Here is a 72,089-nt window from a genome sequence, read left to right as displayed (position 1 = left end):
GTATGCACTTCCACTTACCACATCACTCTAATTAATATCCCAAATTGCATGTAATTATTTTATATTGTTAGGTTAATCACGTGTCTATTGTGATTTTATATTTTTTTGGTCTGGCTGTTGATTGTGAAAACTGGAATACATCTTTTACTATCTTGATTATGTAACTATTATTTGCTTAATACCAATGTATAATAATTGGTCAACAGAAAGTAATAGAATTCTACATTTACCACTAGCCCCACCTGGGAGACCACATTACTAAAACTGCCGTTTAATAGAAAAGATGTAATCACTTTTTAAAATCCAAATATTCATTAGAATTATCTTGGAATTTTTTGAAAAACATAAATGCTCAGATATTGTTTTTCTCTCCAAGGCTCCAGGTGTGATTTTAGTGAGCAGCTGTGCTTAAGAACAACAGAGCTATATGATGATCTTTTACTTTTATCAGTTTGTTTTACTTTTTCTATTTCATATTTAGTGCTCCTATTTCATTTAGTTTATGTTTTTCAAGTTCTCCAGCTATTTATTCTTTTTTCTCAGGCCTTTATCAGGTGTAGTAGGAAAACTTTTGTATACACTTATATACAAAATAGTCATAAACATATATGCACCCAACATAGGAGCACTTCAATATGTAAAGCAAATACTAACAACTACAAAGGGAGAAATTGACAGGAACACAATGACAGTGGGGAACTTAAACACCCCACTTTCATCAATGGACCAATCATCCAGACAGAAAATTAATAATGGAACAAGGCCCTAGATTATATGTTAGGCCAGATGGACTTAACATATATTTATAGAGCACTCCATCCAAAAGGAGCAGACTACATATTCTTCTCTAGTGCACATGGAACATTCCCCAGGATTGACCACATGCTGGGCCACAGGTGAGCCTTGGTAAATTTAAGAAAACTGAAATCACATCAAGCATCTTTTCTGCTCACAATGCTATGAGATCAGAAATAAAGTATAAGAAAAAAATGATAAAAAATACCAACACATGGTGGCTAAATAATATGCTACTAAACAACTAATGGATCACTGAAGAAATAAAAGAGGAAATAAAAAATACTTACAGACAAATAAAAATGAAAACATAATGGTCCAAAACATATGGGATGCAGCAAAAGTAGTTCTAAGAGGGAAGTTTACAGTAATATAATCTTGCCTCAGGAAATAAGAAAATCTCAAACAGTCTAACCCTACACCTAAAACATCTAGAGAAAGAGGAACAAGCAAAACCTAAATTAGTGAAAGGAAAGAAATCAAAGAAGAGAGCATAAAAAACTGAAATAGAGATGAAGAGAACAATTACAAAGATCAGTGAAACTAAAAGCTGGTTCTTTGAGAAGATAAAATTGACAAACCTTTAATGGAACTCATCAAGAAAAAAAGAGACAGAACTAAAATGAATAAATTAGGGATGAAAAAGGAGAAGTTACAAATGACACTGTAGAAATGCAAAAGATGATAAGAGACTACTGTAAGCAACTGTACACCAATAAAATGGACAACTTAGGGGAAATGGACAAATTCTTAGACAGATACAATCTTCCAAATTTAAACCAGGAAGAAATAGAAAATATGAATAATCACAAGTACTGAAACTGAAACTGTTGTTTAAAAACTCCAACAAATAAAAGTCCAGGACCAGATGGCTTCACAGGTAAATTCTATTGAACATTTAGAGAAAAGATAATACACTTCTGAAACTCTTCCAAAAAACTGCCAAAGAAGGAACACTCCCAAGATCATTCTTTAAGTGCAACATCACTCTGATACCAAAATCAAAGATATTGCAAAAAGAAAAGAAAGAAAATCACCAGCCAATATTACTAATGAACATAGATGCCAAAATTCTCAACAAAATACTATCAAATGGAATCCAATAATACATTTAAAAAGATCACATATCATGACCAAAAGGGATTCTTCCCAGGGATGCAAAAAATTTCCAATATCTGCAAATCAGTGTGATACACCATATCACAAACTGAAGAACAGAAACCATCTCAATAGATGCAAAGAAAGCTTTTGACAAAATTCAATACCCACTTATGATATAATTCTTCGGAAAGCAGGCATAGAGGAAACCTACTTCAACATAATAAAAACCATATACAGCAAATGCATAGCAAACATCCTCAATGGTAAAAAACAGAAAGCATTTCCTACAAGATCAGGAACAAGACAAGGATGTCCATTTTCCCACTACTCTTCAACATAGTGTTGGAAGTCCTAGCCACAGCAATCAGAGAATAAAAGGAATCCAAATTGGAAAGGAAGTAATATTGTCTCTCTTGGCAGATGACATGATACTATATATAGAAAACCCTAAAGATGTTACAAGAAAGATACTAGAGCTCATCAATGAATGTGGTAAAGAAATCTCTTGCATAACTATACACTAAAAACGAAAGATCAGAAAAATAAATCAAGGGAAAACCCTACCTATCATTGCATCAAAGAATGAAATATCTCTGAATAAAACTACCTAAGAAAGTAAAAGACCTGCATTCAGAAAATTATAAAATATTGATGAAAGTTACCAAAGATAACACAAACAGATGAATAGATATACCATGTCCTTGGACTGGAAGAGTCGACATTGTGAAAATGACTATACTATCCAACACAATCTACAGGTTCAATGTAATCCCTATCAAATTACCAATGGCATGTTTCACAGAATTAGAGCAGAAAATTTTACAATTTCTATGGAAATGCAGAAAACCATGAATAGTCAAAACAACCTTAAGAAAAAAGGAGCTGGAGAGATCAACCTCCCTGACTTCACACTATTCTATGCTACAAAACTACAGTCATCAAATAATATTGTACTGGCACAAAAACAGAAATATAGATTAATGGAACAGAATAGAAAATCCAGAGATAAACCCAACATCTAAGGTAGACCACTTAATCTTTGACAGGGAAACATAGTGTGCTGCAGTCCATGGGTTTGCAAAGAATTGGACGTCACTGAGCAACTGAAAAACAATAATCTTTAACAAAGTAGGCAAGAACATACAATGGACGAAAAATAGTTTCTTCAATAAGTATTGCTGGGAAAGCTGAACAGGTAAAAGAATGAAATTAGAATAATGCCTAATATCATACACAGAAATAAACTCAAAACTGGGTTGAAGACCTAAATTTAATACCAGACAGTATAAAAGGCTAAGATGATAAAAACAAAAATAAATGGGACTTAACTAAACTGAAAAGATTTTGCATCACAAAGGAACTCATAAACAAGACAAAAATAAACCCTCCAAATGGGAGGAAATGTTTGCAAATTAAGAAAATGACAAGAGATTAATCTCCTAAATATAAAATCAGCTCATGCAATTCAATATAAAACATCAAACAATACAATAAAAAATGGAAAGAAGATCTAAATACACATTTCTCCAAAGATGAACAGGTAGGTAAATAGCACACGGAAAGATGCTCAACATCACTAATTATTAGAGGAATACAATCAAATCTACAATGAAGTATGACCTCATAATGGTCAGAATGTCCATGATTTAAAAAAAACCAAACTACTAACATTAAATGCTATTGATGATGTGGAGAAAAGAAAACCCTCCTACACTGTTGGTAGAAATATAAACTGGTAAAGCCACTATGGAGAATAGTATGAAAGTTCCTCAAAATAGAGCTACCACATAATCCTGCAATCCCACTCCTGGGCATATATCCAGAGAAAACTATAATTCAAAAAAATGCATGCACCTCAGTGTTGACTGCAGCAGTATTTATAATAGCCAAGACATGTAAGCAGCCTAGATATTCATTAGCTGAAGAATGGATGAAGAAGATGTGCTACATATATACAATTGAACATTGTGTGTTAGTAGCTCAGTCACATCAGACTCTTTGTGACCCCACAGACTGTAACCTGTTAGGCTTCTCTGTCCATGGGATTCTCTAGGCAAGAATACTGGAGTGGATTGCCATTCCCTCCTCCAGTAACTGAACATTGTCACCTGTGGAAAAAGAACAGAAAGGAGTGGATATATATGTATGTATAAATGATTTACTCTGCTGTACATACGAGCCTACTGCAACATTGTAAGTCAGCTATATTCAATTAAAAAATTAAAATTAGACAAAATATTTTAATAGCTACTTCAGATGCCCAGAAGAAAAAAATTACCCCTGAAGATGGCCTTAGGGTTTGAGTTGCAGCATCAGCTCTTAGGAGAGTCTGTAGCCTGTTGCCCTGATGTAGAATTTGGTCTTGCCAGCTTCCATAATTGCAGAATCAAATTACTTTCAATCAATATCTATTGTCAGTCAATGTCAACTTCTATCTCTCTAACTCCTTCACAGGTATATATACATATATGTATATATGCACAAACACACACATGCACACACACACACGTCCTATTGATTCTGTTTCTCTGGGGACCACTGACCAATACAACAACAAACGAGAAAATATGTTTTAAAGCTTAAATAAACAATTTGAAACAACTTACATTGCTAAATCTCAAGAAAACTGGAATCATGCAAAACAGAGAGTCTAAAGAATTCAGTTACACTAAGAGAAACAAAAAAATGTATAGAAAGCATTGTGCAAAAAAAAAGCACCAGACACAGGCACAAAAGATTTCTACCAAACATTCAAAGATGAGATTATCCTGTTTGAATTATAGAATACACAAAAGAACTATACAGAAAAGGTCTTAATGACCCAGATAACTGTGATGATATGGTCACTCACCTAGAGCTGGATTTTTTGGAGTGTGAAGTCAGGTGGGTCTTAGGAAGCATTAGTGTTGCATTAGTCGCTCAGTTGTGTCCGATTCTTTGCAACCCCATGAAGAGTAGCCTGCCAGGCTCTTCTGTCCATGGAATTCTCCAGGCAAAATCCTGGAGTGAGCTGCCATTCCCTTCTCCAGGGGATCTTCCTGACGCAGGGATCAAACTCCGGTCTCCTGCATTGCAGGCAGATTCTTTACCAACTGTGCCATCAGGGAAGCCCTTTTTAGTAGGAAGCATTACTACTAACAAAGCTAGTAGAAGTGACAAAATTCCAGCTAAGCTACTTCAAATCCTAAAAGATGATGCTCTTAAAGACCTGCACTCATTATGCCAGCAAATTTGGAAGACTCAGCAGTGGCCACAGGACTGGAAAAAGGTCAGTTTTCATTCCAATCCCAAAGAATATTCAAACTACTGTACAATTCTGCTCATTTCACATGCTACCAAGATTATGCTCAAAATCCTTCAAGCGAGGCTTCAGTAGTTTGTGAACTGAGAACTTCCAGATAGACAAGTTAGGTTTAGAAAAGGCAGAGGAAACAGAGATCAAATTGCCAACATTCGTTGGATCATGGAGAAAGCAAGAGAATTCCAGGAAAAAAGTCTACTTCTGCTTCATTGACTGTGCTAAAGCCTTTGACTGTGGATCACAACAAACTGTGGAAAATTCTTAAAAAGATGGGAGTACCACAGCCATTAAAAAGAATTCATTTGAATCAGTTCTAATAAGATGGATGAAACTGGAGCTCATTATACAGAGTGAAGTAAGTCAGAAAGATAAAGACCATTACAGTATACTAACACATATATATGGAATTTAGAAAGACGGTAATGATAACCCTATATGCAAAACAGAAAAAGAGACACAGATGTACAGAACAGACTTTTGGACTCTGTGGGAGAAGGCGAGGGTGGGATGTTTCAAGAGAACAGCATCGAAACATGTATATTATCTAGGGTGAAACAGATCACCAGCCCAGGCTGGATGCATGAGACAAGTGCTCGGGGCTGGTGCACTGGGAAGACCCAGAGGGATCGAGTGGAGAGGGAGGTGGGAGGGGGGATCAGGATGGGGAATACATGTAACTCCATGGCTGATTCATGTCAATGTATGACAAAAACCACTACAATATTGTAAAGTAGTTAGCCTCCAACTAATAAAAATAAATGAAAAAAAAAAAAAAAAGATGGGAGTACCAGACCACCTTACCTGTCTCCTGAGATATCTGTATGCAGGACAAGAAGCAACAGTTAGAACTAGACATGGAACAACGACTGGTTCAAAACTGGGAAAGAAGTAAGACAAGGTGCATGTTGTCACTGTGCTTATTTAACATATATGCGGAGGGCATGTGTGTGCTTCTTGCTCAGTCATGTCTGACTCTTTGCAACCCCATGGACTGTGGCCTGCCAAGCTCCTAAGGCCATGGAATTCTCCACGCAAGTATACTGGAGTGGGTAGCCATTCTCTTCTCCAGGGGATCTTCCTGACTCAGAAATTGAACACAAGTCTCCTGCATTGCAGGAAGATTCTTTATCATTTGAGCTACAGTACATCATGTGAAATGCCAGACTGGATGAATCACAAGCTGGAATCAAGATTGCTGGGAGAAATATCAACAACCTCAGATAACAAATGATACCACTCTAATAGGAGAAAGTGAAGAGGAACTAAAGAGCTTTTGATGAGGGTGAAAGAGGAGAGGAAATACTGGCTTGAAACTCAAAACACTAAGATCCTGGCATCCAGTCCCATCACTTCATGGCAAATATTAACAGAAGGGTGAAAAGTTGAAGCAGTGACAGATTTTCTTTTGTTGGGCTCCAACATGGACTGTAACCATGAAATTAAAGGACGCTTGCTCCTTGAAAGAAAAGCTCTGACAAACCTAGATCAGCGTATTAAAAAGCAGATACATCACTTTACTGACAAAAGTCCGTATAGTCAAGCTATGGTTTTTCCTGCAGTCATGTACGGATGTGAGAGCTGGACCATAAAGAAGTTTGAGTGCTGAAGAAATGATACTTTCGAATTGTGGTGCTGGAGAAGACTCTAGAGAATCCCTTGGCCTGCAAGTAGATCAAACCAGTCAATCCTAAAGGAAATCATCCCTGAATATTAATTGGAAAGACTAATGCTGCAACTGGAACTCCAACACTTTGGCTACCTGATGCAAAGAGCTAACTCATTGGAAAAGGCCCTGATGGTGGGAAAATTGAAGGCAAAGGAGAAGGAGCAGTAGAGAATAAGATAGTTAGATAGCATCATCAAGTCAATGGACATGAATCTGAGCAAAGTGTGGGAGATAGTGGAGGACAGAGCAGCCTGGTGTGCAGTAGTCCATGGGGTCAGATAGAGTCACACATGACTTGAAAGTGAAAGTGAAGTCGTTCAGTTGTGTCCGACTCTTTGTGACCCCATGGACTGTAACCTACCAGGCTCCTCCATCTGTGGGATTTTCTAGGCATGAATACTGGAGTGGATTGCCATTTCCTTCTCCAGGGGATCTTCCTGACCCAGGGATCGAACCTGGGTCTCCCACATTGTAGATAGACTCTTTGCCTTCTGAGCCACCAGGGAAGTCCATGACTTCCCTTCCATGACACATGACTTAGTGACAAACAATAAAAAAACCAGGAGTATTGAAATGGAAGGATAACTAAATGAAATATAGTATTGATGATAAAACTTAAAAATAGCACAAAAATTCTTTTAAGCAAATTCATATAATAAAATCTACCTCATCTGTTATAAATATAAAGTATTTATAACCTAAAATACTATACCATATAAAATTGATGAATCTGATCATCTGAAAATAAAATAACTTAGCTTGTCAAAAATAAAAATCTCCAAGCAAAGTCAAATGATAAATGAAAAACTGCAGAAAATATGTTTACACTTGTACCACAAAGAATTAATGTTTCTAATATTTAAAACCTTCTTAAAAATGAGAGTTAAAAATCAACAACCCCTTAGAGAAATGGCAAAAGCTTTGAAAGGACAGTTTATAGATATGGAAATGCACATGGTTCTTAAATACTAAAAAATGATCAATCTGATGCTCATAATACAAATTAAGATAATACTATATTAAAAACACAACACCTCACCTACAACATTGACAAATCTCCTGAAGTTTAACAACACATATTATTGGTGAGGCTGTGGAAAATCAGTTCAGTTCAGTTCAGTCGCTCAGTTGTGTCCGACCCCATGGACTGCAGCATGCCAGGCCTCCCAGTTCATCATCAACTCCCAGAGCCTACTCAAACTCATGTCCATTGAGTCAGTGATGCCATCTGCGGGGGTCCAGCCTCCGCTGGTCCAGGGAACCCTTGGGATGAGCGGCGTCGGCGAATGCACACACACACACACACACACACACACACACAGTTGCAGTGGAAAAACTTCTTCTCTCTTTATTTTTTCTCTAACACCTTATATATCTTTTTTTCTACTGGGGCCAAGGTACGAATTATTGTTTTCAGATCTTTCCAGATGACGTGCCCCTTAGATCAACAAAACAAGTCAGGGGATATTTTCCAAGACAGAATTTCCCAGGGTACAAAATCTTCCGTCCCTAGTGGCGCGTGACAAGGATTGTTTTGGACCTCTTAGCCCACTCTGTTTTCAGGTTTAAACGTTCTTCTTGCTTCACTGCTTCACTTGAATGGACAAACGTCAACTACAAAGAAACACATAGCTACAGGGAAAAAAAATATCTTAACAGTTTTACAGTATAATCAATCACTTAACCACTATAGTTTCTATTATAATTTTACCTACTATAAAAACTTAACTTTTATATTATACACATACTACAATATCTTGCTTACTATTTAATCTACAAGCCATAATTCATTCTATTTTCACACAGCCGTCTATGATACCTATAGCACTAACACTACTTCCTAGTGTACTCCCAGGCACACCATGGGCAGGGGAAATGGAGTAGCAGCAGCGTCGCAGCTGCCTTAACCCTTACTCTACAATATGAGAATTTTGGCATTGTGTGGTTATTAAACTTACAACTAAATCTAATGGTGTGTGCGTGTCCAGGGATGGGATTCACAATCACATTTATAAGCAGTTTTAACTTCTAATCTATTTCCATATTCCCTAATATACCTCCTATATATAAAATCCCACATATCTATAAATAGCCTAAATCTAAATACCTCCCGCATACCAGGTTATTCATATGGTTCCCATCTCCCTGGGGGCAGAGTAAGCCTAACTCTTCTGGGAAGCCCCCAGACGTTTACACCCTAGAGATGTCCCTGGGACCTTCCCCGAGGTCTACCAGGACAGCGAAAAACCACCAAGAATTCCAAGAAAGAGTATTAGCACAGACAAGACACATATAGCAAGAATAGGGAGTGTCCCGGAGCCTACTGGACTCGGATTCCCCTGGGTTCATGGCCTCCTTGGGTCCATGACCTTTACCCAGAGCCTTGTCATGGGCGGGGCGTTCGCTTGTCCTCTTCTTGGCTCCCGACAGCCATCCAACCATCTCATCCTCTGTCATCCCAAAATAGGCACTTTCAGACATTGCTGGTGGAAACAGAAGATGATAAAATCCATATACAAAGACATTTGTATTTAGTAAAATTACATTCACAGTGCCCTCCAACCTAACAATTCCACTTCTAAAATCCTAAACTGAATTTACATGTGTAAAAATTAAAAAGGTATTTGTTGTAACACCATTTATTTTATAATAATAAAGGAATCAAAAGAAATATCTCAAATATACCTTTCCTATTTTTTTTTATTCATGCTCTCTTTAGGAATGCAATCCTGACACTGTGATGCTTCTTCAATTTTCCCCATTATCAAAGAAAAATATACTAACATAAATACACATTTATGGAATTTTACAGTTTTGTTATTCTACATGCCATTCTGCAAGTTGTTCTCACTTGACATTACCTCATGGACATTTTTCTCAGTAGATTTGGATGTAGCACATAGATTTTAACATATACAAAATACAAAAATATGAATCTGTGTCAAAATGTTCAGCTTATTTCCAGGAATTTGCTTCCATGGTTAATGGCAGTTACAATAAAAATTCTAAACATATATTTAAATTGTGGTGCTTTCATTTCTGCAGAATAGTTTTAAGGTATGTGTGTTCTAATGTGTTTTTAGGTTACTTTCTTAAAAGATTGTGACAATTTACCCTACCTCCAACAGTTTATGAAAAGGTATATTTTCCTGAACCTTAACTAGCACTTGATAGGGATTATGGAATAAGGTTGTAGTCTGTGAAGCCTTTATATTCACTCTAATATAAATTCACTCTAAAGTGAATTGGTTTAAACAGAGATTTAACCTTGGATCCTAAGGTCACTGACTCAATCATTAATATAATAATTACTCAGATATCTGCTCATGTGTATATATCCCAGACTAAAGAATATGGACTAAAATGGTGACAAGATTTAGAAACACCTGGCTAAACTGTATCTTCTTCCCATAATTTCCATTAGCCCTCTCCTCTATTTATTGGTTTGAATAATGCACATTTTCTCACTTTTAATTAAGTGAAAGAAAGTGAAGTTGCTCAGTCATGTCCGACTCTTTATGACCCCATGGACTGTAGCCCACCAGGCTCCTCCGTCCTTGGAATTTTCCAGGCAAGAGTACTGGAGTGGGTTGCCATTTCCTTCTCCAGGGAATTTTCCCAACCCAGGGATCAAACCCAACTCCTGCATTGCAGGCAGACAGACACTTTACCGTCTGAGCCAACAGGGAAGCGGGTTTGTATAATGCATATTTTCTCACTTTTACTTAAGTACATTGTAAACACCACATCCAGGTAAGTCACACCAGCCTTTTGTCATCCTTTGCCACAAGAATGAGTCCAATGATGGGATAAAGCAGAAGTAAGGTTAAGCAAAATGTTGTCTCAATTTGTGGCAGCCTGAAGAAAAGACTGGTGAATGGTGGCTATTTTTCTTCAGAGAATAATTGTAAATAATTAGATGTGATAAATGTGCTAATTTATCACAATATGCAGGTATAAAGTCATGCTAATTAAAGCCTTCAGACAAGTTTTCAGGACATTTCCCCCTGAGGTCCTCAATTAGCAAAGCCTCTGGATTGTCAGACACAACCTGCCTCTGATCAGTAACCTTAACTTACAGACACTACTCATATTAATGATGATTTAGGGCCTCTTGGAAGATAAAATTAACGTCTATCTTACCTACACAGTCAACCAATCCTTAGTCTTAGTTCTGACACAGGAAAGGAGAACATAGCACTTATCACCCAGGGAGAAGCACAGAAGACACCTGGATTTCCAGGTGACAGTGACAGAATTCACAAGATAGCTAACTTTAGTATTTACTTTTGCATAAGAGAGCAGAAGATATGCCTATAATTTTCTCGTACTTCCTAAAAAAATTAATCATAGTGACATTTTACAGCTAATTTACATTATAATGAAATCATGGGCTATTAAATACAATTTTAATTACCCAGTATATTAACTCTGATGGGCCAAGCAGATAAAATTGTCAAATTATACTGAGAATGTAGAAACAAAGTCAAAGCTATATGGATGGTTAATAAATAGTGCCTCTCTTCATGTTCTGTATAAGAGTTTTTATTTAATGGTGTTTAGACTTTTAATGTTCCATCTCTAAGACAATTTTTCCTCATAAGTTATATGTTAATAATAGATAAGCCTACATGTATTTTGGGCCTAAAATTTTATATGAATGATGGTGATTATGATCTTGGGCTCCAGAGTATGATAGAATTGGGTTAAAACTTCATCCCCATCGCCTATATGCTTTGTGGGCTTGGGCAAAGAGTTAACATATTTCTGTACTTTGGTTTTGACATCTGGAAATTGGATGTATCAAGAGCATGCATCGCTGAAGGTTGTCAATGGGACAGAATGCAGTAACGTGTGTGAAGAGCTGAGCTGGTACTCAATAAAGGAAGGCTTGTAACTGTTATTTTCTCTAGTCAGTGAAATATGTAGTGACACAGGGGGATCTGTACAACTTTCTTCTAGATTTATTACCAAGTTGCATATTTTGGCTAATTTTGTATAGTCATGTGAAAACATTAAAAATAGAATTCATTAAAGATTCTATCCAAGGGGTTTCCCTGTGGTTCAGTGGTTAAAACCCTGTACTCTCAATGTAGGGGACTCAGTTTGATCCTTGGTCAAGGAACTAGATCTGGCATGCCACAACTAAACACATAGGGCAGACAAATAAATAAATATTTAAAATTTTTTTTCCAATAAAAATAAGTTAATATTAAACTATAAATAAAAGTAGATGATTATCACATAATCCAACATGTTTTTAAAAGTCGGCTTATGAAAGGATCTTTATGTAAGAATTAACACACCAGTTAGTCTCTTAGAGATCTTGTCCAACAGTTTTTTCCTGACAGAAAACATTTGGAAGGTCATGCTAAAACCAAAGCCATCATGGGTGGGGCTATGATTTGCTTTTGAGTTTTTTTCAGTTCCTGACTCACCCAGATTTAGGAGAGGTGACAGACAGGCATTCCTCTTACCAGTGAACTGTTCTGATGTCAGGGAGAAGGATAGGGTTGTGCTCATACATAATACCTCTGCCCCAGGGTTATTAGGACTAATTTGAAGCTGAGCAGAGGCAATGTCATTTTTCAAAGAAGTAAGAATTGAACAGCCAGAAGGCCGCTACAGGTGTGGAGTGTCCAATCCCTCTCTGTTCTATTGGGTCTCTGGGAGAGAGGCTACAATAGATGGAGTTGTCTCATGAGAATCACTGGACACCATAACAAATGGCATTTCATTGGCAGGTGGGCCAAAAGGTGCCAGGCCATGTTGGCTGTTGTAGTACAAAAGAGATGTACTTATTTCCACCTGGCTTTTTGATCTGTTACTCTCAAGAAGAGGAAAAAGAACTTAAGAAAAAAAACCATTGATACAAAGGAGAGATACAGGGGCTGTGGTGACTGAAGAGTTAAATGTATTCTCTGAGAATATAGGTATGCGATATGTCATTAAAGCATTCTGATTCTCTGGAGAATTTTTACTCATCTGTTCTTAAAGACTACATTGAAACCCTTTTTGATATTCATGCCCTATTCCAGTAGGTTTGGATTGTGGTAAGGAAATCTGGGTTTTCATAAAGGTCTTTGAATCTGATGAACATGTAACTTTAGGAGATATTGAGTAAGTTGAGTTCAGGCTCTAGAATCAGGTTGCCAGGGTTGGTTTATGGCTCCTTGCCATTGGAAAATTAATCCCTCTAAGTTCCAGTGCTTTTATCAGTAAAGTGAGAATACAGTTAATAATTTATATAAATTAATTCTTATGTATTGTTGAGAGAATTCAATTATAACAAATGCTTATAAAATGCTAGCATTTGATGAGCGATCAATAACTGTTATGTTATTATCACTGTTGTTATGGTGATGAATTGTACCAAATGCTTTAGAATGATGTCAATGTGCATTCAAAGTAGTATATCCAATTGCTATAAAAAAGATGTTTTAAGTGCTATGCAAATAGATCTTAACTCTCTACTAATTCTTGAAATACTCCTAAAATGTGAGAAACAGAATCTATTTTTATGGCACCTAAAGCATCTTAGTTACAAAGGTCTAACAGTAAATTGCTTATCTAAATATTTACATTGACATAAGGCAAGAGGCAAACCCAAATCTCAGGTCTTCCTTGAAATGAACTGCATAAAAATAGACCCATCAGCAAAAACACTGTGTTCTATATTCATATACCTTATTCTGCATTTCTGAGGGGCAGACTATATTTCTAAGTGTACAGTGGTTGTTAATTAAAAGCCATCTTGGAAAAAACAAAACCAAAAGCATAGGCTCCTTTTTTTGACTCTTAGCCTACACCAGGTCTATTGGTAAGAAAAGAGAATAACCTCACCCTGGGCAGAAGTGAAGCTTTGCCAAGGGTTATTTTTAGATAAGAAGTAAATACTACACACTGTGGATGACAGTGATATAAAAAGGCAGAAAATTAAGTGGATAAAAGATAATTGGTAGAAAATATGAAGGCAACATGGGGAAAATGCAAAGCAAATGGTACCATGTTGTATCACACTACTGGCAGGAGGAGTGTGTGGCTACTTACTTATATCTTAACTTAGCAGAGCAAGAAGACCTCAAATTTCTGCATTGCTCTGACTCTGGTGATTGGCATTCCAGCATTAGAGATCCTTCATCTTTCTTAAGAATTTCTTAATGCTAAAAGTTTAAACTCCTCATCACCCAAACGTCAGATTAAATATTAGAGCACTGTTTACAGCCAATCAATTACTGGGAATACACTTGAGAATGACAGAAAGCTTGAGAATGTTGGGCACCAACAGGGTCAAGGGAAGTCATCTGAAGAAGAATAATTAAATAGAGCAGTTGAGAGCCCTTGTCATAATTTGGCTTGTTGGGAAAATGACCATGCATTGTTTTCAAGGTTCATATATATGTGCACCATCATCAGTGAGCATGATTTTATCTTCCTCTGCCCTCTGTGATCCCTACAGATCAGTCTGGAGAGTGAAAATGTTAAAGGTGTCACAGCTTTCCCAGATGCATAGAATGCAATAGTTCTAATACTAGGGCACCAACCATTTCTGTTAAAAGACTGTATGAACCATTCATAATATGGCTCAGTGACAATCTAAATAGGCTGCCTGCCTACATAACATGTTCACAGAGGGCACTGGAATCCTCACTAGGAGCACAGCACATGATTGGGGTACCTGGCACTTATTGTCCAAAACTACCAACATTCAGGAAACATTCACTGAACATCAGCAATATTCCAGAAGCTTGTGAAAGACTGACTTCATAATAACTTTATCAAAGTCATTAGCCTTCTTCTTTTGCCACTGTACCTCCTCTAGAGCAAGATCATATCAATGCACATTGCTTCCTTTGTTTATCAGTCTCTCAGTCATGTCTGACTCTTTGTGACCCTATGGACTGTAGCACGCCAGGCTTCCCAGTCCATCACCAACTCCTGGAGCTTGCTCAAACTCATATCAATCAAGTTGGTGATGCCATCCCACCATCTCATCTTCTGTTGTCCCCTTCTCCTCCTGCCTTCAATCTTTCCGAGAATCAGGGTCTTTTCCAATGTGTCAGTTCTTCACATCAGGAGGTCTAAGTATTGGGGCTTCACCTTCAGTGTCAGTCCTTCCAATGAATATTCAGGACTGATTTCTTTAGGACAAACTCATCTGATCTCTTTGCAGTCCAAGGGACTCTCAAGAATCTTCTCCAACAACACCGTTCAAAAGCATCAATTATTCAGTGCTCAGCTTTCTTTATAGTCCAACTCTCATATCCATACATGACTACTGGAAAAACCATAGCTTTGACTACATGGACATTTGTTGGCAAAGTAATGTCTCTGCTTTTTAATATGCTATCTAGGGTTGGTCATAGCTTTTCTTCCAAGGAGCAAGCCTCTTTTAATTTCATGACTGCAGACACTATCTGAAGTGATTTTGAAGCCCCCCAAAATAAAGTTCCTCATTGTTTCCATTGTTTCCCCACCTATTTGCCATGAAGTGATGAGACTGTATGCCATGATCTTAGTTTTTTGAATGTTGAGTTTTAAGACAACTTTTTCACTCTCCTCCTTCAGTTTCATCAAGAGGCTCTTTACTTATTCACTTTCTGCCATAAGGGTGATATCATCTGCATATGTGAGGTTATTGATATATCTCCAGGAAATCTTGATTCCAGACTGTGCTTCATCCAACCTGACATGCGGCATGATGTACTCTGCATATAACTTAAATAAGCAGGGTGACAATATACAGCCTTGATGTACTCCTTTCCCAGTTGGAACCAATCTGTTGTTCAATGTCTGGTTCTAACTGTTGCTTCTTGACCTGCATACAGATTTCTCAGGAGGTAGGTAAGGTGGTCTGGTATTCCCATCTCTTGAAGAATTTTCCACAGTTTGCTGTGATCCACACAGTCAAAGGCTTTAGCAGAGTCAATGAAGCAGAAGTAGATGTTTTTTTCTGGAATTCTTTTCCTTTTTCTATGATCTAACAGATGTTGACAATTAGATCTATGGTTCCTCTGCCTTTTCTAAATCCAGCTTGAACATCTGGAAGTTCATGGTTCACATACTGTTGAAACTTAGCTTGGAGAATTTTGAGCATTACTTTGCTAGCTTGTGAAATGAGTGCAATTGTGTGGCAGTTCAATCATTCTTTGGCATTGCCTTTCTTTGGAACTGGAATGAAAACTAACCTTTTCCAGCCCTGTGGCCACTGCTGAGATTTCCAAATTTGCTGACATATTGAGTGCAGCATTTTTTCAGCATCATCTTTTATAATTTGAAAGAGTTCAACTGTAATTCCATCACCTTCACTAGCTTTGTTCATAGTGATGCTTCCTAAGGCCCACTTGACTTTACACCCCAAGATGTCTGGCTCTAGGTGAGTGATCACACCATTGTGGTTATCTAGGTCATTAGGATATTTTTTTGTATAGTTCTTCCATGTACTTTCCACCACTTCTTAATATCTTCTGCTTCTGTTAGATCTATACCATTACTGTCTGTATTATGCCCATCTTTGCACAAAATGTTCACTTGGTATCTCTAATTTTCTTGAAGAGATCTCTAGTCTTTCACGTTCTATTGTTTTCCTCTATGTCTTTGCATTGTTCACTTAGGATGGCTTTCTTATCTCTCCTTGCTATTCTTTGGAACTCTGCATACAGATGGATATATCTTTCTTTCTCTCCTTTGCCTTTCACTTCTCTTCTTTTCTCAGCTATTTGTAAGCCTTCTTCAGACAGCCATTTTGCCTTTTTGCACTTTTTCTTAGGGATGGTTTTGATCACTGCCTCCTGTACAATGTCACAAACCTCTGTTCATAGTTCTTCAGACACTCTGTCAGACCTAATCTCTTGAATCCATTTGTCACTTCTACTGTATAATTATAAGGGTTTTGATTCGGTTGTGCCTGAATGGCACAGTGATTTTCCCTACTTTCTTTAACCAAAGTCTGAATTTGTCTGTAAGGAGTTCATGATCTGAGCCACAGTCAGCTTCTAGTCTTGTTGCTGACTGTATAGAGCTTTTCCATATCTGACTGCAAAGAATATAATTAATTCAATTTTGGTACTGATCATCTGGTGATATCCATGTGTAGTGTCATCTCTTGTGTTGTTGGAAGAGGGTGTGACCTCTTGCTATACCAGTGCATTCTCTTGACAAAACTGTAAACCTTTGCCCTGCTTCATTTTGTACTCCAAGGACAAACTTGCCTGTTACTCCAGGTATCTCTTGACTTCCCACTTTTGCATTCCAGTCCCGTATGATGAAAGGACATCTTTTTCTTGGTGTTACTTCTAGGTCTTGTAGGTCTTTGTAGAACTATTCAACTTCAGCTTCTTTGGCATTAGTGGTTGGGGCATAGACTTGGATTACTGTGATATTGAATGGTTTGTTTTGGAAATGAACCGAGGTCATTCTGTTGTTTTTGAGGTTGCACTCAAGTACTGCATTTCAGACTCTTTTGTTGGCTAAGATGACTACTCCATTTCTTCTAAGAGATTCTTGCCCGCAGTAGTAGATAAAACAGTCATCTGAATTAAATTCACTCATTCCAGTCCATTTTAGTATACTGATTGCTAAAATGTTGATGTTCACTCTTGCCATCTCCTCTTTGACCACTTCCATTTACCTTGATTCATGGACCTAACATTTCAGGTTCCTATGCAATATTGTTCTTTACAGCATCGGACTTGACTTTCACCACCAGACACTCCCACAACTGGGCATTGTTTCTGCCCAGAGAGGCTCAGCCTCTTCTTTCTTTTTGGAGCTATTTCTCTGTTCTTCTCCAGTAGCCTATTGGGCACCTACAAACCTGGAGAGTTCATCTTTCCATGTCATATCTTTTTGCCTTTTCATACTGTTCATGGGGTTCTCAAGGCAAGAATACTGAAGTGGTTTGCATTCCCTTCTCCAGTGGACTACATTTTGTCAGAACTCTCCACCATGACTCTTAGATTCCATAAATAGACATGATACTGCCAATATTACATCTCAATTTCTCTTGCTTTTCTCCAGAAAGTTGGAGCCCTGAAATAAAAAAATACTGCCTACAATCCTATATCTTGTTCCTCTGCTTCATTATGTTTAGTGCTTCTGACACTTGAAATGCCCTTTCTGAAATGGAAAACTTATTCATCCATTTAATGCAATTTCATATTTTATTGTATTAATGGTCCTTCTGTTTCCTCAAGCTTACTGAGGCCAGAGGGGAGGATTTACTAAAGTTCATCTAGAACAGACTCTGGACTCAACAGACATGTATAAAGTGAAAGAATGACAAGTGAGTCAGTGAAATGAGTCATGTAAAAAATAAGAGATTAATTTCTAAATCTATAAACACATAAATCTTGAACTCATCTTCTTTACCATGATTATTAGTAGATGACTACATGTCTTGATGAAAATATATAGTCTTAGATATACCCTGTAATAAAAGGAAAAAATGATGAACAAGTGAGACACTTTTGTTGTTCTGGAAATAACTTACAATAAAATATTGGATGCAACTGAAAGATATGTCTAGTTTTCAAGTTTTACTTGACTGGCTTACCATGTAAACTAGCAAATATTATACAGCTTTGAGTCAATTTAATCAAGTCAATTAAAATCAATGAGTTTCACTCGGGCCTGGTGCACTGGGAAGACCCAGAGGGATCGGGTGGAGAGGGAGGTGGGAGGGGGGACTGGGATGGGGAATACATGTAAATCCATGGCTAATTCATTTCAATGTATAACAAAAACTACTGTAATGATGTAAAGTAATTAGCCTCCAACTAATAAAAATTAAAAATAAAAATAAAATAAAATAAAATAGTCACAAGGAAACTGGCAAAAAAAAAAATTGCAATGAGAGAGAGAGAGAAATGGAGGGGAACCTATAGTGTAAGAGACTGAAGAGATACAGGATCTTAATAGGATCCTGGTTTAAATAAATGATTTTCAAACTAGATAAATCCTGTTATCAAGGAATTGCTGATTTTTTACCATTGTAACAATGGTACTGTGTTTATATTTTTAATAGCCCTTCTCTTTTAGAGATACATAATGAAATATTTATGGTTGGAATGCTATAATTGGGATTTTCTTTAAAATAATAAAGGAGAAGAAAGTAAGCAGTATTAGATTTTCCAGATTGAGTGAGCTGAGAATTGTTGCAAGTGAGTAGTGGGTACATATTCATCATACTATTCTGTCTACTTTTGTATGTATTTAAATTTTTCCACAATAAAAAGTTAAAAATAAAAAAAAAATAAAATAAAATCAATGAGTTTCATTTCCTTGTTTATATAATGCAATTACTATACTACATCTGTTTCTTAATCTGATCTGATTATAGGAACCACTTGGAGAATATGATTTAATAGATCTGAAGGAGGGGACAGGTGATTTTTCAAAAGGCAGCTGTATATAACTCTGGAACACTTGATTTCATGGAACTGTAAGAAACAAATATTGTATTATCAACTTCTCAGAAGCTATAAGCAGAAAATATGGGAACAAAATTCATCTTGTCACATAGTTATTGATAACCTGCTTCTTCAATTTACAGGCCTAGGCAATCTTGGGAGTTCAAAGTATTATATTTAAGGGAAAAAAGCAGAACCTCTCCTCTGAAAAGGCTGACAATCTACAGGGTTAAAGATTTATCCACAAAGAGCTGTGGCTTAAGGCAAACTGCCTCATACACTGTGATAGACTGATGAACACAAGAGGACAGAGAAGCAGTGGGTGCTAACTGGGAGGACCGCAGAGGAGGGGACTTCGGGACTTTGAAAGTGGGTCATATGATTTGTTAGTTCAAGTGAAACTGAATTGCTGTCCCTCTATCCACTGATTTTTTAAAAACATGCCTCAAATCTGTGGCTTAATCACAACACTTCCTCCCATACAGCACTCAGAAACCTGTTATAAATTCCTGTCCTTGACATTATTTTTCCTTCCAGTTTTATTGACACAACTATTGACATACAGCACTGTATAAGTTTAAGGTGTACAGTATAAAGATTTGACTTACACACATCATGAAATAATTAACACAGTGAGTTTAGTGAACATCATCTCATAGAGATACAGAATTAAAGAAATACAAAAAATTTTCTTTTGATGAGAACTCAGGATTTACTCTAGTTACAGCTTCCGTATTTAACATACGGCAGTTTAATTATATTTATCATGTAGTACATTACATCCCTAATGTTTATTTACCTTATTACTAGAAGCTTGTACTTTTTAGTCGAAAGGATTACCTTCAGCCAATTTCCTCTCTCCCATCCCACCAACCCTAGTAACCACAAATATGATCTTTTTTCTGTGATTTTGTTTATTTGATTTTTCTTGAAGTATAAATGACCTACAATACAATGTTATTTTCCTGGTACACAACATAATGATTCAGTCTTTCTATATACATTTTTATTGGCCATGCTGTTGGCATATGGGATCTGAGTTCCCTGACTAGGGCTCAAACTCATGCCACCTGCAGTGAAAGCACGTATTCTTAACCACTGGACCACCAAGGAAGTCCTTATTTCTCTACTTTTTAAAATGATCACTATGATAAGTCTAGTTGCAATATCACCACACAAAGATATTATTTAGATATTGACTATACTGCCCACTCTGTATATTTCATGTTTGTGACTCATATTTCTCTTTGCCCTTCAACCCTCTATACTCTGGCAACCACCTGTTTGTTCTCAGTATCTATTACTCTCTGTTCATTGGTTTTTAGATCCCACATATAAGTGATATAGCACAGTATTTGGCTTTCTCTGATTTTTTTCACTTTGCAAAATATCCTCTAGGTCCAATGCACCTTACCAGTCAACCTACAAGAAACATAGCAGAATCACTCTGATTAACTGTGGGAATGTGCACAGCTGTGTGTGTAATAAGGGACCAGAAGTCCTTGATTCTGCCTCTTGTGCAAAATAAACTTCTAATTATGCCTACTATATGCATTTAACACTGCTGCCCAGGCAATGTTCTCAAATCTATACTCACTGATACTTTTAATCTGCACATCCCCCCTATGTTGTGGGTTTGCTTTAGTCCAATTTTACCAAGGAAAGAAGAGAGGCACAGAAGGACGATTCTCCTAGACCAAGGACATCAGGTAGGTAAATGTGGTCTTTTAGCAGGAGCTTTAAACCCTGGTGCTGATCTTCCAGAGGTTATACTTTTAACTTGTCCACAATAATCTTTCTGCTTATAGAGTTAATAAACCCAACCAAAACTTTGCTAAACAGAAGATATCCTGCCTTTTAAAATAAATAATTTCTTACAAGCTGTATCCTAGCAATGTCTTCCATCTTGACCTTGTGTTTCTCCTTGTGCAATGTCAGCTAGTACCAGGAATTACCTTGATGATAGGTTAAAAGTTTACCAGGAGGAGGGTGACTTAGTGGAACTGGCAAAAATCATATTTTTAAGGTTCCTCCCTAAATACTGGTGCTATATATAGGTGGTCATTCTTTTCCAGTTCAGTTGACTTAAGAGATACTTGTTGCTGTTGTCCAGTTGCTCAGTTGTATCTGACTCTTTGTGAACCCATGGACAGCAGCACACCAGACTCCCCTGTCCTTCACTAAATCCCAGAGTTTGCTCAAATGCATGTCCATTGAGACGATGATGCCATTTAACCATCTCATCTTCTGTCACCCACTTCTCCTCCTGCCCTCAATCCTTCCCAGCATCAGAGTCTTTTCCAATGAGTCAGCTCTTCACATCAGGTGGCCTAAGTATTGGAGCTTCAGCTGCAGCATCAGTCCTTCCAATGAATATTCAGGGTTGATTTCCTTTAGGATGGACTGGTTTGATCTCCTTGCTGTACAAGGGACTCTCAAGAGTCTTCTCCAGCACCACAGTTCAAAAGCATCAATTTTTGGTGCTCAGCCTTCTTCATGATCCAGTTCTCACATCCATATATGACTACTGGAAAAACTATAGCGTTAACTATATGGACCTTTGTCAGTAAAGTGATGTCTCTGCTCTTTAATACGCTGCCTAGGTTTGCCATAGCTTGAGTCAGGATCAAAGTAAGGAGGACTCATAGGAAGTGGGAAAGTTCCCCACATGAGAGGAAAAGGTGAACATAGACCACATTCAATTCTGAAAATGTTTTTCTTTATTCAGGTCATCAAGGCTCTACTTCCCATCTTCAAAAGATCTTTATTTTTCATGAAGCCTCATAAGATTGAGTGAAAATGTTGACTTTTCAAAATGTAAAATCATCATAATTGTTGTGTTGAAGCTGTGTCTGCGAAGGGCCTCAAGGTGATGACTAAATTAGTTCTTTAAGAATTTTCATCAAATTGACTGACTTGTTATTGACAGAACATTCAATGTATCTGTGTTCTTATTTGGTTAGTGTTAGCGATTATAGTTTGTAACAGTAGGTACAGTGTGTAAACATTAGGTTATTAAGTAATCCATGAGATAATTAATGAAAATTATATATTTTGAGAAGTTATGCATAATACTGAAGAGACCTCAACAGGAAAAAAGTTACAAAAAAATATTCAAAGGCGTCCTGGGAGTAAGGAAAATAGACAAGGTGTACAGTAACACATCATCAGATGGAACAGTGTTCTTACAGTTGTTTTCTGGGCAATAATGTTCACCCATGGAGAGAAGCAATAAGACCATATCCACAGATTTTATTCTCCTGGGGCTCTGACCTGAGTTCAGCCACCTTATGGTCCTTATCTACCTTATCCCTTTGGTCTACTCTATGGCTGTTATGAGCGATGCTGTTCTCATCCTCCTCATCTGGCTAGATTTGCAACTCCACTCTCCCATGTACTTTCTGCTCAGCCACCTCTCCCTCATTGACGTGGCCTTGATCTCAACTTCTGTCCCCAAAATGGTCACAAACTTCTTCTCAGGGGAAAGAATCATATCACAGGTAGGTTGTGGAACCCAGATTTTCTTCAGCTTAACCCTGGGAATTGCTGAGTGCCTCCTGCTAACTCTCATGTCCTATGACCGCTACGTTGCCATCTGTAACCCACTTCATTACTCAGTCATTATCAGCCATGTCACCTGCAAAAAGATGGTCATTGTGTCCTGGACAGGGGGAGCAATAACTTCCCTGGTTCATACAGCCTATGCTATGCATTTTCCCATTTGTCACCCCCGAGAGATCCTGCATTTTTTGTGTGAGGTCACGGCCCTCTTGAAGCCACTTGTGAGGACATTTCAGCCTATGTGAAGTCAGTGGTGGTCTCAAGCTTTCTGGTGGTCCTCATCCCTCTAAGTCTCCTCCTGGTCTCCTACACCCTCATCTTTCTTGCTATCCTCCGTATGAACTCCTCTGAGGGCAGGAACAAGGCTCTGGCTACCTGCTCCTCCCACCTTTGTGTGGTCACCCTCTACTTTGGCCCTGCCATATTGGTCTACATGAGACCTGGGTCTTCTAAGACTCCCAGATTAAATCAATCTCTTTTTATGTTTAATGCCATCCTTACCCCTATGCTTAACCCACTCATCTATAGTCTGAGAAACAAGGATGTTATAGAAGCTTTGAAGAGTAGAGTCATCAATAGATGCCCCCTGAGAAAGATGAAAAGACATCTACATTGCTATACTTGACTATAATCTGCTTTCAGAAGTCTTTAAGACTTGACAAATTCTGTTATGAATTACAGAAATGTTAGAGGTGTTCATTTCAATCCTCTCGTTGTGTGAAAACAAAACATAAAATAATCTGTCCACGGTCTCAGAGCACCATCAAAGAGCCAGTTCTTCTGACACAAAATTCTGAAAAGACACTTATTTTCTAAGTAACACAGAGCATCATTTTTGCTCAGGTATGCCCAAGTTATCAATGCACTCACCCACTTAAATATACCTGTGAAGAAGGCATGAGCTACTCCTTAGAACAGTGAGAAAACTCACACTTTCAGGATGGGCTCAGGAAGCAGAACTTCTGATATATACTTTCAAAACTGTGATATTAAAATAGTCTAATATTTCTTGAATAAGAAGAGCAGCTTTTAGATTGCCAAAATATCATACACACTCAACCTAATGTTAGCATTTTGTTTCATGAGAAACAAAGGGTAAGTCTGTCTTTTCTTTCTCTTGGCTCCAACAAATCTTTCTGTTTCTTTGTACTCCTCCTTCTGAGTTCAAACCCATTGTCTAAGGCAACACAGCACTAAATAAGATGACAGAATTTTTACAATCTGAGAAACTGGGATAAAATAATGGTACCTTCTATCTAGCACTGCTAAGAGGATTAAACAAGTTATAGTAAGTAAATCAGAAAAGAAAGCAGGAAATGAGTGCTATGTTACAAATGTCTGTGTAACTGCAGGCCAGGCACTGAACTTAGCATTCAGTAGGGAAGTGAGAGAACTAGACTCTTCAAAGCCTTCCTCCTAGGCATGGCATATGGAACTTTATTTTATTTTTTTTTTGAGTGTTAAACGAAACATAGAATTTATTAATGTATTTACATAATTTATAATCTGTAAGCAGTGGTCTCATAAATATATGACTACAACTTTACATGTGCTAAGCAAGCGGCAGATAACTGTTTCCCCCACCAAGACAGCTCGGTTAAATAAAAAACAGACAGCATTTACTCCACTTTCTGGGCTTCCTCTCTTCTTTTCGAAAACATGGCTAGTCAGTTTAAACTGAATCTGCAATTCAACATGTTCCAGGCAGCCTCTCTACCACCACCGTTTCGATCGTCAGAGCTTACCTAAAAAGGTGCCAGTGACGTGCCTGGGGACACACGTGCGACAGGGTCCTGGGCTGCTGCGCCCAATGCAAAGTGCGTCAGAGACGGCAGGGGTGGGTGCCTCTCCATCAGCCCCAGAAACAACCCACGTCAGCTTCAGACGATCATAACTGCCATCCCTCCATGGTGGTAACTGCACACATTCTAAATGCTACCACTCCCTCTAACAGTGGCAATGGGAAACCAAGGGAAGGAATGTCTCCACAAGGTCGTTTTTTTTTCCCTCAAGAACCACGAAAGTGCTAATTTTCCCTTTACAAATGTGACATAGAATCTTGACTACAAAGCTACTCAATGATCTCATCCTACCATCCACACAACTGTACATTCCTTCTCAGCAAGATCAGGAGCCAACGATGCAGTCCCTGTGTACACAGAGATTCTTTACAGGACGGAAGTCCACAGACTGACGTATTATTGCTGCAGTCTCCAAAGAGACGAAACCGGTCAATTCCTGTGAATCCTTGTTGCCCGAAGAAGATCCAAGACTGGCAGGCGACCCCCGGAGGCGGGGCCTAGCCCTCCCTAGACCTGTCAGGACCACCTACTTCATCGGGAAGCCCGGGGGCCGAGGCCGGGTCAGCAGCAGCTCCGCTTTGGCTCTGAAGGCTGTCTGCGGAGTTTGAAGCCCTTTCCACCAGAAGGCGGGCTAGCGTCAGTGGATGGAATTCTTCGACTAATTTCTATAAAGAGTTCATTTATGTTTATCGCATTCTTCGCACTTGTCTCTACAAAGACTGCATGGATGGAGTCAGCGTAGTCCTTGGCATCTCTCTCCATGACCTCTCTTACATCGATAAGATCACACTTATTTCCTGCAATGGCAACTACAATATTGGGTGGGCCATGCTGCCGAAGCTCTTTTACCCAATTCTTTAATGTTGAAAATGTCTCTTCTTTCGTGATGTCGTAAACAATTATAGCTGCAGCCGAGCCTCGGTAGTACATTGGTGTTAAGGCACGAAATCGTTCTTGTCCAGCTGTGTCCCAGATGAAGAATTTATGTAGTTCATTTTGGTACTGGACAGTCTTGGTCATAAAAGATGCCCCTATTGTTGGGTTGATGTTCGGGTCAAAACTGTCTTCCACGAACCGCCACACAATACTTGATTTACCCACACCTGTATCCCCCAGCAGACACACTTTGAGCTCCCTCAGCGCCATGGCCTGGGAGCCAGGGGCGCGGGCCCGCCGCCGCCCTAAGTTGAGAAGGGAGAGGCCCGGCCCAGCACAAGCATCCCCCGGCGCCGCCGCCGCACGGCCTAGCCCCGGCCGCGGGACGCGCAGAGGCGGCGGTCGCCCGTTCGCTGGCCCTCGGCCCGGCCCGTCCGTCGCCAGCCGCGCGGGGCCCGTCTCAGCAGCCCGGACGGTACCGCGGGTTCCCGGGCGCCACCGCCGCCGCCATCTTGAGACGCCCGGAACTTTATTTTAAAGATAATAAAAATTTACTATATTCACTTTAGGAGGAATGCAAAATGACTGAGTGCTAATAGTCAAAGCTGAGAGAAAAAAATTAAAAACTTTCTTCTACAATGTAAATAGATTCATCTGTACCATTTCTCTATATTCCATATATATATGTATTAATATATGATATTTGTTTTTCTCTTTCTTACTTCACTCTGTATGACAGACTCTAGGTCATTCCACATCACTACAAATGACCCAGTTTATCCCCTTTATAGCTGAGTAATATTCCATTGTGTATATGTAAAATAAATCTAAAATTGTATTAAAAAATATAAATGACATTGGTGTTTTATTTTAAAAAGTTGTAGTGAAATTTTAAAATATTGTAATTATTGTAGAGAATGAAAATTTCTCAGCATTATCAGCTCCTACAATCACTGTATGGTAAATATTTAAACTGATAAATATCTTTTACTATTTTGATTATATAACTATTATTCACTTAATACCATTATATCACTATTGGTCAAGAGAAAATAAAAGAACTCTATATCACTAAAGCTACCATTCAGTAGAAAAACATGTAATTATTTTTTAAAATCCAGATGCATATCAGAATTATCTTGGAATTTTGGAAAATACAAATGCCCATGTATTGCCTTTCCCCCACCCCCACACCCAAGTGTGGTTTTAATGAGCAGCCATGTTTAAAATTCAAATTGTGGTGTTGGAGAAGACTCTTGAGAGTCCCTTGGACAGCAAGGAGATCAAACCAGTCCATCCTAAAGGAAATCAACCCTGAATACTTATTGGAAGGACTGATGCTGAAACTGAAGCTTCAATACATTGGCTGCCCAATGTGAAGAGCCAACTCATTAGAAAAGATCCCAATGTGGGAAAGATTGAAGGCAAAGGGAGAAGACAGTGGCAGAGGATGAGATGGTTGAATAGCATCACCAATTCAATGGATAAGAACTTGGGCAAACTCCAGGAGAGTGAGGGACAGGGAAGGCTGGCATGCTGCGGTACATGAGGTTGCAGAGTTGGACCTGACTTAGGGACTGAACAACAACAACATGTTTAAAAACAACTGGATTACACGATGATGTTTTACTTTTATCTAGTTTGTTTTACCTTTTCTATTTCATATTCAGTGCTCCCGTTTCATTTAGTTCAGTTTTTCAATTTCTCTGTTTTGTTGTTGTTCTTTTTCATGGCTTTATCAAGCAGAGAAGAAAAGTTTTGTATACGTATGTACGTTGTTGTCATTCAGTCGCTCAGTGGCGTCTGACTCTTGTGACCCCATGGACTGCTGTATGCCAGGCTTCCCTGTCCATCACCATCCCCAGAGCTTGCTAAAACTCATGTCCACTTAGGCAGCGATGCCATCCAACCATGTTGTCCTAGGTCATCCCTTTCTCCTCCTGCCTTCAATCTTTCCCAGGATCAGAGCTTTGAGTTGGCTCTTCTCATCAGGTGACCAAAGTATTGGAGCTTCAGTTTCAGCATTAGTCCTTCTAATGAATATTCAGGACTGATTTCCTTTAGAATTGACTGGTTTGATCTCCTTGCAGTCCAAGGGACTCTCAAGAGTCTTTTTCAACACCACAGTTCAAAAGCATCAATTCTTCAGTGCTCAGCTTTCTTTATGGTCCAACACTCACATCCATATATGACTACTGGAAAAACCATAGCTTTGACTAGATGAACTTTTGTTGGCAAAGTAATGTCTCTGTCTTTTAACATGCTGTCTAGTTTTGTCACAGCTTTTCTTCCAAGGAGCAAGCATCTTTTAATTTCATGGTTGCAGTCACCATCTGAAGTGACTTTGGAGCCCAAGAAAATAAAAGTTTGTCACTGTTTCCATTGTTTCCCCATCTATGTGCCATGATGTGATGGGACCAGATGCCGTGATCTTAGTTCCAGGATAGCTACAAACAAAAAGAAGATACGCACAAAAGATAGAAAAAAATCAAAGCATGACATTACAGAAAATCACCAAAATACAAAGAAATGTAGCAAGAGAGGAAGAAAGTAACAAACAAACCAAGAAAAAACCAGAAAATAACAAAGTGAAAAACTCAAGTCCATACTTATTAAAAAATATTTAAGTGCAAATAGATTAAACTCTCCAATCAAAAGAAATAGAGGGCCTAATGCAAAAAAAAAAAAAAAAGAAGACCAAAATTTTGCTGTCCATAAGAGACTTACTTCATGTATTAGACAACACATAGCTTCCCTGGTGGCTCACAGTAAAGAATTCGTCTGCAAACTGGGATACCTGGGTTTGATCCCTGGGTTGGGAACATCCCCTGGAGTATGGCAACCCACTCCAGTATTTTTGCCTGGAGAATCTGCATGGACAGAGGAGCCTGGTGGGCTACGGTTCAAGGGGTTGCAAAGAGTCGGACACCAATGAATGACTAAGCACATAGACTAAAAGTGAAGAGATGGAAAAGATATCCCATAGAAATAGAAACAAAAGATATCAAAGGCAGCTACACCTATATCTGTATAAGTACATAAGGAGGAGAAGTAAAAGTATATAAGAAGGAGAAGGGGCTGACAGAGGTTGAGATGGTTATGGCATCAGCTACTCGATGGACATGAGTTTGAGCAAGCTCTGGGAGTTGATGATGGATAGGGAGGCCTGGCTTGATGCAGTCCATGGGGTTGCAAAGAGTCAGACATGATTGAGCGACTGAACTGATAACTTATATTGCATGAACTAGGCCTTAAGAAAAAACTATAAAAAGAGAAAAGGAATATTATTATACAATAATAAAGGTGTCAATTAATCAGAATGAGGTAAGAATCATAAATGTATATTCACCCAACATTGAAAAGTGAAAGCATTAGTCACTCAGTTGTGTCTGACTCTTTGTGACCCCATGAACTGTAGTGCACCAGGCTCCTCTGTCTGTGGAATTCTCTAGGCAAGGATACTGGAGTGGATCGCCATCCTCTTTTCCAGGGGATCTTCCTGACCCAAGGATCAAACCTGGGTCTCTAGTATTGAAGGCAGATTCTTTACCATCTGAGCCACAACATTGGAGCACCCAAAAATATAAAGCAAACAGATATTAAGGGAGAAATGGAGAGTAAAAAAATAATGGCAAGGGATTTCAATAGGCCACATTCAACAATGGATAGATCACGCAGATGAAAAATCTGTAAGGAAACATTGGAATTAAACTACTTAATATCAGATTTAAGCAGTAGAATATACACTGTTCTCCAGTTCACATGGAACATTTTCAAGGATAGGATATATTAGGCTGCAAAGCATCCCTAACAAACTAAAATGATTGAAATCATACCACACGTCTTTCCAACCACAATGGTATGAAACTAGAAATCAATTACAAGAAGAAAATCTACAAATATGTGGGAATTAAACAACATACTTTTAAACAACCAGTTGGCTAAATAGAACTAAAAAGGAAAATAAAAAGTCAAAGAAAAGTGAAAATGGAAATACAATATATCAAAACTTAGGGAATGCAGCAAAAGTAGTTCTAAAAAGTTTATAGTGATAAATGCATATATTAAGGGGAAAAATCTCAAATAAAAATTACTTTATGGACATCCCTGGTGGTCCAGTGGTTAAGAATTTACCTTTCAATGCAGGGGACACAGGTTCAATCCCTGGTCTGGGAAGATTCCACATGCCGTGGACAACTAAGCCAGTGTGCTACAACTACTGAGCCTGTGATCTATAGCTCATGAGCTGCAACTATTGAGACTGCATGCCACAACTACTGAATCCCATACATTCCAGAGCCCATGATCTGCAATAAGAGAAGCCACTGCAATGAGAAGCCTGCACACCACAACTAAGGGTAGCCCCCTGCTTTCCACAACTGGAGAAAGCACACACACAGCAATGAAGACCAGAACCAATACAGCCAAAAATAAACAAATAGTAATGGCTAAATTCTTAAAAAAAAACAAAACTAATTTTAAACCTCAAGGACAAAGAAACACTGAGACTCACAAGAACTACTATGAACAATTACATGACCACAAATTAGATAATCTAGAAGAAATAGATAAATTCCTAGAAATGTAAAACCTACCAAGATTTAATGAAGAAACAAAATCTGAACAGACCAATTACTACTTAATAGTAAGAAGATTGAATTGATAGTCAAATACCTCCCACCAAAGAGAGGTCCAGAATCAGATGGCTTGAAAAATGGAATCTAGCAACATGTAAAGAATAATCAATGCCAGTTCTTCTCAAACTCTTCCCAAAATTGAAGAGAAAGGAATATTCCCAAACTTATTTTATGAGGCCAGAATTATCCTGATAGCAAAATCACTGATAGATAAAAACACTGAAGGACAAGAAGTTTACAGACTAAAATCCCTGATAATAAAGATACAAAAAATCCTTAAATAGAGTCCCTTGGACAGGAAGGAGATCAAACCAGTCAGTCTTAAAGGAAATCAACCCTGAATATTCAGGGTTGGAAGGACAGATGCCGAAGCTGAAGCTCCAGTCTTTGGCAACCTGATGCGAGCAGCCAACTCATTGGAAAAGACCCCGATGCTAGGAAAGATTGAAGGCAGAAGGAGAAGAGGGTGACAGAGGATGATATGGTTGCTTGACATCACGGATGCAATGGACAAGAACTTGGGCAAACTCTGGGGGATGGTGAGGGACAGGAAAGCCTGGTGTACTACAGTCAATGTGGTTGTGAAGAGGCAGACATGACTTGGGGACTAAACAACAACAAAAATACTAATCAATCGCTTCAACAGCATATTAGAGGAACATATACTATGATCAAGTGAAATTTGTGACTAGAATGCAAGGATGGTTCTACATACTCAAATCAATAAATATAACATATCACATTAATAGAATTAAAGGTAAAAATTATATGAGCATCTCAATAGATATTAAAAAAAACATTTGGCAAAATTCCCAATCCATTCATTACAAATACCCTCAAAAAGTGGAAATAGAAGTAATATACCTCAACATAATAAAGGCCATATATGACAAGCTCACAGCTAACATCATATCCAATAGTGAAAGACTTAATGCTTTTCTTCTGGGATTAGGAATAAGAAAAAGGTGTCTATTATAAACTGTACTTTTCAAAATAGTACTAGAAGTCCTAGCAAAAGAGATCAAACTAAAAAAATGAAAGATCAACAAACTATGAAGTAAAATTAGTTTGCAGGCGTTAGTTTGAAGGCATTACCTTCTACATAGGAAATCCTAAGGACTACAAAAAAGTTATACTAATAAACAATTCAGTAAAGTGTAGAATACAAAACTCATAGAAAAGTTAGTTGTTTTTCTATGCATCAAAAATGAGCTGTCTAAAAAAGTAATACAGAAATAGTCTCATTCATAACAGCATCAAAACAATGACAGAAGTAAATTTATCCAAGGAGGTGAAAGATCTGTACAATGAAAATTATAAGACATTGACAAAGAAAATTGAAGAAACACTAGCAAGTGGAAAGATACCCTGTGTTAGTGGTTAGAAGAATTTATATTATCAAAAATATCCTTACCTCACAAAGCCATCTATAGATTCAATGCAATTACTATCAAGATTCTAATGGCATTTCTCACATAAATAGACAAGACAATCCTAAAATTCATATGGAACCACGATCAGTGAGAGGTGGTATCTGCCTGAAATGAATCGTCCATACAGAAGGTGGTAAGAACATCTAGGAAGACTAGGCTTCCTTGAACTCACATAATAGATTCCATCAAGTTTCTTGTGAGCCTGTTTCTCATATATGTTTGGTCGGTAAACGTCTATAGGTTTGGCAGAATTTAGTCTGAAACTTGCTAAGTTGCTTTCTTATTTATTTCCCCCCAGTTTTAGTGGAGTCATGGGTAAAAGAGCGAACCCTCTCTCACCTCAGTACATCTTTGGCTACTTCCATAATCTTTAATACACACACACACAGTGTGGTTGGTTTAGGAAGATTTATAGAAGTGGTAAAATTCATACTGTGGGCCTGTGAAACTACTTATTGGAAAATTTGGAACAACAATTTATACCAAGTCACCAGTATGACTGTGCCCTCCGTAGTTTGTTAAGGTAACTCACTGAAGCAATAAATTATTTTGGCATTGACCATTCATGCAAAGGCATCAAGCTGGTATCAGTTCACTTTGGTGGCTCTGAGAGGCAAACTCCATTGAGAGTAATAAATTCTTCATTTGAAACAGAAAATGCAGACTATTTTTAAACACCTGGGCATCCATGAAATGTATGGACATCAGGGTGTATAATAGCATTTTATCAGACCTGTTGGCTTCAGTTAATAAATTTGATATGTGACACAGAACAATAGTAATTTCCCACTATTACCTATGGTTACAGTCTCAAAGCTCTGCAGCAATCTAAAGGTACCAGTGAATTCAGTTAATTATGTAGTTTAAGAGAAAATATGAAATAATTTATGCCTGTGTCTCTGGAGCTAAGAGGAGACTGTAACAGAGTGCACAGATATCACTACTGAATATGGGCCCTGAGCCTTAGCCAGGGGCTTCCTAGGTGGCACTAGTGGTAAGGAACCTGCCTGCCAATGCAGGAGATGTAAGAGACTTGGGTTCGATCCCTGGGCCAGGAAGATTCCCTGGAGGAGGGCATGGCAACGCACTCCAGTATTCTTGCCTGGAGAATCCCATGGACAGAGGAGCTTGGCAAGCTACAGTCCATAGGGTCACAAAGAGTCAGACATGACTGAAGCAACTTAACACGCATACACAGACCTTATCCAGGACCAGGCTTCTCAAGCACAGCCTATATCTCCAACATCAGAATCACATGGGCTCCACTTATAGATGAAGGTTTCAGGATCTCATCCTAGACCTAAGCATCCAATTCTTGGGAGTACATTTTATTAATAGTAAGCAGTCCATGTGGTCCTGGTACATAGTAATGTCTAAGAGCCACAAGTCAAAGCTCAAAGTGGTTCAAGAAACCAAATAGAAAGAGACAGGGCAGTACCTCCTCCCTCTGGCTGAAGGACTCAAGGCAGAGGCCACTGTGTTCACAGAGATTCAATAGACTTCTTTATCTGCATTTCACTCAGATATCTGGGTATTTCTTTTTCTGATGGATTAGGTTGGCCATCAATGCAAAGGGCAACTGGGGGGAGCTGTAAACACTTGAGGTAATTTCCTTGTTTCTCTCTATATAAATGGAATAAAATTCCTTCTAAGTTGACTCTAAAATACAGTAAGAATGGGCATCAACTTTAAAAGTTGTGTCCTTTCTTATCTTTCTTAGAGATATCAAATTTAATCTTTGCTGCTTGTTTGATCTCTGAATGCACTTGGTGCAGGAAGACTTAGAAAACCCATTCTACTAAGAGGGCAAATTTTTCTGAAGCTCTAGTATATTTCACCATTCAATGGCCCCTACCCTGAAGGAAATTCAACATCAAGTTAAATATATGATATTAGAGTTTCCCAGAACACAATTGTTAACTTCAGGAGATGTGTTTAGTTCATGTTATACCTAAACCATAGATTTATTTCATTAAAGTATCCTTGTGTGATACCAAGATTGCATTGACTGAAACTATGAATATGAAAAAATGCATAAATATTAGAATTGTTCATATTATTAGAAGAAGATAATTGAAAGTGAAAACACTTGCCTACAGGAAGGGTTAGGACATTGATGGGGAAAAAAAAAATCTAGTGTCACTTTTATGCTCTAGCTATTAATTTTTCTCCTATGGTTTTAGCACCTTTATGAAGCAGATAAAATTCTGTTTTCAGTTCCCCCCCCAAATCTTCTATGTTATGCCATCAATTATTAAATTTATGTTTCTGGCTTAATTCCTTTCTCACTTACACATGTGCTTAAAAGTCTCCTTTATGTTTCAGGTGAAGCTGGTAAGGAGGAAACATGGAGACAGGAAATGAGACATTGAGTACAGATTTCATTCTCTTGGGCCTTTTCCCAGGAATGAGACATACTGATCTCCTTGTCTCTGCTGTCCTCCTTATCTACATCATTGCCATCACAGGAAACACCAGCTTGATCCTCCTCATCTGGACAGATCCCCACTTTCATACCTCCATGTATTTCCTGCTTAGTCAACTCTCTCATTGACCTGATTTTCATCTCTAGCATAGTCCCCAAAATGGTGGTCAACTTTTTCTCAGGGAAGAGAAACATTTCCTTGATTGGCTGTGGAGCCCAGATATTCTTCACCTTGACTCTCGGGATAGCAGAGTGTCTCCTCCTGACACTCATGGCTTATGGCCGCTATGTGGCTATCTGTCATCCTCTCAAATACTCAATCATTATCAGCCACCAGGTCTCCCAGCTGATGGCTGTGGGGGTCCTGGGTGGGAGGAGCTCTGGTATCCTTGCTCCACACAGCTTATGCCATGCACTTTCCCCTCCGTGGCCCACAAGAGCTCTACCACTTTTTTTGTTAAGTCAAAGCCCTCTTGAAGCTGTCTTGTGAGGACATCTCTGCCTGTGAGAAAGGAGTAGTAGTGACCAGCATTGTTGTGGTTCTTCTCCCCATAAGCCTCATTCTGACGTCCTATACTCTCATCTTCCTCCAGGTCCTGCAAATGAACTACCCCGAAGGCAGAACAAGGCCCTGGCTACTGCACTTCCCATCTGACTGTGGTCACATTTTACTATGCTGAAGCCATGCTAATATACATGAGGCCTGGATCTTCTCACACCTCTGTTCTGAACCAGGCTCTATTTATGTTTGACATCATCCTCACCCCCATGCTGAACCCCCTCATCTATCGCCTAAGGAACAGGGAAGTTGTGGGCCCAATAAGGAAGAAGCTCTGGATGTACCCTATTTCAAAGCAGGTTCCTATGTCCCATTGAATAGACAGTTCAGAGTTAAGATCTCCCTGGAAGGCAGTAGTATCTGATAAAACCCAATGAAACTCTCCCTATCTTCATTTTCTCTCTACAAATGTTGAACTTATACCCTATCTCCTGATAAAGTCAGTTTTAAGTAACTAAATAAGTTCTCTGAGAGCAAAGGAGCACAAAACTACACCAAAGTAAATATATATGAGGTCTGAAAAACAACCAGTTCTCTGTGTAAAAATAGCCTTTCAACTAATCCCCTCGTCTTGCTTCATTTGCGTTGCTGGAATGATAGGTCCCTCTTCTTTCTTTCATTTAAAAAATTTTTTTCTATGACTGGAGGAAAATTTTTTTACCATGTTGTGTTGGTTTTTACCATACCACAACACAATTCAGCTTTCAGTTCAGTTCAGTCGCTCAGTCATATCTGACTCTTTGTGACCCCATGGACTGCAGCACACCAGGCCTCCCTATCCATCACCAACTCCCAGAGTTTACTCAAACTCATGGCCATTGAGTCAGTGATGCCATCCAACCATCCCATCCTCTATCATCCCCTTCTCCTCCTGCATTCAATCTTTCCCAGAATCTGGGTCTTTTCTAATGAGTCAGTTCTTCACATCAGGTAGCCAAAGTACTGGAGTTTCAGCTTCAACATCAGTCCTTCCAATGAATATTCAGGACTGACTTCCTTTAGGATGGACTGGTTGGATCTTCTTGCAGTCCAAGGGACTCTCAAGAGTCTTCTCCAACACCACAGTTCAAAAGCATCAATTCTTCAGCTCTCAGCTTTCTTTATAATCCAACTCTCACACCCATACGTGACTACTGGAAAAACCATAGCTTGGACTAGACAGACCTTTGTTGACAAAATAATATCTCTGCTTTTTAATATTCTGTCTAGGTTGGTCATAACTTTTCTTCAAAGGAGTAAGCGTGTTTTAATTTCATGACTGCAGTCACCATCTGCAGTGATTTTGAAGCCCCCCAAAATAAAGTCTGTCACTGTTTCTACTGTTTCCCCATCTATTTGCCATGAAGTGATGGGACCAGATGCCATGATCTTAGTTTTCTGAATGTTGAACTTTAAGCCAACTTTTTCACTCTCCTCTTTCATTTTCATCACGAGACTCTTTAGTTCTTCTTCAGTTTGTGCCATAAGGGTGATGTCATCTGCGTATCTGAGGTTATTGATATTTCTCCCAGCAATCCTGATTCCAGCTTGTACTTCATCCAGCCCAGTATTTCTCATGATGTACTCTGCATGTAAGTTAAATAAGCAGGGTGACAATATACAGCCCTGACATTCTCCTTTCCCGATTTAGAACCAGTCTGTTGTTCCATGTCCAGTTCTAACTGTTGCTTCCTGACCTGCATACAGATTTCTCAAGAAGCAGGTCAGGTGGTCTGCTTTTCCCATCTCTTAAAGAATTTTCCACAGTTTGTTGTGATCTGCACAAAGCATAGTCAATAAGTCAGAAATAAATGTTTTTCTGGAACTCTCTTGCTTTTTCGATCATCCAGCGGATGTTGGCAATTTGATCTCTGGTTTTTTGCCTTTTCTAAATCCAGGTTGAACACTGGAAGTTCACTGTTCATGTACTGTTGTAGCCTGGCTTGAAGAATTTTGAGCATTACTTTACTAGCATGTGAGATGGGTGCAATTGTGTGGTAGTTTGAGCATTCTTTGGCATTGCCTTTCTTTGGGATTGGATTGAAAATGGACCTCTTCCAGTCCTGTGGCCACTGCTGAGTTTTCCAGACTTGTTGGCATATTGAGTGCAGCACTTTCACAGCATCGTCATTTAAGATTTGAAATAGCTCAGCTGGAATTCCATTACCTCCACTAGCTTTGTTCATAGTGATGCTTCCTAAGGCTCACTTGACTTCGCATTCCAGGATGTCTGGCTCTAGGTTAGTAATCATACCATCATGATTATCTGGGTCATGACGATCTTTTTCGTATAACTCTTCTGTGTATTTTTGCTACCTCTTCTTAATATCTTCGGCTTCTGTTAGGGTCATACCATTTCTGTCCTTTATTGTGCCCTTTTTGCATGAAATGTTCCCTTGGTATTTCTAATTTTCTTGAAGATATCTCTAGTTTTTCCCATTCTATTGTTTTTCTCTATTTCTTTGTACTGATCACTGAGAAAGGCTTCCTTATGTCTCCTTGTTATTCTTTGGAACTCTGCATTCAAATGGGTATATCTTTCTTTTTCTCCTTTGGTTTTCACTTCTCTTCTTTTCACAGCTATTTGTAAGACCTCCTCAGACAGCCATTTTGCTTTTTTGCATTTCTTTTTCTTGGGAATGGTCTTGATCCCTCTCTCCTGTACAATGTCACAAACCTCTGTCCATAGCTCATCAGGCACTCTATCAGATCCAGTCCCTTAAATCTATTTCTCACTTGCACTCTATAATCATAAGGGATTTGATTTAGGTCATACCTGAATGGTCTAGTAGTTTTCCCTACTTTCTTCAACTTAAGTCTGAATTTGGCAATAAGGAATTCATGATCTGAGCCACAGTCAGCTCCGGGTCTTATTTTTGCTGACTGTATAGAGCTTCTCCATCTTTGGATGCAAAGAATATAATCAATCTGATTTTAGTATTGACCATCTGGTGATGTCCATGTGTGGAATTTTCTCTTGTGCTGTTGGAAGAGGGTGCCTGCTATGACTAGTATGTTTTCTTGGCAAAATTATTAGCCTTTGCCCTGCTTCATCCTGTACTCCAAGGCCAAATTTGCCTGTTACTGAAGGTGTTTCTTGACGTCCTACTTTTGCATTCCAGTCCCCTATAATGAAAAGGACATCTTTTTTTTCAGTGATAATTTTACATATATCACCTCCCTCCTTCTACTCCCTCCTTGCCCCTCATTCTACCCTTCTAAGTCATCACAGAGTGCCAGACTGTGATTCCTGTGTTATATAGCAACTTCTCAGCAGCTGATGTGTAATATTTTACACATGGTAGTGTATATATGTCTGGCTTTTCTGGTGGCTCAGACAGTAAAGAAACTGCTTGCAATGTAGGAGACCCGGGTTGGGAAGATTCCCTGGAGGAGGAAATGGCAACCTACTCCAGTATTTTTGCCTGAAAAATCCCATGGACAGAGGAGTCTGGCGGGCTATGGTCCATGGGGTTGCAAAGAGTTAGATACGACTGAGCAACTGACACTAGGACTAGTGTGTATATGTCGATTCTATTTTCTCCATTCGTCCCCCTCTCTTTCCCTCATTGTGTCCACAAGTCCTTTCTCTATATGGACTTTCTCTATATGGAGGGTGTCTCCATTCACCCTCTTCGAATAGGTTCATCAATATCATTTTTATAGATTCCATATATATGTGTTGATATACAATATTTGTGTTTCACTTTCTGATTTACTTCACCCTGTATTACAGGCTCTAGGTTCATCCACCTCACTAGAACTGACTCAAATTCATAGATTAAGCAAAAAAGATGTAAGAAAATTGCAGTGTTCTGGAAAAATAAAAGGACTTATCTGAGACCACAAATTCCACTAGATTTTGTTGGCATCAAACCTCCAAATACCCATTCATTCCAGGTTTTTTAGTCAATAAAATGAAGCAAGAGCAAGCACTTTCTGGCAGTCATCACTTTTGCACATCTAATTGTACACTAAGCCATTTCTATTAACCTACTAGATATGATGAATATCTTTACCCCCTTTCCTTTTTCTCCCACTAGTCTCTAGTAATAACTGCTTATAAATATTCCAGCTCTGGCCCTTTGCATCATTACAGTTTATCCACACCTCTACCAACATATGTTTCTGTCTGCAAATACCCATTCTCCTGGTCAGAGGCTGGTCATGCATCAGTGGCCTCCAATGGCCCATAGGGTGAACTATAGATACCCCTACATGCCAATAAGGCCTTGCATGACATGGTCTAGTGAGTCTACCACCAATTCCACCATCTGCTGATTTCCCAGAAACTTGTAGCATCTCCAGGTGACATGTTCTCTCCCAATTCCTGCACCTTTGCACAGACTGTTTCCCCTGCCTAGAAAGCTGTTCCCATCTCACTCCTCGGTCCCCATCCTCTACCTAGATTTCCCACCCTTCAAATTTTAATTCAGTACCTCTTAGTTTGCACAACCTCCTCTGCGCGTGCCACCTACCTTGAGGCTAATAGATCTCCCTAAGGAAACAGCAACCCACTCCAGGATCTTGCCTGGAAAATCCCATGGACAGAGGAGCCTGGTGGACTACATCCACAGGGTCACCAGAGTCGGACACGACTTAGCAAATAAACCATCACCAGGACTAAGGTCCCCTTCTGTACTTCCTGTGTTTTTCAAAATGATCACAGTATGTATTTCGTTAGTGAATTCATTAGTAAACATGATTTGCAGAGCCAGTGATTCCTACTAACTACCCTCCTGAGAATCCTGGTTTCCACACTAGTTTCATAAATCTCTGAAATGATCAATTATAACATTTCTGACTATTTCTTTTGTGTAGATGAAGAAAGTGAGGCTTAAACAGGGTTAGTAACTTACTTTATGGTATAGGGCTACTAATTGGCAGAACCAGGGCAGCAAATCAAGTTCTCTCTTGGCTAATAGAGAGCTATAGCTTGGCAATAATTGAGTCCAACAGAAATTAAGATCATTGGTGCAGGATGTGAGTGGAGTAATGATTCAACTCTTTTCTTTCTTGACCTTGGGAAAGTTTTCTGGTTGATCTAGCAGCTTTACTTTTCTTTACCTGCAAAATGTGAGGAATAACATGTCTTGTGGGGCTTTTTTGAGACGTGTAACTATGAAGAGCTGTTAATCCCAAACAGAAGGTATTGAATTATTAAATTTTGCCCCATTAAAAGAAGCATTCAATTTGATGAGACATCAATCACACTGAATTTTGCTTCATTTTGCTTACTGTCATTAATTAACATATTGTATTAGTTATATATAGACATCTACCCTGTTTAAATTCATTTAGCCTAAATAACTAGATAATTATGTTACTTTTATGCATATTATAAATTAACACACTGTGATAATCATAATGACAATAGTAATTATTATGGGTATAGAACTTGTGAGTTACATATATATAATAAATAATCTTGTAACTCCTCTTAATACCCATGACATACTATCTCTTCCATGTATTAGGTCTGATGGAACTTAGTGACTTGGCCAATATCATGGAAATAAAGAGATAGATCTGAGAATGCCCAAGTTTCCCACTGTAAATTCAGTGCTTTCTCAATTGAACCATATATATAAAGTAGGGGGGGGGTTTGATTGTTTTCCTTTTTGAATCATTTGACTCAGGTTCACTCAGTACTTTTTAAATGTGTTAGTTTCAGGTGTACAACAAAGTGAATCATTTATACATATTTACATATCCACTCTTTTAGGTTCTTTCCCCATATAGGACATTACAGAGTACTGAGTAGAGTTCAATACAGTAGGTCCTTATTAGTTATCTATTTTATTCAATTCATTTTTTGACCATGGGAATTCATATAAGTAGTTATCATAATACCAGTTGCTGGATCTGAAGTACAGATCCTGCGAATTGTGTGAAAGCTTCCTCTTGTGTAGGAATCCTCCTGCAAAATGCATCCTCCATTGCACACTGCCCTGGTTTTCTGTCACAAAGGTGGGGGTTCTCTCTGTAATCATCTTCCTGGAGCAACAGTGGTGTCCATTTCAATGTTACTACTGACAAGAAACATGAAACAACTTTGTAGCAATCCACAGATGGTTTATTTTATTGCAATTAAGTGATGGCCCTGTTGTAACTCCAAGATGGAGACTATGAAGTCTGAGATAACACCCAATCACTGGGCATTCAGTATAACTGACCCTGACTCTCTCATCCAAAGACATCCTCACATGTCTGGGTTGGCTAAGGTCAATGGCAAACCTGAGGCTTGGCTCCCAGGCACCCAGAACTGAGACCAATGTCATACACATAAAAGTCAATGAATGATAGAACAGTCCGCTTGAATCCAAGCTCTCGATGGTACCTCAGAATTCCCAGTGTTCTGGATTGTTCCCTAAGAGCAGTCTAGTTCTACCTGTTGTGAAGGAAGATACTTCAGGTAATGGACTGAGCATTAGCAGGAGGCTGGGAGTCTGGACAGACCCAAATAGGAGCATGACCGAAGCTGGGGGAGCATGACTGAGCGACTAAGGTGAGGGAGCTGGAGCCTGATGCTATGGTGGGGGTTATAGTCTCTGAAGGTAGATTTCTAGGGTTCAAACTAGCTTCCTCCTCTTACAACTCTTTGGCATTAGGTTCTTCTGCAAAAATTAACAAATTCTTGCAGACATCACCTTTCTCTCCTTAAAAATGGAGATGATGATAAGGGTACCTAATTTGTTGGGTTGTGGTCAGATTTTAATGAGTTTATTTATAAAGTCCTTAAAAGAGTTTGTTTAGGTTCATTCATGAGAAAAGCCTTGCATGTGATTGTCACACAAGATAAAGAATTCAAATCATGTTTCTATTATACAAGAAGGGCTATTAATCATCAGCAACACCTTCATTTTAACATTGAGTTGAAAGAATATATTTCTCAAGCATTTACCAAGTATAAGAAATGTATAAATTATTTAAAATTTTGTAAAGGATTAAAGAATTTATGAAGCATTCTGGAGGAATAAAAAGAAAAATAAGCAAAAAGAAGGAGAAAAAGAAACACAAACAACCTGGGATCTGAGAGAAACACAAAGAGGTAGACCCAACCCGAGGACAGAGGGGACTTTTGGCAGCTAGTGGCAATTTTTGAGGAGTGGGAAAAGAACAGAATTTCCAGTGAAGCCACAGATGATCAGCGTCTTTGGCTTGATTTAAACTATCCCACCCAGCACCTGTTAGTCAGACTCTCCTCTCTCAAAATACAGACTCCTCCTCCATGTTAGCTAAGCCACAAAACTCTGTCTGATTGGATTATGCCTCAATATACGAACTTGGGGTGACCTCTTTTGTTAACTTCCATGCATTAAAATCATCCATTATAGGTAATCCAGGTTAAATCAATATTAGATATTTTGTAATGCAATTGACTCCTAAAAATTCATCTTAAGGCTATTATGGCCAATTAGGATATACTGTTCACACTCATTATTACATTTAACCTTGAAGACAACACTATGAGAAAGGTCTATTGTTATCACCAATTTGTAGATGAGGAAACAGAAGTGAGGAAGACAATGGAAATTTCCCAGGTCATGCAAGTACTAAAAAGTGGTGAATCTGAGTTTAAATCTCACTTTGCTTTTTAACCACCATCCTGCTGAGCAGAGAGCTGAGAGTGACTTTTTTCTCTGAATGAATTTGGCTTTGCCCCCTGGTAGCTGAGCTAATTACCTACCAGGGCTGGACTGAGCTGACACATTCCCCAGAGAGTTCACAGTATCTCTCCTGTCCACAGTGCTGTATTTAATCTCTGCTTCATGGCCTACCAGAGATATTCTGAATCAGCTATGAGCTTGCAGTACCAACTTCACCAAGATCATTAGTTATGACTTTATTCTACCCATAAAGAGCCTAATGTTTGACTTGATGAGCTGCATGATACTAAGGAAGATATAGAAGAATTAAGAATCTCCAGGAGGTGACAAGGATGACAACACATATGATACCAAGGTAGCCCACAGTGGAGAAACAAGTAATTGTCTTAAGCTTTTGTGGGGAGACACAAGAGTTAGAAATAATTTGTGACCTTCTATGTAGGGTAACATCTTCAAAGTGCTTCAGAATAAACTCCCAGCTGTATGATAAAACCCTCCTGGAGAGTTGAGCAGCTGCATGAGAATTCAGTGAATTGCCAGACCCTGAGGCAGATTACGGGGACTTCCCTGGTGGTTCAGATGGTAAAGCGTCCGCCTATAATGCAGGAGACCCCGGCTCAATCCCTGGGTCGGGAAGATCTTCTGGAGAAGGAAATGGCAACCCACTCCAGTATTCTTGGCTGGAAAATCCCATGGGTGGAGGAGCCTGGCAGGCTACACTCCATGGGGTCGCAATAAAGTTCATGGATCATCTGTATTTACATATACACAGTTTATAATGGTATTAAGCTGATCAGTTACTAGTTAGTAACCGGTGAATTTAAGAAAAATAGTTAAACTCTTTATGTTGTAAACATAGATGCAATTCTTTGTTCTCAGAGATGTGGTTTAGAGTCCCTTTATTGCCCACCTGAAAATATCACAACATTATTGTCTATATTCCAATATAAAATAAAAAGTTTTTTTAAAAAAAGACATCTTTGTTGTTTTCTAGACTTTGGGAAGAAGTTCTAACCAAGCCAAGTTTCAAAAAGAGCATCTTATTATTCAGGCTTCCTTGGTGGCTCAGTGGTAAAGAATCCACCTGCCAATTCAGGAGCTATGGATTTGAACCCTGGGTCAGAAAGATTCTCCAGAGAAGGAAACGGCAGCCCACTCCAGTATTCTTGCCTGGGAAATTCCATGGACAGAGGAGCCTGGTGGGCTACAATCCATAGAGTCCCAAAGAATCAAACACATCTTAACATCTTTGTTGTTCTCTAGGCTTTGGAAAGAAGTTCTAAGCAAATCAAGTTTCAAAAAAAGAAATGTATTATTCAATATAGTCATAAATATTTAAAATACTGGCTTCAGATTTACACATTCACCAAGGTATGCTCAAATTCATGCTTGAATTTGTAAATTCAACATACAATCATAAAGGCCAGGGCAGGGCTGCATAGAACCCTCTCCCTAGTCACTCGTTTGTGAGATGAACTCAGCTCATTTGCTTACTTTAACACAATGCTATCATGTTGGAAAATCACTTTGTCAATTCTTTAAACTTAGAAATATGTATGAGATAGCCATATCCAGAGCTGGAAAATTCATGCTCTTCATTTTGATTTTGCACAGGCCACCTCCCCTTAGTCAAAAGTCCAGCTCCACTCCACTCCTTGCTGAGCAGCTCTAGGACCTTAGTTGTGCATAGAAGTTGGAGGAGCTGAACAATGAGGCCAACTTGGATTTGGAAAATCATGGAAAATGCCAGCAGATAAAGAGTTTCTTGGAAGTAGAACATCAATGTCAGCACCAGGAGCATGCGATTAAGCCATTTATATAATGATACTCTGCTAGGAATTCTGGTTTTTATCCCTGTTTTTTCAACTCTCTCTCTATGTATAGAAGCTTTTCATCCTTTTCTGTGTCCCATAAACTCTGACTGAGTGCCTGGTACTTGCCAGGTACTTTATTGGCACTGAGAAAATAATACTTAATCAATACATTGCCCTCAGAGAACCTGCATTTTCATGGGGGGAACAAACAATAGATAAATAAACATGCAAATAATAGTAAGGTTTCAAATGATGAAGGAATGTAAAATAAGGGTGAGGGAATAAAGCAAGCCAGTGATATGATTTCAATAGAATGGTCAGGCAGACATATCATTGGAATAATGTTCGCGAGAAGGTGGATTGAAAAAGGATACTTCTTCCATCACAAAACTGCTACTTGTCATTCTGTGTTTCCATCATGTCTCTCCACTTCCCAGATTTCTCCCTTATCCTTACTTATCCCACCTTCTCTTCTTGACATCTATCTACAGAACTAGGCAGTAAAATTTCTCACCCATAACCAGGCCACCTGCTTTGCGATCTGTGAGTCCCCTAAGAATATATCTAGACTTAGTTGGAGAATCTACAAGCAATAAATATGCCAACATTCCAGATCCCAGTGGTGGCTGCGCATTAAAACCCACTTTGGAAGAAGTCTGGGTGTATATCACACCACCAAGATATATGGAATTTTCATACTGAATGAAGATCACACTTCTAATTCTTATGAAATTGTAGCAACAATGTGCCAAACAATGCTAAACAATATGACCAAAATATATTTTCTTTATTTGCATTGACTATCTTTGTCAGATGGATTGCTAAATAATGTTTTTAAATATTAGTGGATGACAAATCATTAATCTTGCCCACATTTAAATATACTATTATATATTTGAATTCACTTCATAAATATTTGATTTTCAGGAAAAGATAAAAGTCAGTGATATATTTACAAAGGAAGAGCAGTCTCACTTTCTGTGTTTTTCTCCCTTGATCCTTCAGATCAAACCAGTCAACTAAGACATGAAGCAAGGAAACGAATCCTCCATTACTGATTTCATTCTCCTGGGCCTCTTCTCAGACTCCAGGCATCCTGGCCTTCTCGTCACCATAATTCTCGTTATTGTTGGGGTAGCCATCACTGGAAACTCAGTCTTGACCCTACTGATCTGGGGTGATGCCCATCTTCACACCCCTATGTATTTCCTACTCAGCCAGCTCTCTCTCATGGACCTCACCCTAATCTCCACCACTGTCCCCAAGATGGTCACTGATTTCTTTTCTGGACAGAGTTTCATCTCTCGCATTGGTTGTGGAGCACAGATATTTTTTTATGTGATGCTAGGAGTGGCTGAGTGTGTTCTCCTGACACTCATGGCCTTTGACCGCTATCTGGCCATCTGCAACCCCCTCAGATACCCAGTCATCATGACCCCCAGAGTCTGTTTGCAAATGGCCATTGGTTCATGGGTTGGGGGTATGCTCATCTCCCTTATGCACACAGTTTATGCCATGAATTTCTCTACTTGTGACTCCAGAAAAATTCACCATTTCTTCTGTGAAATTATGGCCCTTCTGAAGCTCTCTTGTGAGGATACCTCAACCTACGAGAAGGTGGTATTAATAACTGGCATTGTTTTCCTCCTTATACCTTTTGGACTCGTCTTGGCCTCCTACATCCTCATCTTTCTCACTGTCCTCCATATGAACTCCACTGAGGGCAGACACAAAGCTCTGGCCACCTGCTCTTCCCACCTCAGTGTAGTGAGCCTCTACTTCGGTCCAGCTATGATCATCTACATGACCCCAGGTTCCTCTCTCCCCACAGATGTGGACCAGCGTCTCTTTGTGTTTGATGTTATCATCACCCCCATGCTCAACCCCCTTATCTACAGCCTGAGGAACAAGGAGGTACTGGGGGCTCTGAGGAGCATTCTATGGAGAAAGTTGATATTTATGAAAAGATGATGCTGTTTTTTTCTAAAAACACTCATATTCTCTACTGTTCTCCATTTAATGCTGCTGCTACTAGGAAAAGCTTATCTCTGGATTTCAGTTTTTCAGCAAGGATACCAAAGAAATGACACTCCTTTCTGATTTCTAATGTGAACTATACTAAAATGGCAACAAGAAAGTTGCTATTTAACACTGCTACCTTGGAGAAATGTCTGTTTAGATCTTTGGCCCATTTTTTGATTGGGTCATTTATTTTTCTGGAATTGAGCTGCAGGAGTTGCTTGTATATTTTTGAGATTAATCCTTTGTCTGTTTCTTCATTTGCTATTATTTTCTCCCATTCTGAAGGCTGTCTTTTCACCTTGAAAAGATGCTCAACATCACTCATTATCAGAGAAATGCAAATCAAAACCTCAATGAGGTACCATTACACGCCAGTCAGGATGGCTGCTATCCAAAAGTCTACAAGCAATAAATGCTGGAGAGGGTGTGGAGAAAAGGGAACCCTCTTACACTGTTGGTGGGAATGCAAACTAGTACAGCTGCTATGGAGAACAGTGTGGAGATTCCTTAAAAAACTGGAAATGGAACTGCCATATGACCCAGCAATCCCACTCCTGGGCATACACACCAAGGAAACCAGATCTGAAAGAGACATGCACACCCCAATGTTCATCACAACACTGTTTATAATAGCCAGGACATGGAAGCAACCTAGATGCCCATCAGCAGACGAATGGATAAGGAAGCTACGGTACATTTACACTATGGAATATTACTCAGCCATTAAAAAGAATTCATTTGAATCAGTTCTAATGAGATGGATGAAACTGGAGGCCATTATACAGAGTGAAGTAAGCCAGAAAGATAAAGACCAATACAGTATACTAATGCATATATATGGAATTTAAAAGGATGGTAACGATAACCCAATATGCAAAACAGAAAAAGAGACACAGATGTACAGAACAGACTTTTGGACTCTGTGGGAGAAGGTGAGGGTGGGATGTTTTGAGAGAACAGCATCGAAACATGTATATTACCAAGGGTGAAACAGATCACCAGCTCAGGTTGGATGCACGAGACAAGTGCTTGGACCTGGTGCACTGGGAAGACCCAGAGGGATAGGATGGAGAGTGAGGTGGGGGGGCGGATCGGGACGGGGAATACATGTGAATCCATGGCTGATTCATGTCAAGGTATGGCAAAAACCACTACAATATTGTAAAGTTATTAGCCCCCAACTAATAAAAATAAATGAAAAAAAATAAATTAAAAAAAAAAAACAAAAACAAAACAGTTACCCAATTTGACTGATCATAACATAAATATCCAATTTTCCTAGGGCTCATGGATCAAATTTCTTAGGAAGGTGACATAGGCATTTTTTTTTTTTAGGCATATATATTAAACAAGCTTTACATGATTCAAAATAACCTGATTCATAACATGGTCCTGGTGCACCTTTTCAATCACATGTTCTGCGCTGGTCATCAATACACTCTGTTCTGTAACCATATAGGTTTATCCAGCTTTGGACTTTTCAGACGATTTCATGAGTCATTATTTTTATCCTTAGAGTAGAATGACTTGTACCTCTATGTTCGTCTATGGACATGTCATTCCTCTTGGGACTTTTACTTTGGTTTATTGTTGTTCTTCAGTCTCTCAGTCCTGTCTGACTCTTTGTGACCCCATGGACTGCAGCACGCCAGGCTCCCCTGTCCTTTCCCATCTCCCGGAGCTTGCTGAAACTTATGTTCATTGAGTCAGTGATGTCATCCAACCATCTAGTCCTCTGTTGTCCAGTTCTCCTCCTGCCTTCAATCTTTCCCAGCATCAGGATCTTTTCCAGTGAGTAGGCTCTTTTCATCAAGTGGCCAAAATATTGGAGCTTCAGCTTCAGCATCAGTCCTTCCAATGAATATTCAGGACTAGTTTCCTTTAGGATTGACTGGTTTGATCTCCTTGCTGTCTAGCACCACAGTTCAAAAGCATCAATTCTTTAGTGCTCAGCCTTGTTTATGGTCCAGCTATCACATCCATACATGGCTACTGGAAAAATCATAGCTTTGACTATATGGACCTTTGTCAACAAAGTAATGTCTCTGCTTTTAATACATTGTCTAGATTTAATATGCTGTTATGCTGCCACTTTGGTTATCAGCTCCTTTATTACTGATTCCATAGTTTTCCTTTAGCCCATTTTTATTCTACCTTTTATTATTGTTGGATCACACTGTCACTTTCACAAACAGCTTGTAAGCTACTTAGGATTAAGACTTAGTCATCGTTGAATGGTCTATGGGTTTCTTGCAATTAACAGCCTTTGAATAAACATTTGTTGGATTCAAATGTCTTAAATTTTCTTCATATTAATTTGAGAATTTTGAGAGCAAAATAGGTGATGGCTTTTCTTAATTTCAAAATATGTAAGTCAGGACTCACACTGGAACATGATTAATGTTGACCTAAGTAAAATAGTAAAGCAAAACAAATAAAAATAAATTAGTAAAATATTTAGAGACAGATAAAGGAGTTTAAAGATGTTTGAAGCAGAATTAGGAAAAATGAAACTCTCATCAGGAAAATAATCTAGGACTTCCCTGGTGGTCTAGAGCAGGGGACACAGATTCAGTCCCTGGTCTGGTAAGATTGCACATTCTGGGTAATGATTAAGCCGTGTTCCACAACCACTGAGCCTGCTCTCTAGAGCCCACGAGTCACAACTACTGAGCCCATGTGCGACAACTACTGAAGCCCACACACCTAGAGCCTGTATTCTGAAACCAGAGAAGCCCTTGCTTGCTGCAATGACAGAAAGCCCATACACAGCAACGAAGACCCCGTGCAGCCAAAAAAAAAAAAAAGAAAGAAAGAAAGAAAAAAAGAAAGACAAGATTGGGTGCATTCAGGGTGGTATGACCATAGATTGGAATTTACCTGCATTACCATAAATATTAGTAGATGACTATATGGTTTTACAGAAATGTATAATCTTAGATGTAAGAGGGAAATGATGGAAAAGTGAGACTTTTTGTTGTTTTGGAAATAACTTACAATAAATACTGGTTTCAGCTGAAAGACACATCTAATGGAATTTCAAGTTTTAGTTGACTTACCATGTAAACTAGCAAGTACCACACATTGTGTCAACTAGGTCATGTCATTTAATCTCAGAGTTTCATTTCCTTGTTAATGTAATGTAAACATTGTGCTACATGTATGTTTCTCAATCTTGCCTTGTTTTAAGAATCACTTAGAGAATATGATTTAATAGGTCTGAAGGAGGGGACAGGTGTGTTTTATATAGGCAACTATAACTGTAATTTTCAATAGGCAACTCTAAAATACTTTATTTCATGGAACTCTAAGAATCAAACTTTGTATCGCATAGTTAACTTCTCAGACTCTATAAAGTAGAAAACATGGAAGCAAAATTTATTCTGTCACATACCTGTTAATAACCTACTTCTTCAATGAATGGGTCTAGGCAATCTTTGGAGTCAAAGTATTTTATTTAAGGGAAAAAAGCACAACTTCTCCTCTGAAAAGATTAACAATTTACAGGGTTAAAAGAAAGATTTATCCACAAATAACTCTGCTTTAAGACATATTGCAACATCCACTGTGATAGATTGATAAACGTGAAAGAGGTAGGGGAGCAGTGGGTGCCAACTGTGAGGGCCCCAGAGGAGGGTGCATTTAAGCTGGGACTTCGAAAGCGGGTGATTTTTCAGTTAAGTAAAACTGAACTGCTCTTCCTCTATCCACTGGTTTTTGTAAAACATAACTCATGTGCCTTATTCATAACCTTTTCACAAACATCACACTCAGAAACCTCTTATAAATTGTTGTACCTAACATTATTCATTATTTTTTCTTCCATTTTTATTGATACAATTAACATACAGAACTGCGTAAGATTGATGTATACAGCATGATGATTTGACTTACATATAGTGAAATGATTACCACAATAAGCTTAGTGAACATCCATCATCTTGAGCCTTGGTAGGGAGGCCAGAGGTCCCCAAGCAGTAGGAGGAAATAAAACTGCAAGTGGCAGACATTTTTTTTTTTCTTCTTTTCTCTTCTAACCCTGTAACCCTGTTGTCATGACAACACCTGGTTCACACTGAACTGAACTTTATCTCAAACCTTGAGCTAACCAATGCGTTTTTCTTATGGAAATGTTTTCTTAAGTTATGCCAATGAGCTATGTATTTGCTTGGAGATGTGCCTTACTTCAAGACTCATGTCAATTGTTTTATGGCCGGGGATGACACACCTTGTACCAATGCTATCTTAAAATACATGTTGTGGGTGAGGGGCCTGGTGCAACTCTGTTTTGAAGCATTTCTTTTCTCTAATGAGCAGTTTGCTAAGCCTGGCATGTTGCAATCCATGGGGTTGCAAAGAGTTGAACAGGACTGAGTGACTGGACTGAGCTGAATTGAACTGAACAGGTAAATAACTTCTTGCTAAAAACTACCTAGGGGACACTCTTTCTGTCCCCTTCTGATGTCTATGTCAGAAGCTTTCTCTATTTCTTTATACTTTAATAAACCTTTATTACACAAAAAGCTCTGTACTATCAAGCCTTGTCAATAGCCCCAGAGAGAATTCCTCTCCTCCAGAGGCCAAGAATCCTCCTGTCATTCATGGCTCATAGCAGTAAACTTTCAATCTCATATAGATACAAAATTAAAGAAATAGAAAAAAAATGTTTCCTTGGCATGAGAACTCAGGGTTTACTCTTGTAACCACTTTCACATATGACACTGCTGTTGTTGTTGTTCAGTCTCTAAGCTGTCTTCAACTCTTCGTGACATTACAGGCTTCCTGTCCTTCACTATTTCTAGAAGTTTGCTCAAATTCATGTCCATTGAGTCGGTGATGCCATCCAACCATCTCATTTTCCACAATTCTCTTCTTTTGCCTTCAATTTTCCCAGCATCAGGGTCATTTGCAATGAGCCAACACTTCCCTTGAGGTGACCAAAGTATTGGAGCTTCAGCGTCAGCATTAGTCCTTCCAATGAATATTCAGGACTGATTTCCTTTAAGATGGACTGGTTGGATCTCCTTGCAGCCCAAGAGTATTCTCCAGCACAATTGTTCAAAAGTATCAATTCTTCCACACTCAGCTTTCTTTATGGTCCAAATCTCACATCCATACATGACTACTAGAAAAACCACAGCTTTGACTAGATGGACCTTTGTCAGCAAAGTAATGTCTCTGCTTTTTAATATGTGGTCTAGGGTTATAAAAATTCTCCTTCCAAGGAACAGGCCTCTTTAAATTTCCTGTCTGCAATCACTGTCTGCAGTGATTTTGAAGCCCAAGAAAATAAAATCGTCACTGTTACCACTTTTTTCGCTTCTATTTGCCATAAAGTGATGGGATTGTATGCCATTATCTTAGCTTTTTGAATCTTGAGTTTTAAGCCAGCTTTTTCACTCTCCTCTTTCACCCTCATCTAGAAGCTCTTTAGTTCCTCTTCATTTTCTGCGCTGACTCAATGATTGCACTGACTCTCTCACTGAACTCAGGTATCATCTGCATAACTGAAGTTGTTGCTGTTTTTCCCAGTAATCTTGATTCCAGCTTATGAATCATCCAGCATTTTCCATAACATAATGTGCATAGAAGTTAAATAAACAGGGTGACAATATACAGCCTTGAGGTACTCCTTTCCTGATTTTGAGCCAGTCTATTGTTCCATGTCCAGTTCTAACTGTTATTTTTGATCTGCATACAGGTTTCTCTGGGCTTCCCTGGTGGCTCAAATGGTAAAAGTCTGCCTGTAATGAGGGAGACCTGGGTTCTATCCTTTGGTTGGGAAGATCCCCTGGAGGAGGGCATGGCAACTCACTCCAGTATTCTTGCCTGGAGAATCCCCATGGACAGAGGAGCCTGGTGGGCTACAGTCTATGGGGTCGCAAAAAGTCAGACTCAACTAAGCAATTAAGAACAGCACAGGTTTCTCAGGACAGAGGTAAGGCCATCTGGTATTCCCAACTCTTTAAGAATTTTTCACAGTTTCTTGTGATCCACACAAAGATTTTAGTATAGTCAATGAAGCAGGACTTTTTCTGGAATTCTCTGGCTTTCTCTATGATCCAACAAATATTGATGTTTGACTTCCGGTTCTTCTGCCTTTTCTAAACCCAGTTTGTATAGCTGGAAGTTTTCAGTTCATGTACTGCTGAAGCCTAGCTTGAAGGATTTTGAGCATAATATTACTAGCATGTGAGATGAGTGTAATTGTGTGGTAGTTTAAACATTCTTTGGCATTGCCCTTATCTAGGACTGGAATGAAAGCTGACCTTTTCCAGTCCTGTGGTCACTGCTGAGTTTTCCAAATTTGGTGACTTATTGAGTGTGGACCTGCTTCGTTTTGTACTCCAAGGCCAAACATGCCTGTTACCATGTATCCCTTCTTTTGCATTCCAGTGCCCTATGATAAAAAGGACATTTTTAAAAAATGTTAGTTCCAGAAAGTCTTGTAGGTCTTTGTAGAATTGTCCAACTTTAGCTTCTTTAGCATTGGTAGTTGGAGCATAGAATTGGATTACTGTGATGTTGAATGGTTTGCCTTGGAAATGAATGGATATCATTTGATCATTTTTGAGACTGCATCCAAGTACTGTATTTTGGACTCTTATTGATTATGAGGGCCACTCCATTTCTTCTAAGGGATCCTTGCCCACAGTAGTAGATATAACGGTCATCTGAATTAAACTTGCCCATTCTTGTCCATCTTAGTTCACTGATTCCTAAAATATTGATGTTCATGCTTGCTATCTCCTGCTTGACCACATACAGTTTACCTTGATTCATGAAACTAACAGTCCAGGCTCCTGTGTAATATTGTCCTTTACAGCATCAGATTTTACTTTCACCACCAGACACACTTACAATTAAGCACTGTTTCTGCTTTGGCCCAGGCTCTTCTTTCTTTCTGGAGCCATTTCTCTTCTCTTCCCCAGTAGCATTTTAGACACCTAACGACCTGGGGGCTCATCTTCTGGTGTCATATCTTTTTGCCTTTTCATATTGTTCACGGGGTTCTCCAGGCAAGAATACTAAGTGGTTTGCCATTCCCTTCTCCAGTGGACCACATTTTTATAGAACTCTCCACCATGACCTGTACATCTTGGTTGGCCTGTCACGGCATGGCTCATAGCTTCATTGAATTACACAAGGCTGTGATCCATGTGATCATTTTGGCTAGCTTTTTGTGATTGTGGTTTTCCTTCTGGAGTTTGTGGGACTACAGTTCTTGCTTCATCTGTCTCCCCTCTGATGAATGTGGGTAAGAGTCTCATACAAACTTCCTGTTGGGAGAGACTGGCTGTTGGGAGAACTGGGTCATGCTCTGGTGGGCAGGGCCTTGCTTAGCAAATCTCTAATCCAACTCTCTGCTGATAAGTGGGGCTGTTCTTCCTCCCTGTTAGTTGTTTGGCCTGAGGTGACTCAGTCCTGGGGTCTATAGACTCAATGGTAGGGCTAATGGCAACCTCCAAGAGGACTTATGTCAACACATGCCTCCCAGGACTACAGCTTCCAGTGCCCCTGTCTCCATGGCAGGCCACTGCTGATTCACATCTCTGCAGGAGACCCTCAAACACCCACAGGCAGGTCTGCCTTAGTCTCTTGCGGAGTCACTGCTCCTTTCCCCTGACTCCTGGTGCGCACAATATTTTGTTTTTGCCCCCAGTCCTGTGGAAGTTCTGTAATCAAATCTCATGAACCTTCAAAGTCAGAATCCCTGGGAATTCCAGGGAATGTTCAAACTAAACACACAATTACACCCATTTCATGTGCTAGGAAGGAAATGCTCAAAATACAATGCTTTAAGCTAGGCTTCTGCAGTATGTGAACTGAGAAATTTCACATGTGCCAACTGGATTTAGAAAAGGCAGAGGAACCAGAGATCAAATTGCTGACATCCTTTGAATCATAGGAAAAGCAAGAGAATTCCAGAAAAACATCTACTTCTGCTTCACTGACTCTGCTAAAGCCTTTGACAGTGTGGATCACAAAAAACAATGGAAAATTCTTAAAGAGATGAGGATCCCAAACCCCTTTACCTGTTTCCTGAGAAATCTATATGAAGGTCAAGAAGAAACAGTTAGAAACCAGACATGGAACAACAGACTGGTTCAAAATTGGGAAACCAGACATGGGACAACAGACTGGTTCAAAATTGGGAAAGGAGTACATCAAGGCTGTATATTATCACTGTGCTCATTTAACCTGTATGCAGAGTACATCATGTGAAATGCTGGGCTGGATGAAGCACAAGCTAGAATCAAGATTGCCAGGAGAGCTGTCAATAACCTCAGATATGCAGATAATAGCATTCTAATGGTAGAAAGTGAAGAGGAACTAAAGAGCCTTTTGATGAAGGTGAAAGAGGAGAGTGAAAAGGCTGGCTTAAAATTAATGAAACACTCAAAAAATGACGATCATGTCATCCAGTCCCATTACTTCATGGCAAGTAGATGGGGAAAAAGTGGAAACAGTGACAGATTTTATTTTTTTGGGCTCCAAAATCACTGCTGATGATGACTTCAGCCAGAAAATTAAAAGATGCTTGTTTCTTGGAAGAAAATCTATGACAAACCTAGACAGCATTTTAAAAAGCAGAGGCCCCAGTTTGCTGACAAAGGTCCTTATAGTCAAAGCTATGGTTTTTCCAGTGGTCATGTACAAATGTGAGAATTGAACCATAAAGAACCATAAAGAGAGAATTGATACTCTCTAATTGTGGTGCTGGAGAAGATTGCTGAGTGTCATATCATTTGAATGGTGTGGAGCTAACAGGTTAATTCTAAAGGAAATCAACCCTGAATATGCATTGGAAGGGCTGATGCTAAAGCTGAAGCTCCAATATTTTGGCCACCTCATGCAAAATGCCAACTCATTGGAAAAGACTGATGCTGGGAAATATTGACGGCAGGAAAAGAAGAGGGCAACAGAGGATGAGATGGTTGAATGGCATCACTGAATCACATTTTCACTATCATTATTGTGAATTCTTTTTCTGGAAGGTGGCCTATCTCCGCTTCATTTAGTTGATTTTCTCCGGTTTTATCTTGTTCTTTCATCTAGGGCATAATCCTCTGCCTTTTTATTTTGTTTAATTTTCTCTAATTGTGGTTTTCATCCTGTAGGCTGTTGGATTATAGTTATTCTTGTTTCTTTTTTCTATACTATGGGGGCTGAGGCTATCTAAGAGACTTGTTCAGATACCTAATGGGAGTGATTGGTGGTGGGAAAAACTGGGTCTTGATTTGGTGGGCAGAGCCATGCTCAGTAAAACTTTTTAATCTGATTGTCTCCTAATGGGGGGACTGTACTCCTTCCTGGTTAGTTGTTTGGCCTGAGGCAACCAAGCCCTGGAGTCTACAGGTTCTATGGTAGGGTTACTGGCTTCCCTAGTCGGGCTCAAACCAATGGGCGCTTGCCAGAACTACTGCTATCAGTGCTTTTGTTCCCAAGGTGAGCCACTGCTGACCCACACCTGTGCAGGAGATCCAACCAACACTCACAAGTATGTCTGGTTCAGTCTCCTGTGGGGTCACTGCTCCTTTCCCCTGGGTCCTAGTGGACACATGGTTTGGTTGTGCCCTCCAAGAGTCGAGTCTCTGTTTCCCCAGTCTTATAGATGTTCTGCAACAAAATCCCACTGGCATTCAAATCCAAAATCCCTGGGAATTCCTAATCTCTTTGCTGAATCCCCAGGTTGGAAATCCTGACATGGGAATCAGAACCTTCACAACAGTGGGAGACATTCTTTGGTATTATTGTTCTTCAGTGTGTGGGCTGCCCACTCAATGAGTATGGAGCTGGATTTCATTGTGATTGTGCCCCTCCTACCACTTCTTTATTGTTTCCTCCTTTGTCTTTGGATGTGGGTTGCCTTTTTTGGTGGGTTCCAATATCCTCTTGCTGATAGTTATTTAACAGCTAGTTGCAATTTTGGTGCTTTGGCAGGCAGAGGCGAGTGCATGTTCTTCTCTGCCTACTTGAACCATCTCCATTCATAGGTGCCATAATCTTCAGTTTGGTTCAGTTCAGTCAATTAGTCATGTGACTCTTTGAGACTTCATGGTGCAGTCCATGGGGTCACAAAGAGTTAGACATGACTTAGGGACTGAACAACAACATGTTTAAAAACAACTGGACTACATGATGATGTTTTACTTTTATTTAGTTTGCTTTACTTTTTCTATTTCATATTCAATGCTCCCATTTCATTTAGATTAGTTTCCAATGTGTCTGTCTCTTTTGTTGTTGTTCTCAAGGCTTTATCAAGCTGAGTAGAAAAGTTTGTATATGTATGTACATTGTAGTTGTCATTCAGTCACTCAGTGGTGTCCAACTTTTTGTGACCCCCTGGACTGAAACACAACAGGCTTCCCTGTCCATCACCATCTCTCGGAGATTGCTCAAACTCATGCCCACTGAGTCAGTGATGTCATCCAGATATCTCATCCTAGGTTGTCCCCTTCTCCTCCTGCCTTCAATCTTTTGCACATCAGGGCTTTTTCTAGTGAGTCCACTCTTTGCATCAGGTGGCCAAAGTATTGGAGTTTCAGTTTCAGCATTAGTCCTTCTAATGAATATTCAGGACTGATTTCCTTTAGAATGAACTGGTTTGATCTCCTGGCAGTCCAAGGGACTCTCAAGAGTCTTCTCCAACACCACAGTTCAAAAGCATCATTCTTCAGTGCTCAGCCATCTTCAAGATCCAACTCTCACATCCATACATGACTACTGGAAAAACCATAGTTTTGACTGGGTGAATTTTTGGCAACAAAGTAATATCTCTGTCTTTCAAAATGTTGTCTAGGTTTGTCATAGCTTTGATTCCAAGCAGCAAGCATCTTTTAATTTCATGGCTGCTCTCACTATCTGCAGTGATTTTGGAGACCAAGAAAATAATCTGTCACTGTTTCCATTATCTCCCCACCGATTTGCTGTAAAGTCATGGGACCAGAGCCCATAATCTTCATTTTTTGAATGTTAAGTTTTAAGCCAGTTTTGTCACTCTCCTCTTTCACTTTCATCAAGAGGCTCTTTAATTACTCTTCTCTTTCTGTCATAAGGGTGGTGTCATCTGCATATTTAAGGTTTTTGATATTTTTTCCAGCAGGCAATCTTGATTCCAACTTGCAATACATCCAGGTCAGCATTTTGCATGATGTACTCTGCATAGAAGTTGAATAAACAGGATGACAATATACAGGCTTGACATACTCCTTTCCCAATTTGGAACCAGTCTGTTGTTCAAGGTCCCATTCTAACTGTTGCTTCTTGACCTGCATACATATTTCTCAGGAGGCAGGTAAGGTGGTCTGGATTTCCCATCTCCTTAAGAATTATCTACAGTTTGTTGTGAGACACACAAAGACTTTAGCACATTCAATGAAGCAGAAGTAGATGTTTTTCTGGTATTCTCTTTTTTATTGATGATCAAATGGATGTTGGCAATTTGATCTCTGGTTCCTCTGCCTTTTTAAAATCCAGCTTGAACTCAGTTCAAGTTCTCAGTTCATATACTGTTTTCAGTTCATATACTGTTGAAGCCTCACTTGGAGAATTTTGAGCATTACTTTGCTAGCATGTGAGATGAATGCAATTGTGTGGTAGTTTGAACATTCTTTGGCATTTCCCTTCTTTGGGATTGGAATGAAAACTGACATTTTCCAGTCCTGTGGCTACTGCTGAGTTTTCCAAATTTGCTAGCATATTGAGTGCAGCACTTTCATTGCATCATCTTTTAGGATTTGAAATAACTCAGGTGGAATTCCATCACCTCCACTGGCTTTTTTCATAATGATGCTTCCTAAGGCTCACTTGACTTCACACTCTAGGATGTCTGGCTCTAGGAGAGTGATCACACCATCATGGTTATCTGGGTCATTAAGATCTTTTTTGAGTTGTTCTTCTGTGTATTCTTGCCACCTCCTCTTAATATCTTCTGTTTCTGTTAGGTCCATGTTTCTGTCCTTTATTGGGCCCATCTTTGCATGAAATGTTCCCTTGGTATCTCTAGTTTTCTTGACGAGATCTCTAGTCTTTCCCATTCTATTGTTTTCTTCTATTTCTTGGCACTGATCACTTAGGAAGGCTTTCTTATCTCTCCTTGCTATTCTCAGAACTCTGCTCCAGATGGATATATCTTTTTTTTTTCTCCTTTGCCTGTCACTTCTCTGCTTTTCTCAACTATTTGTAAGTCCTCCTCAGACAACCATTTTGCCTTTTTTGCATTTATTTTTCTTATCATTTTTCATAATCTTATATATAAAAATCTTTAAAAAGTAAAAAATGCTGGTTGAACAAATTCAGCAAAGTTAAACAAATTCAGCAAAGTTGCAGTACTCAAAGTCAGTACAGTAACAATAAAAAAATCTGGAAATGATATTAAGAAAGAAATTCTACTTTAAATAACATCAAAAAGGATAAAAGAGTTAAGAATAAACCTATGAGTAAAAGGCTTTAGAATAAACCTAATCAAGAGGGTGAAAATTAGAAAACATGGCTCAAAACTTCAAAATATTGCTGAAAGTAACTAAGGACCCAAATAAAAGAGATATCCCATATTTACAGATTTAAAAACTTAATACTGTTAAGATATGAAATTACACAATATGATCTAAAGATTCAAATCAATTCCTATCAGAATCCCAATAGCATTTTTAAAGAAAATTTTAAAAAACCTGTACTAAAAGTCATATGGACTCTCAAGGAACACTCAGTCAAATTCTTAAAAAAGAAGAACAAAGTTGGATGCCACACACTTCCTGATTTCAAGATATATTACAAAGCTTCAGAAATCAAAATATGGTAGTACTGAAACAAAAACAGGCATATAGCCAATGGAATAGATAGAAAGCAACAAGCAGGAATATACGATCTTTGACAAGGATGTTAAGACTATTTAACTGATTAAAAAAATCTATTCAGAAAATGGTGTGGGTAAAACTGGATATCCACATGAAAAGGAATGCAGATGAACTTTTATATTACACCATATACAAGAGTTAACTTAAAATAAGTTAAAGATCTAAATGTAACACCAGAAAAAAAAAAAAATTAAAAAAAAAATCTCTTAAGAAAAAGCATATGGAGAATTTTCATGATGTTGAAATTGGCAATGATATAATAGGTGTGACACGAAAACCAAGGCAGCAAAAGGAGAAATATAAATATAAAATATAAAAATAGAACTGTAAAAAAGCCCAGTTCCCAGTTTTCCCGGGAAGACTTTAGACTATGCTGCCTGAGGGTACACTGCAACAGAAAGCCGGAAAGCAAAACATCACAGGAACTCATCAAAATACAAAGGAACACAGCAAGAGAGGAACAAAGAAACCAGAAAATAGCTAACAAAGGGGCAAATATAAACCCAAACTTATTAATAAATATCTAAGTGTAAATAGATTAAGTTCTCCAATCAAAAGACATAATGGCCTAATGGAAGGGGAAAAAAGGACCAAGATTTTGCTGTCCACAAGAGACTTACTTTTTATTTTAGGCCATCCATAGACTGAAAGTGAGAAGATAGAAAAAGATCCCACAGAAATAGAAACCAAAAGATATCAAGGATAACTATACATATACCACATGAAATAGACCTTAGGAAAAAACTATAATAAGAGAATAGGAAGCTTTTTCTATAATGATAGAAGTGTCATAGAAGGCTATAAGAATCACAAATATATATTCACCCAATATTGGAGCACCCAAATAAATAAAGCAGACAAATATGAAGGAAAAAAGAGAGAGTAAAAAACAATAGTAAGGGATTTTAATAGCTCATATTCAACAGTGAATAGGCATTCACAAGGATAGGTTGTGTCAGGCCACAAAGCAGTCCTAATAAATTAAAGTCATGAGGAATGCCAGGATGGATGAAGCACAAGCTGGAATCAAGATTGCTGGGAGAAATATCAATAACCTCAGATACGCAGATGACACCACCCTTATGGCAGAAAGTGAAGAAGAACTAAAGAGCCTCTTGATGAAAGTGAAAGAGGAGAGTGAAAAAGCTGGCTTACAGCTCAACATTCAGAAAACTAAAATCATGGCATCTGGTCCCATCCCTTCATGGCAAATAAATGGGGAAACAATGGAAAAAGTGACAGACTTTATTTTGAGGGGCTCCAAAATCACTGCAGATGGTGACTGCAGCCATGAAATTAAAAGATGCTTGCCCCTTGGAAGAAAAGCTATGACAAACCTAGACAGCACATTAAAAAGCAGAGACATTACATTGCCAACAAAGTCCATCTAGTCAAGGCTATGGATGTGAGAGTTGGACTATAAAGAAAGCTGAGCACCAAAGAATTGATGCTTTTGAACTGTGGTGTTAGAGAAGACTCTTGAGAGTCACTTGGACTGCAAGGAGATCCAACCAGTCCATCCTAAAGCAGATCAGTCCTGGGTATTCATTGGAAGGATTGATATTGAAGCTGAAACTCCAAAACTTTGGCCCCCTGATGTGAAGAACTGACTCATTTGAAACGACCCTGATGCTGGGAAAGATTGAAGGCAGGAGGAGAAGGGGACGACAGAGGATGAGATGGATGGCATCACTGACTTGACGGACATGAGTCTGAGCATCCTCCAGGAGTTGGTGAATACAGGGAAGCCTGGTGTGCTGCAGTCCATGGAGTCGAAAAGAGTCGGACACAACTGAGCGACTAAACTGGACTGAATAAATTAAAGAAGATTGAGATCATATCACATACCTTTCCAAACACAATGGTATGAAACTGGAAGACAATTACAAAGGAAAACTGTAAAATATACAACTATGTGGAAATTAAACAACATATTTCTAAACAATCAGTGGGCTAAACAGAACTAAAAGGGAAATTAAAAGTAAAAGACAAATCAAAATGGAAAAACAACATGCCAAAACTTAGTGGATATAGCAAATGCAGTTCTAAAAATTTTATAGTGATGAATGCAAGGGGCAAAAAAATCTCAGATAAAAATCCTTACTTTAAGCCTTAAAGAACTACAAAAGAACAAACTACCTAATCTAAAGGTAATAGAATAAAGAAAGTAGCAAAGATCAGAGTAAGGACTTCCCTGATGGGTCAATGGTTAAGAACCCATATTCCAATGTAGGGAACATGGGTTTGATCCCTGGTTTGGGAACTAAGATCCCATATGCCACAGGGCAACTAAGCCTGTGAGTCACAACTACTGAACTCATGCAATCTGGAGCCCACATGCCATAACTAGATAGAAGCTCGAACACTGAAATGAGAACCTACATGCTACAACAAATACCCTGCATGCTGCAATTAAGATCGAACACAGCCAAATAATTAAATATTTAAAAAGAAAAAAGATCAGAATAAAAACCAATGAAACAGTGATGAGAAAGACAATACAATGAAATAAAAAATACTCAGCAAGGTTTTTGAAGAATCTTTAGCTAGACTAAGAAAAAATTAGCAGAAAACCCTGCACAGACTGCAGATGGTGACTGCAGTCATGAAATTAAAAGACGCTTGCTCCTTGGAAGTAAAGTTATGACCAACTTAAACAGCATATTAAATAGCAGAGACATTAATTTGCCAACAAAGGTCTATCTAGTCAAGGCTATGGTTTTTCCAGCAGTCATGTATGGATGTGAGAGTTGGACTATAAAGAAAGCTGAGTGCAGAAGAATTGATGCTTTTGAACTGTGGTGTTGGAGGAGACTCTTGAGAGTCCCTTGGACAGCAAGGAGATCCAATCAGTCCATCCTAAAGCAGATCAGTCCTGGGTATTCATTGGAAGGACTGATGCTGAAGCTGAAACTCCAATACTTTGGCCACCTGATGCGAAAAACTGACTCATTTGAAAAGACCCTGATGCTGGCAAGATTGAAGGCACAAGAAGAAGGGGACAACAGAGGATGAGATGTTTGGATGGCATCACTAACTCAATGGACGTGAGTTTGGGTAGACTCTGGCATCTGGTGACGAACAGGGAAGCCTGGCATGCTGCAGTCCATGGGGTCGCAAAGAGCTGAACACTACTGAGCAACTGAACTGAAGTGAACTTACTTGTTTTATTGCTCTTTTTTTGCTTGTATTTATACTTACTTTTTTTTTCTCTACTTTTTTTTGCTAATTGCGTGAGTTTCTTCACGTGTTCTTATCAGTTCAGTGTTGCTTTAACCACTTGTCTCAGGGTTTTGTCAGTTCATTCTTTTTGTTTGTATGTTTGTTCTCTTTATTCTTTTTCTATTCCTTTCTCTTTTGTTCTGTGTGGCATGTGAAGTCTTGGGGCTCCAGAAAGGGGTCAGGCCTGAACTTCTGATTTGGGAGACTCAAGTCCAACAAACTGGAACACCTGAAAACACTCAAATCATGGAATACCAATTGGTGAGAGCTCTCCCAAAGACCTCCATCTCAACACTAAGACCAAGCCCCCCAAAGGCCAGCAAGCTCCAGTGCTGTATGCTTTACAGCAAATCTTTAGCAAAACAGGGATACAGCCCAGCCCATTAGCAGACAGGTTTCCCAAAGCCATACAAAGCCCACAGACACCCCAAAACATACCACTGGTTGTGGCACTGCCCTTCAGAAAGACACCATCAAACCCCACCCACCTAAAGGCACCATCAAGCTCCACCCACCAGAACAGTTACACGTTCCTCCACCAGAAAAACTTCACAGGGTGCTGGGAGCCAGAACACGAGATCCCACCCATGACAAGGTCATGAGAAGACCTGACGGGCAAGGCGGATCAGGTTTTCAGGGATTCCGAAAAGTTGCCCCCAGTGCTCACCTTAAAGATGATATCTGTCTTTCTGAGGCTTGCTTCAATAGACTACTCCCTAATTTCTGTGACACAGGCAGAAGGCCTTCCCCGATCTCTTTCCAAATAAGAATCAGTTTAGAACTTTAATCAATAAGTTTCCCAGGTGGTGGTATTTTATGAGATTATCCAGGGTGAAAGGAGTGTTTTAATTTAAACTCCTTTGCTGGTATTTATTTTGTTTGGCAAATGCGTTTATGTCCTTGGTACTAATATGCATGATTGCTTATAATACCCTAATCATAAAACAGCATAAAGAACCTGATCACATAAAGGCTCTAATAGGCACAGAGCCCTTCGGGGGTGAGGAAGCCCTATTAGAGAACATAAAAATATTATTCTAAAAGTGGTTATAGTTAAAGATTTAGAAAAATAAGAGTTTAAAATTGCTAATTTTAACCAGGAATGCTAAACAGCTCACTGGAGCTGCAGAGTCTTTGTGTGGTAAACCTTTTAGATACATTTAACTGATAACTTCTGCAAAAGGACTGACCTTTGTGTTCATTAAAGAATAGATTAAGGAAAACAGCTTTGCATTCACCTAGGTCATAAAATGTCAATAGGCCCCAAGGCCAGAAGATAATGTACAAGACCCTCATAAACAAAGAAGTATGCAGAAAACACCCTGGTTTCGTGAAGAACAAGCTGCTGTAATGTTAAACTATCTTCCCCTTAGAAATGTACTAATTTAGGGTATAAAAGTCACGGTAAAAATAAAGCATTGCCATACTCTACCAGACTCTACTACACCCCCCAACCCCCCAGTCTGGTCTCTCTCTCTCTCTCTCTCTCCTTTTCTCGCCGACGCCGTTCATCCAGAGGGTACCCCTGGATCCTGCTGAGGCTGGACCCCAGCAACAGGGCACTGATCCAACCTTACCCACTAGGGGAAGATTCCACAAACGAGAGGAACTGTGACCTTGCAGTCTACAGAAAGGTGATCCCAAACACAGCAAATTAAACAAAATGAAAAGAGAGAAATATATAGCAGATGAAGGAGCACGGTAAGAAACCACAAGACCAAACAGATGAAGAAGAAATATGCATTCTATGTAAAAAATAATTTAAAGTAATGATAGTAAAGATGATCCAGTATCTTGGGAATAAAATAGAGGCACAGATAAATAGAACAGAGATATAGAATGAGAAGATACAAGAGATGATTAACAATGACATAGAATAAATAAAGAACAATCAGCAATGAACAGCACAATAACTGAAATGAAAAACATACTAGAGGGAACCAATAGCAGAATAATTAGGGCAGAAGAATGGCTGAGTGAGAAGAACTGCAGAATGGTGGAAATAACTGAAGCAGAGCAGAATAAAGAAGACAGAATGAAAAGAATTGAAAAAGTCTCACAGACATTAGGAACAACATTAAATAAACTGATATTCAAATTATAGGGGTTTTCAGAAAAAGAGAAAAAAAGGGTCTTGAGAAAATATTTAAGGAGATTATAGATGAAACTTCCTTAACATTGGAAAGGAAATAGCCACCCAATTTTAGGAAATGCAGAGAGTCCCAAACAGGATAAACCTAAAGAGAAACACTAACTAACAAAAATTAAATACTAACAAAAACTACTAAAAGCAGCAAATAGCATAAAAGGGAATCCCTATGAAGAGAACAGCTGATTTTTTAGAAGAGACAATGCAGGTCAGAAGTGAGTGGCAGAATATACTTAAAGTGATGAAAGGAAAACACCTACAATAAATATTACACTAACCAGAAAGGATCTCTTTCAGATTCGATGGAGAAATCAAAATCTTTAAAGAAAAGCAAAAGCTAAGAGAATTCAGCACCACAAACAAGCTGTAGAACAAATGTGAAATAAATTTCCCTAGATAGAAATCACATGAAAAAGAATAGACCTACAAAGACAAACCCAAAACAATAAGATAAATGATCATAGCATCATATAAATCAATAATTACCTTAAATGTAAATTGAATAAATGCTCCAACCAAAAGACATGGATTGGCTGGATGAATACAAAAAAATAAAATCCCTTCAGAAACCCACTTCAGACCTAATGACAAATATTGATTGAAAATGAGGGACCAGAAAAATGAATTCCATGCAAATGGAAATTAAAAGAAAAGCAGGGGTAGCAATACTTATATCTGATAAAATAGACTAAAACAAACACTGCTAAAAAAATAAAAGGACACTACATAAAGATCAAGTAATCAATCCAAGAACATATAACAATTTTAAACATATACACACCCAATAGGAGCACAACACATAAGGCAAATGCTAGCAACTATTAAAGGGGAAATCGACAGTAACACAATAATAGTGGGGGACTTCAACACCACACTCATACCAATGAACAGACCATCCAGAAAGAAAATTAATGAAACACAAGCTTTAAATGATACCTTGGACCAGATAGACATTATTGAGATACACAGGGCATTTCATCCAAAAAGAGTAGATTTAACTTTTTTCTCAAGTGCACAAGGAATATTCTCCAGGATAGGTCACATCTTGGGTTACAAATCAAGCCTTGGTAAATTTTTAAAAATTAAAATCATTTCAAGCATCTTTTCTGACCAAAACACTAGAAGATTAGATATCAACTATAGGGGGAAATACTATTAAAAAAAAAAAGAAAACAAAACACAAACACTTGGAAGTTAAACAATACACTTCCAAATAACTAAGAGATCATTGAGAAAATAAAAGGGGGGATCAGAAAATAACTAGAAACAAATGACAATGAAAATCTGATAACTTAAAACCTACGGGATGCACTAAAAGCAGTGCTAAAAGGGAAGCTGATAACAATACAAGCCTACCTCAAGAAATAAGAAAACTTCAAATAAACAACATAAAGTTATACATAAACAACTAGAAAAAGAAGGTTAAAAAACCCCAAAGTTAGTAGAAGGAAAGAAATCATAAGAGTCACAGTAGAAATTAAAAAAAAATGGAGACAATAGCAAAGATCAATAAAACTAAAAGCTGGTTCTTTGAGAACAGAAACAAAACTGACAAACCATTAGCCATATTCACTGGGGAAAAAAAGGAGAAGACTCAAATCAATAAAATTAAAAATGAAAAAGAAGTTACAATAGACAGCACAGAAATACAAAGTAATATAAGAGACTAGTAAGAGCAACAATATGCCAATAAAATGAACTACCTGGAAGAAATGGACAGATTCTTAGAAAAGTATCATCTTACAAGACTGAACCAGAAAGAAATGGAAAATATGAACAGAACAATCACAAGCACAGAAATTGAAACTGTAATCAAAAGTCTTTCAACAGCAAAGGTCCAGGGCCATATGGCTTCACAGGTGAATTCTACCATACATTTAGAGAAGAGACAACAGTGATTCTGCTCAAACACTGAAAAACTTGCAGAGAAAGGAAAATTCCCAAACTCACTCTGTGAGGTAACTATCACCCTGATATCAAAACCAGACAAAAAAGAAAAAGACAGGCGAATATCACTGATGAACATAGATGTAAAAATCCTCAACAATATTCTAGCAAACAGAATTCAATAGCAAATTAAAAGGATGATACACCATGATCAAGTGGGGTTTATCCTATGGATGCAAAGACTCTTCAATATAAGCATATCAATGTGATAAGGCATATTAATATTAACAACCTGAAAGATAAAAACCATATGGTCATCTCAATAGATGCAGAGAAAGCTTTCAACAGAATTCAAAATCTATTTATGATAAAAAAAAAATTCCAAAAGTAGGCATAGAAGGAACCTACCTCAACATAATAAAGGTTATACATGACAAACCCATAGCAAACAGTATTCTCAATGGTGATAAATTGAAAGAATTTCATATAAGATAAGAAATAAGACAAGGGTGCCCATTCTTACCACTATTATTCAATATAGTTCTGGAAGACCTAGTCACGGCTATCAGAGAAGAAAAAGAAAGAAAACGAATCTACTTTGGAAAAAAAGAAGTAAGTCTCTCCCCTCAAGATTTGCATATGGCATGATACGATACATAGAAAACCCTAAAGATGCCATGAGAAAATTACTACAGCTAATCAATGAGTTTAGTAATCACAGGATATATAATTAATTTACAGAAATCCCTTGCATTTCTATACACAAACAATGAAAAATCAGAAAGAGAAATTAAAGAGACAATTCCATTCATCACTGCAACAAAAAGAATAAAATACCTAAGAATAAACTTATCTAAAGTGACAAAAGACCTCTGTCTAGAAAACTGTAAGACACTGATGAAAGAAATCTAGATAACACAAACAGATGGGAAAATCCACCACATTCCTGGATTGAAAAAATCAATATTGTGAAAATGACTGTATTGCTGAATGCATCTACAGATTCAGTGCAATGCCTATCAAAACAACCAATGGTATTTTTCACAGAACTAGAACAAAAGATTTCATAATGTGTAGGGAAGCACAAAAGACCCCAAGCAGCCAGAGTAATCTTGAGAAAGAAAAAGAGTTGCAGGAATCAACCTTACTGGCATCGTATTATACAACAAAGCTACAGTCATCAAGACAGTGTGGTACTGGCACAAAACCAGAAATATACACCATGGAAGAAGATTGAAAGGCCAGAGATAAGCCCACACACCTATGGGCACCTTATCTTTGACAAAAGAAACAGAATATATAACGGAGAAAAAACAGCTTCTTCAATAAGTGGTGCTGGGAAAACTTGACAGCCACACTTAAAAGAATTAAATTAGAATACTTCCTAATACCATACACAAAAGTAAACTCTAAATGGATTAAAGACTTAAATTTAAGGCCAGAAACTATAAAACACTTAGAGGAAAACATAAGCAGTACACTCTTTGACATAAATCACAGCAATATCCTTTTTGTTCTACTTCCTAGAGTTGTTCTTGTTCAGTCGCTCAGTTCTGTCCAGCTCTGTGACTCCATGGCCTGCAGCACGCCACCTATTCTTCACCATCTCCTAGAGCTTGATCAAACTCCTGTCCATTGAGTTGATGATGCCATCGAACCATCTCATCCTCTGTTGTGCCCTTCTCGTTCTGCCTTCAACCTTTCCCAGCATTGGGATCTTTTCCAATGAGTAGGCTCTTCGCATCAGGTGGCCAAAGTATTGGAGCTTCAGCTTCACCATCAGTCCTTCCAATGAATATTCAGGGTTGATTTCCTTTAGGATTAACTGGTTTGGTCTCCTTGCAGTCTAAGTTACTTTAAACAGTCTTCAACACCATATTTCAAAAGCATTAATTCTTCCACACTTAGCTTTTTTTAAAAAATTAATTTATTTCTTATAATTGGAGGCTAATTAGTTTACAATATTGTGGTGGTTTTTGCCACACATTGAAAATGAATCAGCCACAGGTGTACATATGTCCCCCTGTCCAAAACCCCCTCCCACCCCCCTTCCCATTTCATCTCTCTGGGTTGTCCTAGTGCACCAGCTTTGAGACCCTGTTTCATGCACTGAACTTGGACTGCTCATCTACTTCACATATGGTAATATACATGTTTCAATGCTATTCTCTCAAGTCATCCCACTCTCGCCTTCTCCCACAGAGTCCAGAAGGCTGTTCTTCATATCTGTGTCTCCTTTGCTGTCTCATCTTTCTAAATTTCATGTATATGTGTTAATGTACTGTATTGGTGTTTTTCTTTCTGACTAACTCTGTATAATAGGCTCTGACTCTGTATAATAGGCTCCAGTTCCATCTACCTCCTTAGAACTGACTCAAATGCATTCTCTTTAATAACTGAGTAATATTCCATTGTGTATATGTACCACAACTTTCTTACCCATTCTTCTGCTGATGGACATCTAGGTTGCTTCCATGTCCTAGCTATTGTAAACAGTGCTGCAAGGAGCTTTGGGGTACAGGGGTCTTTTTCAATTCTGGCTTCCTCAGTGTTTATGTTTAGCAGTGGGATTGCTGGGTCATATGGCAGTTCTATTTCCAGTTTTTTAAGGAATCTCCATATTGTTCTCCATAGTAGCTGTACTAGTTTGCATTCCCACCAACAGTGTAAGAGGGTTCCCTTTTCTCCACAACCTCTCCAGCATTTATTGTTTGAGACTTGGATAGCAGCCATTCTGACCGGCATAAGATGGTATCTCATTGTGGTTTTGATTAGCATTTCTCTGATAATGAGTGATGTTGAGCACCTTTTCATGTGTTTGTTAGCCATCTATATGTCTTCTTTGGAGAAATGTCTGTTTAGTTCCTTTGTCCATTTTTTGATTGTGTCATTTATTTTTCTGGTGTTGAGCTGCATGAGCTGCTTGTATAATTTTGAAATTAATTTTTTATCAGTTGTTTCGTTTGCTATTATTTTCTCCCATTCTTTTTTTTTTTTAAATTTTCTCCCGTTCTTAAGGCTGTTTTTTCACCTTGCTTATAGTTTCCTTCCTTGTGCAAAGCTTTTAAGTTTAATTAGGTCCCATTTGTATATTTTTGCTTTCATTTCCATTACTCTGGGAGGTGGATCATAGAGGATCTTGCTGTGACTTATGTCAGAGAGTGTTCTGCCTATGTTTTCTTCTTGGAGTTTTGTAGTTTCTGGTCTTACATTTAGATCTATAATCCATTTTGAGTTTATTTTTGTGTATGGTGTTAGAAAGTGTTCTAGTTTCATTCTTTTACGAGTGGTTGACCAGTTTCCCCAGCACCACTTCTTAAGGAGATTGTCTTTTCTCCATTGTATATTTTTGCCTCCTTTGTTAAAGATAAGGTGTCCATAGGTGCATGGATTTATTTCTGGGCTTTCTATTTTGTTCCACTGATCTATATTTCTGTCTTTGTGCCAGTAGCATACTGTCTTGATGACTGCAGCTTTGTAGTATAGTCTGAAGTCAGGCAGGTTGATTCTTCTAGTTCCATTCTTCTTTCTCAAGATTCATGCTTAGTCTTCTTTAGAGTCCAACACTCACCTCTACAAGACTACTGGAAAAGCCATAGCTTTGACTTTACGAACATTTGTTGGCAAAGTGATGTCTCAGCTTTTTAATATGCTATCCAGGTTGGTCATAGCTTTTCTTCTAAGGAGCAAGCATCTTTTAATTTCATGACTGCAGTCACCATCTACAGTGATTTTGGAGCCGCCAGAAAGTCTGTCACTTTTTCCATTGTTTCCCATCTATTTGCCATGAAGTGATGGGACCAGATGCTATGATCTTAGTTTTCTGAATGCTGAGTTTTAAGTCAACTTTTTCACTCTCCTCTTTCACTTTCATCAAGAGGCTGTTTAGTTTTTCTTCACTTTGTGCCGTAAGGGTGATGTCATCTGCACATCTGAGGTTATTGATCTTTTCCCCAGCAATCTTGTTTCTAGCTTGTGCTTCATCCAGCCTAGTATTTCACATGATGTACTCTGCATGTAAGTTAAATAAGCACGGTGACAATATACAACCTTAATGTACTCCTTTCCCAATTTTGAACCAGTCAGTTGTTTCATGTCTGCTTCTAACTGTTGCTTCTTGACCTGCATACAGGTTTTTCAGGAGGCAATTGGAAATAAAAACAAAAATAAACAAATGAGCCTTAATTAAACTTAAAAGCTTTTGAACAGCAAAAGAAACTATAAATGAGATTAAAAGACCACATTCAGAATGGGAGAAAATAATTGCCAATGAGGAAACTGACCAAGGATTGGTCTCCAAAATATAGAAGCAACTCACACAGAATCAACTCGATACCAGAAAAACAAGCAGCCCAGTCAAAAAATGGAGAAAAGATTTAGACATTTCTCAGAAAATACAGAAAGCCAATAAACACTTGAAAAATACTCTCAACGTTGATCATTATTAGAGAAGTGCAAATCAAAACTATAATGAGGTATTACCTCACATCAATCAGGTTGGCCATCATCAAAAAACTACAAACAATAAGTGGTGGAGAGGATGTGGAGAAAAGGGAAACCTCTTGCACTGTTGGTAGGAATGTAAATTGGTACAGCCACTATGGACAGCAGTGTGGGGCTTCCTCAATAAACTAGGAATAAAAGCACCATATGGCCCAGCAATCCCCTACTGGGGATATACCCTGAGAAAACCACAATTCAAAAAGGCACCTGTATCCCAATGTTCATTGCAGCACTATTTACAATGGCCAGAACATGGAAGCAACCTAGATATCCATCATCAGATGAATGGATAAAGTTGTGATATGGATCTACTCAGATAATCCAGGATGATCTCATCTTAAAATTCTTAATTGTATCTGCCAAAACCCTTTTCCCAAATAAAGTCACACTCAGAGATTAAAAAAAAAAAGTTGTGGTACATACATAAAACAAAATATTACTCAGCCATAAAAAGGAAGAAATTTGAATCAGTTGTAGTGAAGGGGATGAACCCAGAACCTGTCACATAGAGTGAAGTAAGTCAGAAAGAGAAAAATAAATATCATATATTAATGCATTCATCTGGAATTAGGAAAAGGTATTGATGAACCTTTTTACAGAGAAGAAATGGAGATGCAGATGTAGAAAGTGGACTTTGGACAATGCAGGGGAAGGAGAAGCTAAGAGAAATTGAGAAAAGAGCATTGACATATATACATTAACATGTGTAAAATAGATAACTAGCTAGAAGCTGCTATACAACACAGAGAGCCAAGTCTGGCACTCTTCAATGACCTAGAGTGGTAGAATGGTGATGGTAGGAAGGCTCATGTGAGAAAGGTTCATGAAAGGACATATATACAATTATTATTAATTCACATTGATGCCTGGCAACATTTACACAATATTGTAAAGCAATTTTCTTTCCCTCTAAAAAAAACCCCACCCACCCAACACCTGTCAGTTAAACTCTCCTCTCTCAAAATGCAGACTCCTCTTCCATGTTAACTAAGCCACAAAGTTTTCAATCTGATTGGATTATGCCTCAGTATATGAACTGGGGTGACATTTTTTGTTAACTTCCACACATCAAAATCATCCCTTACAGTTAATTCAGGTAAAATCAATATTAGCTATTTTGTGATATACTTGACTTCCAAAAATTCATCTCAATAGAAATAAAGACCAAATGGGATATACTGTTCATAAGCCTTATTTCAGTTAACACTTAGGACAACTCTGTGAGAAAGGTCTATTTTTATTGCCAACTCAAGGATGAGGAGACATACAGGAGGGAGACGATGTAAACTGCCCAGGTCACAAAGGTAGAAAAATGTGAATTAGGGTTTAATCTCACGTTTCTGTTTAACCAACATCCTGATGAGCAGAAGGCTGAGGGTGACTTTGTTCCCAGAAGAATTTGGCTCTGCCCCCTGGTACCTGATCTAATTATCTACCAGGGCTGGACTGAGATAACATACTCCATAGTTCATAGTGT

The 72,089-nt window shown here is 38.6% G+C and overlaps 1 protein-coding gene and 3 pseudogenes across 1 annotated transcript; 3 read left to right on the top strand and 1 right to left on the bottom strand.

The window, feature by feature from the left end:
* Positions 1 to 22,491: 22,491 nt before the first annotated feature.
* LOC110152607 (olfactory receptor 2AJ1-like) lies at positions 22,492 to 23,459 on the top strand (annotated as a pseudogene).
* An 852-nt stretch (positions 23,460 to 24,311) lies between these two features.
* Positions 24,312 to 26,028, bottom strand: LOC139034376 (ras-related protein Rab-22A pseudogene; annotated as a pseudogene).
* Positions 26,029 to 33,929: 7,901 nt separating this feature from the next.
* Positions 33,930 to 34,883, top strand: LOC110152606 (olfactory receptor 2AJ1-like; annotated as a pseudogene).
* Positions 34,884 to 44,995: 10,112 nt separating this feature from the next.
* On the top strand, positions 44,996 to 45,940 carry LOC110152609 (olfactory receptor 2T4-like). The gene has a single exon (XM_020916400.2). It carries the CDS (start codon positions 44,996 to 44,998, stop codon positions 45,938 to 45,940), a length of 945 nt encoding a protein of 314 aa, XP_020772059.2.
* The last annotated feature ends 26,149 nt before the right edge of the window (positions 45,941 to 72,089 follow it).

Source organism: Odocoileus virginianus, chromosome 3 (assembly GCF_023699985.2).
Source record: "Odocoileus virginianus isolate 20LAN1187 ecotype Illinois chromosome 3, Ovbor_1.2, whole genome shotgun sequence".
Lineage (NCBI taxonomy): Eukaryota > Metazoa > Chordata > Mammalia > Artiodactyla > Cervidae > Odocoileus > Odocoileus virginianus.
Note: the sequence above shows the minus strand (reverse complement) of the source record. Positions and strands in the feature narration are given on the sequence as shown.

Excerpts from the sequence above, each read along its gene's own strand:
- LOC110152609 (XM_020916400.2), top strand. The coding sequence starts at position 44,996 with ATGAAGCAAGGAAACGAATCCTCCATTACTGATTTCATTCTCCTGGGC.